The sequence below is a fragment of the Asparagus officinalis genome, chromosome 4, assembly GCF_001876935.1.
Source record: "Asparagus officinalis chromosome 4, Aspof.V1, whole genome shotgun sequence".
NCBI classification, from domain to species: domain Eukaryota; kingdom Viridiplantae; phylum Streptophyta; class Magnoliopsida; order Asparagales; family Asparagaceae; genus Asparagus; species Asparagus officinalis.
The window spans coordinates 39,551,393-39,620,513 of record NC_033797.1 but is presented as its reverse complement, the minus strand read 5'-3'; the positions used below and the strand labels follow the sequence as shown (position 1 = coordinate 39,620,513).

The 69,121-nt window shown below is 38.8% G+C and overlaps 2 protein-coding genes and 2 long non-coding RNA genes across 6 annotated transcripts; 2 read left to right on the top strand and 2 right to left on the bottom strand.

Annotated features, from left to right (window-relative positions):
• LOC109837239 (G2/mitotic-specific cyclin-2-like) lies at positions 15,740 to 19,154 on the top strand. The gene is made up of 12 exons (XM_020405391.1): positions 15,740 to 15,960; positions 16,040 to 16,105; positions 16,199 to 16,289; positions 16,374 to 16,433; positions 16,512 to 16,557; positions 16,690 to 16,857; positions 16,949 to 17,092; positions 17,884 to 17,973; positions 18,057 to 18,278; positions 18,372 to 18,470; positions 18,565 to 18,749; positions 18,827 to 19,154. The coding sequence occupies exons 2-12, from the start codon at positions 16,054 to 16,056 to the stop codon at positions 18,969 to 18,971; spliced, it is 1,302 nt and encodes a 433-aa protein (XP_020260980.1). The 5' UTR covers positions 15,740 to 15,960; positions 16,040 to 16,053; the 3' UTR covers positions 18,972 to 19,154.
• On the top strand, positions 42,675 to 59,118 carry LOC109837237. Of its 3 annotated transcripts, XR_002246221.1 has the most exons (5): positions 42,675 to 42,832; positions 43,037 to 43,105; positions 43,239 to 43,329; positions 57,728 to 58,007; positions 58,672 to 59,118. It is a non-coding gene; the product is annotated as an uncharacterized LOC109837237 (long non-coding RNA). The 3 variants fall into 3 exon arrangements; XR_002246220.1 differs by lacking the exon at positions 57,728 to 58,007; XR_002246219.1 differs by having other exon boundaries at positions 57,728 to 59,118.
• On the bottom strand, positions 55,994 to 57,188 carry LOC109837238. The gene is made up of 3 exons (XR_002246222.1): positions 56,937 to 57,188; positions 56,667 to 56,736; positions 55,994 to 56,542 (listed from the first exon to the last, which is right to left on the bottom strand). It is a non-coding gene; the product is annotated as an uncharacterized LOC109837238 (long non-coding RNA).
• LOC109837236 (cytosolic sulfotransferase 12-like) lies at positions 67,231 to 69,003 on the bottom strand. Its single transcript, XM_020405389.1, has 2 exons — positions 68,635 to 69,003; positions 67,231 to 68,007 (listed from the first exon to the last, which is right to left on the bottom strand). Exons 1-2 carry the CDS (start codon positions 68,957 to 68,959, stop codon positions 67,382 to 67,384), a joined length of 951 nt encoding a protein of 316 aa, XP_020260978.1. The 5' UTR covers positions 68,960 to 69,003; the 3' UTR covers positions 67,231 to 67,381.

Below are 69,121 nucleotides of genomic sequence, written 5' to 3'. Positions count from 1 at the left end.
AGAGAATTAAAGAGGGGGCTCTTGATTCTTATCTCCAACACTTAGTGAATTAAAGAGGGGATATTTAAGAGGAATTCTTTTTCCCACCTCTCAGTTTGAGGGGGAATTAAAGAAGATGATTAACACTGTAGCCACAGTGTTGATTTGTATTTTGAGAGATCTCAAGTTTGAGATCTACTCTTGTATTGTAATTTCTTATTGATTAATAAGAAATTAATTGTGTGGCTTTCGAGGACGTAGGTAGTTGCCGAACCTTGTCAAATCTTGGTGTATTTTATGTATACTACATTTCTGTTGTGTTTGGTGTTTTGGCATAAATTCCTAACAACTGGTATTAGAGCATGAAACAATCTAGAGGAAGTCGGATTCAAGTGGGAGCCATGGCCGTAGACGAAGGAAAAGTGAGACTTGAGAAGTTTGATAGAACATCTTTCGGATTCAGAAAAATACAGATAGAGGATTATTTGTATCAGAAAAATCTATATCAATCTCTTTTAGGGAAGAAGCCGGAGGGTGTGAAGAAAGAAGATTAGAATCTTCTAGTCAGAAAGGCCCTCGGGGTTATTCGTTTGACGTTAACCCGCAATGTTGCTTTTAACATTGCAAAAGAAAAGATCACGACGGGTCTTATGACAGCACTCTCAAATATGTATGAGAAGCCATCAGCCTCAAACAAAGTTTATTTAATGAGGCAGTTATTCAATTTGCGAATGACGGAAGGTGCATCGGTAGCACATCATCTCAATAAACTCAATATAGTCACGACCCAATTGAGTTCAATTGATATTGAGTTTGATGAAGAAGTATGAACGTTGATCCTTTTGTCTTCCCTTCCAGAAAGCTGGAATGCTACAGTCACAACTGTGAGTAGCTCGTCGGAAAGTAACAAGTTGAAGTTCGATGACGTTCGTGATCTGGTTCTTAGTGAGGAGATCCGATAGAAAGAGTCGGGTGAAGTTACAACCTCTTCAGTATTGCATACAGAGTCAAGAGGTAGAAATTCAATCACATGAAATGGATCAGAGGACAAGAGGTCCAAATCCAGGAGTCCCAGCAGCTCAAAGGCTATCGAGTGTTGGAAGTGTGGGAAAACCGGGTACTACAAGAATCAGTGCAAGAGTGCACAGAAGGAGTGAGAGGCAAAGGCAGATGCAAATGTTGCTTTCACCTCAAGAGGAGATGATGCATTGATATGCTCTTTGGAGAACAAGGAGGAGTCTTGGGTGTTGGACTCTGGAGCATTATTCCATGCTACTTCTCAAAAAGAATTCCTCGAGAAGTATATCTCCGGAAACCTTAAAAATGTATACCTTGGTGATGATCAATCGTGTGTCATTATTGGCAAATGTGTAGCGAATATTAAGTTGAATGGGTCAGTATGGGAGAAGGATGTCAGGCATTGTAGGCATCTAAAAATACCTATAGGTGTCCGTACAAAGCTCGAGACAAAGAGAAGGCGATGAACGCCATTATCCAAATCGAAGAGGATTATCCGAGTCAAAGAGGATCATCTGACGTCGACAAGCGCATGAAGCAAAACGACAAACCGAGTGGCCTGCGCGGTCAACAATCAGCTCGCGCGCGTCGGTCAACACGTGCGCGTCAATCAGTTCGTGCGCGTTGGTCAGCGCGTGCTCGTCAATCAGCTCACGCGCGTCGGTCAACACGCGCTCGTCAATCAGCTCGCGCGCATCAGTCAACACGCGCGCGTCGGTCAACACGTGCTCATCAATCAGCTCGCGTGTGTCGGTCAACACGTGCGTGTTAAACAGTTCGTGCGCGTCAATCAGTTCGTTCGCGTTGGTCACCGCGCGCTCGTCAATCAACTCGTGCGTGTCGGTCAACACGCGCTCGTCAATCAATTCGCGCGCGTCGGTCAACACGCGCTCATCAATTAATTCGCGCGTGTCGGTCAACACGTGCACGTCAATTAGTTCATGCGCGTCGGTCAACAAGTGTGCATCAATCCACACACGCACGTCAACCAACGCGCACATGTCAACAAACACGTGTTCGACGGTCAGTCCCATAACAAAGCGTGCAAGTCAACAAGTCAGCCAAATACGCGAAACGGGAGAAACTACAAGTCCCGAAAAATCGAAAAAGTCAGAAAACACAAAAATCAGCGAAAGGGGCAAAAACTACCCACGCCCACGCGGGTCGGTTCAGTCCGACCCGTGCCCACGCGGGTCAGATTCCGCCGATTCGCGCCCCCCTGCGCTGTTTCGACTCCTGTTCGGTTTTTGACGGTTTTTCTTAGGATTTGTTGGTTCCTGAGCATCCCAACTGATCTGATATCATCCCCAAACGTAGTTAATCAGTTATTAACTGAAGATAAGGAGGAATCATCCATTCTTATCCAAAACCCCCCAACCGAAGCCTATAAATACAGCCTAGGGGCTCGTTTCACTGGGGCGGATTAATTATAAAGACGACGAGGTGCTGCCGAGTTAGAGATCAAGGGAGCACGAATTTCAACAAGGGCTAGCGAGGTCCCGGCGAATCCCGGTATAAAGAAGGAGCAATTCGAAGGATCTTAAGCATGTTCCCGTCCGTTCCTCGAGATTAGGCTTGGTCTTAATCTCGAAAAGAGCTACTGATTTCGCTTAGTCGATTTCAGCGCTTTAAGCAAATATCTCCTTGGTCAGGTAGGAGCTCTGTCGAATTTTCAGCAACCGGATCTGATCGAAGGTGGTCCACGGATAAACCCCGGTACAGGCGAAGACACCCACGCAAGCAGGAAACGATAAACGAATCTTGTGTTTATTTTCAAGAGAATTGTATCTTTTATTTTTATTGTGTAAAGGTCTTATAAAAAGACCAATCTTTTTGAACTTATTGTAACGATCAAAGTTGTAATGAGTTATACAATGAAGAAAATAATTTTCGACAGAAACAAACTGGAAGATCAACGCCTCCGTTGCTGCGGTAGGTGAACCTTGCAACGCCCTTCCGGCCTCCAACGAGTCCGGATCTGCAGATCTGAACTCCTTTTCAATCAAGGAGTTGAGTACAGAAGGCGCGCCCAGTTTATCGAAGAGAGCTCGCCAAAGGTAGCGCCAACGCCTTGCGCGCCAACTCGTTAGGACTTTGGAGTCAATTGACGGGATCCGTTACGAGACGGATCTGAAAATTAGGCAACGCCAAACGCCCCAATAGCGGACAAATACCCTCTCCTCAAAATCACCAACGAGTGAATGAGTTCAAGTCAAAAGGACCTGTTCAACTCTTAAAGAGCGGATCAAAAAGCGCCGCACACTGCTTGCGCACGCGCAAATTCTTGCACAAGAGGCCAAAAGGTTACAGAGGGAAGAAGTGGAAAAGAAGCCACAAAAACTGCATAAAGTTTGGAGGCCAAAGTCCAAGACGGTGGTAAAAAAGATCGAAAAACGCAGGTCACTCAAATCCGACCCGCTGAAATGCGGGTCACTCAAATCCGACCCGTCGAAACACGGGTCACTCGAATCCGACCTGCCAATTCGTAGGTCACTCGGATCCGACCATCCAAAGCGCGGGTCACTCCAATCCGAACCTCTATTTCGCGGGTCACTCGGATCCGACCCTCCAAAGTGCGGGTCACTCCAATCCGACCCTCCACTTTGCGGGTCACTCAAATCCGACTCTCCAACCCGCGGGTCACTCAAGTCTGACCTACGTTAGGGTCAAGGCAGAAGATGTTCTGCACCTATTTCGTCGTCCCCTTCAAGTTCTGCACCTCCGGTGGAGCATCGCGACAGCTTGGATTTGTCCCGATTTAAGATCGCCGATCGTCTTGGTCCTTCGCACGCGGGTCAAGACAAAGCCCCGGTCAAAGAACGCTGGGGTCGAGTGACTGAATCCTGGACAACTACTCAAGCTGGGGGTCGCACACGAAAAACCCCTGTAATTGATCGCCTCGAACGACGAATTAAAGTCTAAGAGCCCATCGAGAGTTCACGCTTACAAATGCGTGACTCTAAACGCGTGACTCTTGAGAACGCCAACAAGATGGCAAATCCCCTGAAGGAAACATATTCATCTGACGATGACAACGTTATACCTGGGAAGTCGTACTATCAGGTTGGGGGTACTATCAGGTTGGGGGTACTATCAGGTTGCTCCGGTCATCAGACCGATGAGTTGTACTATCAGGTTGGGGGTACGAACAAGTCTCAGAAGAGAAGTACCCGAGAATCTGAGTTTCACTGCCCGTGCGCCAAGCTAATCAGGGCAATATTATCAGCGTGTAGTCACCCTAAGACCGCTCCGCAGAGGGTCTCGGTATTTGAGAGGATTTCTAATGGAGCGACTAAGTTTAAACCAAAGTGTTTCCGCAAGAAACGATCGGCTGTTCGAGATGAAGAATTCTCGGAAGTTACCATCAATATGGTCAATAAGGGAAAGTCCCCGATTGTTTCAAGTGTTTCTAGCCCCGAATTTTCTCCAGGAAGAAAAGTTAACTCGAGAATAGCCCAAGTGATGTCTCGACTCCAGTTGGAAGCGGTCGGATCTGAACAATCCGTAATCACAGTTAATATGGCTGATAAGGGAAAGTTGATTCGACATTCTAGCTCTGACCCGCTTATATCGCATCATCTAACCCAGTTGTGATCGGGAACCATTTGACAAAGAGATTATCAACGAATGCAGAGGGGATTATCCTCGGATGATAAAGCGTCAGATGCCAACTCTGCAGTCGCTTCTGACAATACGATATCTAGTCCCGGTCAGTCCTATCAGTCATTTATGATCAACGCCGAGCAAATCGCTAAAATTATCGAGGATGCTCTAATCAAGCAGAAAGAAGCATTCAAGATTGAAATGGAAATGGCTATGCAGCAGATGAAGGAAGAACATGACCAACAAATCCGAGTTTTGTCCAATCAAATTGGCGAATCCAGCCGTCGCAATAGTGCTAACCAAGCAGGTATCGATTCAGATGTAGATGAACGCCTCAATGCTGATAACCCTCCCGTTGACCAAAACTCTGGGGGTGGTTCAAATGCACCCCCTACAGATAACAACACTGGGGTGGTCCCGCCAAAGATAATAATGCCGGGGGTGACCATATTGTTCCTCTTGGAAATCATTCGAAACATGATACAGACGAGGATGAAAAAATGAAAGGCCTCGAGAGTAAAATTAACGCTCTAATGTCTGCTCAAGAGGTAAAGAGGGCCGGCATTCTGTGTTCTTACCCGAGAGAGTGGGATTCGATCCCGTATCCGGCGAAGCTCAACCTGATCAACTTCACGTCGTTCGACGGGAAGGGCTCGCTCACTCAGCATCTGATCTATTTCAAGTCCACCTGGGCATGATCTCCGGTAATGAAGCCTTGATAATTCGATCATTCGTTGGCACCCTTCGCGGTCCTGCCTTCGATTGGTACCACCGTCTTAAGTCCGGAAGTATTAATAACTAGGAAGACCTGGAGAGCCTATTCCTTGCTCATTTCTTTGATGATGACGATGAGGTGTCAATTAGGACACTCTTTGATGAGAAGCAAGAAGACGATGAGACGATCGACGACTTCGTCAAACATTTCCGGAATAAGGCAATGAACTGCCGAGATCCAATCACAGAGGACTTCATCCTTCAAACTTGTCACAACAACCTCTCCTTGGACATGTTGGAAGTTATGGAAGTAGCACCATCCAATAACTGGAAAGAGTTGAAGATGCGTGGAGAACAGGCCGAACACTTCCTCAGAAGGAAACAGGCCGAGAGAAGCCAACCGATGGCTAATCCTCCAAACTCAAGCTTCGTCTCCCGTGGCAAGGGGAAGGCACCTGCAGCAGCTGTCGATGCTAATCAAACGTCACAACAACAATCCCGGAGACAGCAACAGACTTCGGATTCGAGACTCCAAAAAGAGTACTCTTTCAAGGAAGAAGACGTTCCAGCCATTTTCGAATCTCTCCTTGAGAACAACAAGATCAAGCTTCCACATATCGTAAATCAGGAGGAAGCTGATAACATTTCGGATCCAAAGTATTGTGCATACCACAGGAGGATCCTTCATCCCACCAATGATTGCTTTGTTCTTAAAAATAGCATCCAAACCTTGTTTGAAGCTGGCGCCATAACGTTGGGATAAGCCAAATAAGAATGGTGACACTCCGAAGAGTATAAGAGTATAAACTGCTTCTCGACACTCCGACAAGTATACGAGTATAAACTGCTTCTTAATACTCCAATAGGTATATGAGTTTAAACTGTTTCCTACCGTTGACGGGAAGTTCTTGGAGAATTTTTATATGTAATATTCGTAAGGATAACCCGGTCATGTAACTGAGTACAAAGTCAGACCCAGTTCCATAAAGCAAGCTGGGGGTGGATGATTCATGTAACGGGAAGTTCCTGAAAGAATGCTACATGTAATTTTCTTAGGGATAACTCGATCATTACAAACAAAGTGATAAATACTAAACCCCCACTGTGATTTCTGAATACTCTTTTGTTGACGACTCACAGTCTTCCATCACAAAATCCCCCACCGATCAGACTAATTGACGGTTGGACCACCAAAATTCCTTTCGGTTAAATCCACTCAAACTTTCGATGTATCTGTGCACTCAATACTCCCATTGTTAGAGTTCGGACATAGTACTTAGAATCTTAATATCCTGATCGTTGACGATTGCCAAACCCCTTCGTGTTAAGTATTTGTCATTTAACACCAGAAACCTCCTCTGAGTGATTTGTATAAGTCAATACTCCCACTATGATTTGTACTCCCACTCCCACTGTCTACTTGGTCAAACCTTTCTAAAGTTAGGGCCACAACCAAAATCCTCTCTCGATTCCTCCAATGAACTAGAGGCCCACAAATCGAGCGATCAAACCTTCCTACAGTCAGGATCGTCTCAAACCTCCTACTCGGTCAAACCTTCCTACAGTTAGGGTCAAAACTAAAATCCCCTCTCGATTCCTCCAATGAACGAGAGGTCCACTTTCAAATCGAGTGATCAAACCTTCCTACAGTTAGGGTCATCTCAAACTCCCACTTAGTCAAACATTCCTACAGTTAGGGCCAAAATCACAATTCACTCTCGATAAACGAGAAATTCACCTTTAGTTCGGTAATCAAATCTTCCGACAGTTAGGATTATCCGAATCTTTTCAATTCTCGGAGTGGAGATCCCACTCCTAGCTTCACTCTTTAGATTCTTAAAGTGGAGATCCCACTTTGAGTTTTCTCTGCACTAAAGATAGAATATAAAATTCTTCCTCTTCGGTTTCGGAAGATAGAATATAAAATTCTTCCTCTCCTATTTTGGGTTCGTCTTTGCCCTAAGAGAAGACACAATATTTCAATATTATAACTTTAAAATCCGCGCCTTACACGCACATGGAATTTTATCCCGAAGCCTAAGTAGGGATAAGTCAGCGCCTAACACGCGTTGTCGGGTAGTCTATTCCCGTAAGAAAGATAAAGTCTACGTATTCAATATCGTAGCACTAAGAGAGTTAACTCTCTTAGCACAACGTCATATACGGAACAGACTTAAATAATCTGCATGCAAGCCCGATTCCAACGGTAATCGGTAAAGGCACGTCAAATCCGTTGAAGGCTGAGAATTTACCAAAAATCCTTAGTCAGCGTCTAACACGTGTTGCCGGGTAGTCTATTCCCGTAAAAAAGACGAAGTCTACGTATTCAATATCGTAGCAATAAAAGAGTAAACTCTTTTAGCATAACGTTACGTGCAGAACGGATTTAAATAAGCTACATGCTAGCCCGACTCAAACGGTAGTCGGTAAAGGCTAATCAAACCCGTTGATGGCTGAGAATTTACCAAAAATTCTATAAATGCGAGTCATTGATGCACCAGCTCCGTTAGTTGGCCTCGTGACTTGAGAATCCAACGACTTCGGGATAAGATCCATATCTGCAGACAAAACAACTTTAATAGTTGGTCATGCAGCCCAGAATTTGGGACCGTCACGCTCCAATGCCTTAAGAGCCTAAACTGTGTAGATTCCAGTAAACGTACAAGTATAAACTGTGTAAACGCCACTCAACGCGTTGTGATAAAAGTCAACGCCGATCAATACAAAACTCTAAGGTCAACGCCGGTCAACACGTTACAATAAAAGTCATCGCCGGCTAGCGCGTCAGCAATTTCGCCAAAATAGGGCAAAGGATGATTCCAGGGAGCTCAATCACGTTCAGATATGAATTTCTGACAAAGATGATCAGTTCAAAGTTAACTCAATGACACGAGCTAAATTCAGAAACTTACGCATCAACTTCAGTTCAAGATTTTGACAACGGTCAGATGATAAACGCAGCGTCAGAAGAACTTTATCTATTCGACAAAACACTGAATAGGCTGAAGGCTGAAGAAATCAAGAATTGAAGCCAGCTACAAGTCCTTTGACACTAACTGAAGGAGGGGCCTATCATATCCAAACCATTCTAGACTCCTCTATAAAAGAATGAGTCTGAAATACTTTGGAGGGGGTATCTGTAGGTGTCTAAAAATACCTATATGTGTCCGTACACAGCTCGAGACAAAGAGAAGGTGATGAACGCAATTATCCAAATCGAAGGGGATTATCCGAGTCAAAGAGGATTATCTGACGTCGACAAGCGCATGAAGTGAAACGGCGAACCGAGTGGCCTGCGTGCTCAACAATCAACTAGCGTGTGTCGGTCAACACGTGCACGTCAATCACTTCGTGCACATCAATAAGCGCGCGTTTGTCAATCAGCTCGCGCGCGTCGGTCAACACGTGCTCGTCAATCAGCTCACACGCATCGGTCAACACGTGCTCGTCAAACAGCTCGTGCGCGTCGGTCAACACGTGCGCGTCAATCAGTTCGTGCGTGTCGGTCAATACGTGTGCATCAATCAGTTCGTGCGCGTCGGTCACCGCGCGCTCGTCAATCAGCTCGCGCGTGTCGGTCAACACGCGCGCGTCAATCAATTCGCGCGCATCGGTCAACACGTGCACGTCAATCAGTTTGTGCGCGTCAGTCAACACGCGTGCATCAATTAACACGCGCACGTTAACCAACGCGCGCATGTTAACCAGCGCGCGTTCGACGGTCACTCCCGCAACGAAGCGTGCAAGTCAACAAGTCAGCCAAATACGCGAAACAGGAGAAACTACAAGTCCCAAAAAATCAGAAAAGTCAGAAAACACAAAAATCAACGAAAGGGGCAAAAACTACCCGCGCCCACGCGTGTTGCGCGCTCGTCAATCAGCTCGCGCGTGTCGGTCAACACGCGCGCGTCAATCAATTCGCGCGCATCGGTCAACACGTGCACGTCAATCAGTTTGTGCGCGTCAGTCAACACGCGTGCATCAATTAACACGCGCACGTTAACCAACGCGCGCATGTTAACCAGCGCGCGTTCGACGGTCACTCCCGCAACGAAGCGTGCAAGTCAACAAGTCAGCCAAATACGCGAAACAGGAGAAACTACAAGTCCCAAAAAATCAGAAAAGTCAGAAAACACAAAAATCAACGAAAGGGGCAAAAACTACCCGCGCCCACGCGTGTTGGTTCAGTCCGACCCGCGCCCACGCGGGTCGTATTCCGCCGATTCGCGCCCCCTGCGCTGTTTCGACTCCTGTTCAGTTTTTGATGGTTTTTCTCGGGATTTGTTGGTTCCTAAGCATCCCAACTGATCTGATATCATCCCCAAACATAGTTAATCAGTTATTAACTGAATATAAGGAGGAATCATCCATTCTTATCCAAAACCCCCCAACCGAAGCCTATAAATACAGGCTTAGGGGCTCGTTTCACAGGGGTAGATTAATTATAAAGATGAGGAGGTGCTGCCGAGTTGGAGAGCAAGGGAGCACGAATTTCAACAAGGGCTAGCGAGATCCCGGCGAATCCCGACATAAAGAAGGAGCAATTCGAAGGATCTTAAGCCTGTTCCCGTCCGTTCCTCGAGATTAGGCTTGGTCTTAATCTTGAGAAGAGCTACCGATTTTGCTTGGTCGATTTCAGTGCTTTAAGCAAATACCTTCTTGGTCAGGTAGGAGCTCTGTTGAATTTTCAGCAACCGGATCTGATCAAAGGTGGTCCACGGATAAACCCCGGCACAGGAGAAGACACCGACGCAAGCAGGAGACGATAAACGGATCTTGCGTTTATTTTCAAGAGAATTGTATCTTTTATTTTTATTGTGTAAAGGTCTTATAAAAAGACCGATCTTTTTGAACTTATTATAACGATCAAAGTTGTAATGAGTTATACAACGAAGAAAACAATTTTCGACGAAAACATGCATATTCCTGACCTGAAAAGAAACTTAATCTCAGTAAACCTTAGTAAGCCAGCTAGCTAGTGAAGGTTGCACTACGACTTTCTATGGTGATGATTGGATGATTTCAAAGGGCGCAATGACGATTGCCTGAGGTAAGAAAAATGGTACCCTGTATATGACAGCATGTGCACGTTGTTTGATCTCAGTTGCAGCAGGGTAATGAGACTTCAAAGGTGTGACACTAGAGACTCGATCATATGAGTGAAAAGGGGATGAAGATTATGCACACAAAGGGAAAACTCCCAGGTTTACAATCAGTAGAGATTGATGCGTGTGAAGAATGCATACTTGGAAAGCAGACGAGAGTCATCTTTCAGACAAGTGGCAGAACCCCTAGGAAAGAGAAGCTAGAGCTCGTTCACTCAGATGTTTGGGGACCACTTTCAGACAAGTGGCAGAACCCCTAGGAAAGAGAAGCTAGAGCTCGTTCACTCAGATGTTTGGGGACCAACCACCACCGCGTCCATTGGTGGGAGAGCTCGTTCACTCAGATGTTTGGGGACCAACCACCACCGCGTCCATTGGTGGGAAACACTACTTCGTAACTTTTATCAATGATCACTCTCGAAAAGTATGAGTCTACTTTATGAAGCATAAGTCGGAAGTATTTGAGGCTTTCAGGAGATGGAAAGCCATGGTCGAGAATGAGACCGATCTGAGAATAAAGAAACTCAGGACCGACAATGACGGTGAGTATGAAGACACCAGATTCAAGAGGTTCTGCTATGAGCACTAGATTAGAATGGAGAGGATCGTGCCTGGTACGCCTCAGCAAAATAGTATAGCTGAGCGGATAAACCGAACGTTGACAGAGAGAGCCAGAAGCATTCAGATACAGTCAGTCCTACCGAAGCAGTTCTGGGCAGAAGCAGTCAACATAGCAGTTTACTTGATCAACTGAGGTCCATCGGTTCCATTGGAGTACAGAATACCAGAAGATGTATGGTGCGGAAAGGAGGTAAAACTCTCACATTTCAAAGTTTTCGGTTGTGTAGCTTATGTGTATATTAGTGACCAAGGTAGGAATAAGCTTGATCCCAAGTCTAAGAAATATACTTTCATCGGGTATGGTGAAGATGAGTTCGGCTACCACATTTGGGATAACAAAAACAAGAAGGTGATCAGGAGCAAAGATGTGATATTTAATGAGAATGTGATGTACAAGGACATACACAAGACAGATGACTCAGAGAGAGAGTCAATATTTGTAGATGCAGATGATGTCCTAGATAACCTCTCGTAAGAACCCAATGCAGAAGGTCCTCAGCCAGAAGAGCCTGTTAGACAGAATAGTGTGTAGAAGCCCGAAGCACCAGCTCTGATATTGAGGAGAGCTACTCGTCCTCCTATGCCTAACAGTAGATACATGAATTATATATTGCTGATAGATAGAGGAGAGCTTGAAAGCTATGATGAAGCTTGTCAGAGTGAAGATGCGAGCAAGTGAGAGTTTTCTATGAAAGAAAAGATAAAATCTCTGATCTCCAACCAGACATGAGAACTAGCTGAGTTGCCTATGGGGATGAAGGTACATCACAACAAGTGGGTGTATCGAGTGAAAAAGGAACAAGATGGTTCCAGAAGGTACAAATCCTGACAAGTTGTCAAAAGATTTTAACAGAAGATCTAAGGAAGTAAGAATCCAGCGGATATGTTGACAAAGGTAGCGTCCCTATAGAAACTGGAGTTGTGCGCAACTTCAGTTGGCTTTCATACATAGGTAATGAGGGCGGAGCCATACAGGAGGAGGCACTTGTTGGGATAGTCTGCTGACGGTGGTTTGGTCTCTAAGTGGGAGATTGTTAGTGTCGGTGTAGACACAAACCTTAGCAGGTGACGGCTCGAGCGGGCGAGGTGAACTCCAGCGAGCTCGAGATCCACGCAGGTGAGCGTTGGTGATGCGATCCAAGCGAGCTCTATCAGACGGCTCAGGCAAGGTTAATGATGAGGCTCGTTGCGATCGAGCTCCAGGCAGACGTCGGCTTCAGGTGAGGTCGTGAACGCGCAGGCGAGCTCGAACAACATCAGGCGAGGTCGAGGCTCTATAGGCGAGCTCAAATCGTTCTGCAAGCGAGCTCGACAGTGCGGGTGAGCTTCGGGTGAGTAACGACATCAGGCGAGCTCCGAGATAGGCTGTCGACAGCCTGTCTCCAGCTGGAGCTAGGGTTTCCCTATAAAGGGAAACCCAGAGCTCAAACCCCGTTTGCTTCTTCTCGCGCTCAAATCCAGCGGTTCTCTCTCTCTCTCTCTCTCTCTCTCTCTCTCTCTCTCTCTCCTTCATGCGTTCTCTCTTTCCAGCGGCGGCTCTGTTTTTCCTCCAGCTCTCAACTGCGTTTTGGGGGGAGTAATTAAAGAGGAAATTGGAAAGAGAGAAATTAGGGGGGGCTCTTGATTCTTATCTCCAGCACTCGGTGAATTAAAGAGGGGAGATTTAAGAGGGATTCTTTTTCCCACATCTCAGTTTGAGGGGGAATTAAAGAAGAGGATTAACACTGTAGCTACAGTGGTGATTTGTATTTTGAGAGATCTCAAGTTTGAGATCTGCTCTTTTATTGTAATTTCTTATTGATTAATAAAAAAATTAATTATGTGGCTCCTGAGGACGTAAACAGTTACCGAACCTCCTTAAATCTTGGTGTATTTTCTCTATATCGTGTTTCTGCTATTTTAGGGGTTTTGCGTAGCCCCGGGTATTCCCAAACACATTGTGTATTACAATGTGTTCTCTTAATATTAAGGCACAAGAAAATAATCTGTTCTCTATTACAAAAATGAGAACTAAGTTAAGCCCACACTCAATGAATCACTCAACACAACCCAAATATACTTAATGTGAAATACTAAAGGCTCAATAGGTTGTGTATGCAATCAAAGAGTAAAATAAAATATAAACTCAATTAAAATCTAGCTTATAAAAATGATAATCAAAATATAAATTGCTAGAGATTAAATTTAGTAAAACATCACTGAAAACAAGAGAGATAGAAATATGAAAATTGATGCTCAAAACCGAAATGATCTCCTCCTCTTGTGAAACTCTCTTCACATAAACAACAAACTTAATTTTTCTTAAAAACTCTTAAATAAAACTTGCAAACTTGTTTTTAAACCTCTCTTAGTTATTTTTAAGTGTTGAGGGCTGAGGGGTATTTATATGTTCTCAAGACATCAGCACAAAACCAAAAAAACCAGACAAAATCCCCTAAAAATTGGAATATGGAAAAACTAGTCATTATTACAACAGATCTATCATCGGCTGACTGATGGTCATGCGTCGGTCGACCGAAGAAAGGTCATCGGTCGACTGGTTGTAGAGGATCGGTCGACTGATGAGCAAAACTCAGATTCTAGAAAAATGGTCTGATCGGTCGACAAGTGGAGGTCAATCGGTCAATTGATGCACTATTCACAAAACATGAAAACCTGAAAATCTGATCTTCTAAATTCATTTTAAAATAGTAAAACAACTCCAAAAATTATAAATTTTGGGACAATGTTTCTACATATGAAGATAAACATGTTAGAAAAAAATTTCTAAAATATTACTCCCCATTTGTGGGAAATCACTGTTTTAAAATAGATATTCTAGTCTGAAAACTATTGAATACTTGATTTTGTAAAATTAATTAAAAATAACAAAAAAACTCCAAAATTAATAAAACTTGGGAAAATGTTTGTATATATGAAGATGAACATGTTAGAGAAGAAATTTTTTAAATTGTATTTCCCAATTGTGAAAACTCATGTATTTTGCAAACTGTTCAAGATACGAAATCTTTAAACACTTGGTTTTTGATGAAATTCTTTCAAACAAACTTTGAGATTCTTTTTAATGGATTTATAGATTTTATAAAAGATATAAAACTGTATCATAAAGTCAATAAACCAAGAGTGAGTTATTTTCTCAAAGAAGCGTATAATATAACAAGGCAAAAAAACGTGTATGTGTATGATATGAGCTTTATGCATTAACACATAAAGTATAAACTAAAAACTAATATACCCAAAACATATGATCTTCAATTAGGTCGTCTTAGTTGCGGATGAAGCGATGATGAATCTTGACTAGAATTGCGACGACTTCATTCCGATTCCGCCAACCTCCTAGATGTCGTAGTTAAGCTCAATTCCATCCAACCTCCAACCGAGAATCTTTGTGTAGGATTCCTAACAAGTAAATACAAACACTCGACAAACGATGTTAGGAATTGTTTGTTAATCATCAAAACTAGATTATATAGTAGGCTCATAAACATGAAACCTAACAATAGAAACCCTACGTGGTTCCATCTAAGCCGTTGGAAATTGGAATAAATGGTTGGGATTGGGATGATTAGATGCTCTCCAATTACTACCTAATTAGAGAGAATCTGAATCCTATGAAGATCCTGATTCTACCTCATATAAACCTTCCTATATTTCAAGAGATACTTGACGTGCTCAAATTCAGGTTAAGTGGTTTAAATGGTGGTTCCTACCAACATAATTGATTTGGAGCTGTTTAGTTTGATTGCATCCGTAAGGATTTGATGCATTTAAATTATTTTGTAAACTACCTACTGGAAACCCTCTTTTTTTTGCGCTGTGCTTATGGTCATCGAGGAGGACCTTACTTTCTGCTAATTCAAACATTAACATAATGCCAGCATTGTACCAAATCTCAACATGAATTTCTTCTTAATTTGTGGAGATATACTAAAAATCTTTTTTCCCTTCAAACTATGAAAAACTACAATAGAATAATTTATCACAATATTAATACCATTTGATAGACTGCATTGGAAGGAACACAACAAAACCCAACCAAAGAGAGCCTAGATGCAAATAGGAATAGGATTTTATTTTATTTATTTATTTTTTCTATGTTGGAAAAGTAAAATGATTCTGTAATGGGTAGTGACAGTCGTTATTCATTATTAATATGTGAAAATTAATATGTATGTATACATAAAAGAATGTTTCAACTTGCAACATGACATAAACAATTTAAAAAATATATGCTCAAAATCTGCTGTTGCAGGACAAAAATGACTGTGGCAATAATCAGTCCAAGATCCATGCATACTGCCAGCAAAAACAGTGAATTTCCCTTGCAAATCTAACCACACTTTAATCACATCCTCTAACCGTATGTTTAATTAGAAACTCGGTCATTGCAGTCTGCAATTATCACCAAACCCACCGCATTCATTGTCTTGACTGGTCTATGGTCAAATCTAGGGTCACTTCGCCGGTGCACAAATCTTTTCCCAGACAAAATCACAACGGCTCTAATCCAAGAGACAGGCACAAAGTCAGGGAAATAATCAGCTTTTTTTTATGGAAGCAAGCCATTTAAAAAACTGACCTAAACCCAAACCCGTTAAGTGAATGCAAGTGACGCTCGAAAATTTGAAAGCACGTGGGTGAGGTTACCGTTCAGATCCAACGGCTAGGATTAAGTAGCCGTTGTCCTCAGACTTAAAAAGGACCCCCTCCCCAGACAGCATCTCCGATCTTCTCGTTCTCTATTTTTTTTTCTTGCAAAAATCTCCCAGTTACCTTCCCTTTTTAATTACTGATCAGTCAAAGAGAGAGATTTAGAGTTTCAGAGCTATAGAGAGATAGAGAGAGAAAGCCCCAATTAAGTTTGGGGTTTTCTTGCCGACGATCGCTCTCTCTCCACCGTCGAATCCGGCAAATTTCGAAGGTTACAATCGATACTTTTGATCTGATTCGGATCTGATCTTGGTACTGTTTACTGAATTGGTGATTTTGTTTGGATTTAGGATCCTAGAGGACGATGGAAGGAGCGAATGAGAACCGAGGAGTGGTTAAGCCTGTAAATTCGAGAGGTATTGTTGTTTGTGAAGCGTGATCGGTTTCAAGAATTGAACTTTGAATTTTAAAGGGGAACTAAATTAAAAGAATCGGGTTTCTTGTTTCAGAGATGGGGAATAGGAGAGCGCTGAAGGATATAAGGAATTTGGTTGGGGCTCCTCCTTACCCTTGTGCGGTTACTAAGAGGGCTTTGACAGAGTAATTTTTTTTTTTGGAATTTTTAGAGAACTGTTTATAGAAGAATTTGGCTGTTGCACTAAAACAGCACTATTTTTTTTACAGCAAGAATGTCATTGGTGACAATTTGAATCAGACCTTTGCGGCGCGGCGACCCATGACAAGGTAAGAGAGAGATCTTCATCACAATGCATTGATTTTTATTTCGACCGTAAGTTTATTGATCTTATTGTTTGTTTCCAGGAAATTTGTTGCTTCATTAGCAAACAAATCACAACCTTGTCATCAGGTATTTTCTTTACTCGAAGGATTTTGATAATTTCACGGCTTAGTTTTTAACTGACCAATTTGTCAGATACTAATCAGTTTTATGTCACCTATTTTTTTAATTTCGTCAAAGCACTGACTTGTGATTTTTCAGGTCGCTAGTAATAAACTTGGGGCTATTGGATGTGAGAGGCAAAAGAAATCTACCACCAGCGCTTTACAATCATCTTTGCCCACTGGTTCTGAAAAATTTAATGCAATTGATTTGGAGTTTGGTCACTCAGTCAATGACTTGCCCATGATTGAAGGGTCTGAAGAAATGGTTCGGTTTTTTCCCTTTTGTTCAATAGAGTTTTGCATTTAGTTCTATTCAATATTAGATTGAGTGCTAACTTTTTTCGCTTTGTTTTCAGGAGGACTGTGATCTCATGAAAGAAGTTGTGATGGAGGATCTAGTTGTGGAAAGTGCTGTAGATATTGATAGCTGTGACAAGAAAAATCCGTTGGCAGTTGCTGAATACGTCGATGATATATACAAGTACTACAAGAGAGTCGAGGTAAACTTTCCCCATCTTTTAATGCCATTCTTGCTTCTTTGTTGTGCTTCATGCTATAGGTGATTTTGAATTGTTCCCTCTAATGACATTTGTGTAATTTTTTGATGTTTGGAGAAAATGATAGTACTACAAGTGGTATTGATCCATCTAGAACTTGTAGGTCACTGAGACATCTAAATATTGGGGTTGACGCTTTCTCTTGACGAACTTAATGTACTCAAGCTAATCCATGGCTGCTCAAATGCTAGCAAATGAAGTAGAATTTTTCTCTTGAATTGGGGTATTATCTCATAGGATATAAGTTAAAGAAAATTTTCAAATAATAATAAGTAAAACGTGTCATAAAGTTAACTCCAGTAACTGGAGAGTGGACATGTTTGCAAGACCAGAAAATTGTGTTAATCATATTTATGATGCTTCTTCTATTCACCAAGTCAATAATTGTCTCGAACGAATTATTCAAAAAGGCTGTTCTAATGGAAAATATGATATAGAGAATTTTTCTCGAATTGTGGTATAATTGTAGAAATAAGTTAAAGAAAATTTTCAAAATGAGTAAGAATGTATCAATAGTCTTAAAGTTATCAACCCATTCAAATTTAGTCCAGTAATTAGAAAGTGGGCATGTTGTGCGCGAGGCATCAAATTGGGTTAATATTGATGATTCTTCTACTTACCAAGCCGTAATTGTCTTAAACAACACTTTTGTTGCAAACAAAATCAATTGTTTTCGTTCTTCAAATTCTATATTTTATAGTAGCTGAATTTAGTTTATTGCTTAACTCATGCAGACAGCTGGCTGTGTCAGTCCCGATTACATGTCCAGACAGTTTGACATCAATGAAAAAATGCGAGCTATTCTCATTGACTGGCTGATAGAGGTAAAAAAAAAGATTCTTCTAACACCTAATCCTTTCCTAAATGACTGGAAATTTTGTAATTTCATCATAAATTTTTTATTCAGGTTCACTACAAATTTGAGCTTATGGAAGAGACACTATATCTCACTGTCAACATCATTGATCGATTTCTAGCAAGGCAGAGTGTTATTAGAAAGAAGCTTCAATTAGTAGGAGTGACAGCGATGCTTCTGGCTTGCAAGTACGAGGAAGTATCAGTTCCGGTTGTTGAGGATCTAATCCTAATTTCTGACCGAGCTTACACAAGAGAAGAAGTGCTTGAAATGGTGAGAATACTTTTGTTTTCACTTTAACTATGTTGAAGTTTTATGAATAATCAAAATTTCCAGCTAAATTTGTGCATTGCGTTGTTGCGACAGGAGAGATTGATTCTGAACACTTTGCAATTTAACATGTCCGTGCCAACTCCCTATGTTTTTATGAGGAGGTTCTTGAAGACAGCTGATTCTGACAAGAAGGTTCGAAAATCATTTTGCTGACTGATTTATTAATGCAAATTACTTTCATTGATCACAATTTCCATATTTTTTCTTGTTTACTTTTATTTTTCAGATGGAGCTCCTTTCCTACTTCATCATTGAGCTGGCACTTGTTGAGTACCAAATGCTTAAGTTCCAGCCTTCATTATTGGCTGCTGCTGCTGCTGCCGTATACACTGCTCAGTGCAGTCTGAAAGGGTTCAAGTGTTGGACAAAGACTAGCGAACTATACACTACCTATACTGAAGATCAGCTTCTGTGAGTTTTAATTCTGTGGTTTATATAGCAAGCTTTTAATAAAAATTCCTTGTTGTTTTAATGAATTTATATTGTAGGGAATGTTCGAGAATGATGGTGGATTTTCACCAGAAGGCTGGAATTGGAAAGCTCACTGGCGTGCATAGAAAATACAGCACTTTCAAATTTGGATGCGCAGCAAAATCTGAACCTGCAGTTTTCTTGCTGGATACAAGACTTTAGGGAAGAGGCTTTTTTGATAATCTGATACGATGGCTAACTTAAAAGGCGTACATATGTTCATGCACTGCATCAAATGGTGAAAATGGTGCAACATAAGTTGCAAAATTTGGGCAACTGAAGTTGCGTATGCTGTATTGGTGTTTACTTGTTTCTTGCTAATGAGGGGTTTCTTGTTTCTAAAAAGGTACACTTGTGCAAATTAAAGTGTCACGGCGTTTATTGTGCCATTGCATGCTATTCAGTAAAATAAAAATATTCTTTTAAGGAAAATTGCTTCTATCCTTGATATATTCTATTGCTTCTATCCTTGATATATTCTATTGATCAGTCTCGATGGCTATTATATTGTAGGTTTCTTTGGTATTTCTATTTTCCAAAAATTATCCCATTTCAGTACTTGCTCCAGTTTGAGTTAAAAAGTTCCAATGGACTAATTTCAGGTTATGAGCTGTTTAAATGAAAGTTGATGAGGACAGAAGTGACTTTGATCGGGATTATTGTTTATTTATTTTTATTTTATTATATTTATTTATTTTTTGGTTGCCAGGAAGGTAAAGATATCAATTCAAAACTGTTAATTTGTACAGATTCTTTCCACATTCTCATCTGTAACTCTTATTAATAGAATTCAAAAATATTGAACTCCAAAAGCTCAACAAAAGGCCTACATGATCCCAAAAATCGTCACAAAATTCTAGCCAGGAGACAAAACTGGATATACACAAGTAGCTTCACCATCTTCTACTACTAGTGCTTCGAGTATCTGTCATTCGATCTCACTCAACCTGATCTTCAAGAAAAAGTTGACTTGATTGATCGATAGCTTGTTGAGTCGAGTGTGGAGCAATCCTTGCAAGCGAGATTTTTCAAGCGAGGTTGTCGGCGACCAGATGCAGGCGAAGCTCTCGAGCAGGCGAGGTCGAGTTGGCGAGCTCCAGGCCGGCTTGTGACAAGTTGCAGGCGAGATTGGAGATCTTCTTGCAGGCGAGTTCGACAAGTGACAGGCGAGCTCGAGCTCCTCGCAGGTGAGATCGTTGACAGGCGACGACAGCCTGTCGCCAGCTATCCTAGGGTTTCCTTATAAAAGGGAAACCCTGTGCCCTAGCCTGTGTGTCTTTTTCCCCCTCTCTCTCTTTCGTTTTTGCGGCGTCAATTTCGCTCCCCCTCTCTCTGCTCCTTTTTGTTCTTAGAGATTTGAGAAAAGGGGGTTTGATTTGAAAAGGGGATTTATTAAAGGAGAAAAAATTTATTGTGGGGAATATTCTCTATTAAATAGGGGTATTTTGAGAGAGAGATTAATACTGTAGCTACAATATTAATTAGTATTTATTGAGAGATTTTAAGTTTAAGATCTGCTCTTGCTTTGTAATTTCTTGTAAGATTAATAAGAAATTTACTGTGTGGCTCTCGAGGACGTAGGCAGTTGCCGAACCTTATTAAATCTTGATGTACTTTTTTTATTCTGCGTTTTTGTTGTCAAAGGGGTTTCGGCATCAAATTCCCAACAACTGGTATCAGAACGTGAAACGATCTAGAGGAAGTTAGATTCGAGTGGGAGTCATGGTCGTAGATGAAGGAAAAATGGGACTTGAGAAGTTTGATGGAACAGATTTTGGATTCTAGAAAATACAGATAGAGGATTATCTGTATCAGAAAAATATATATCAACCACTATCTGGGAAGAAGCCAGATTCTATGAAGGCAGATGAGTAGAACCTTCTAGATAGACAAGCCCTTGGAGTTATCAGATTGACGTTGACTCGTAATGTTACGTTCAACATAGCAAAGGAGAAGACCATGACGGGTCCTATGGCAGCACTTTCAAATATGTATGAGAAGCCATCAGTCGCAAATAAAGTTCATTTGATGTGGCGGTTATTCAATCTGAAAATGGCAGAAGGCGCGTCAGTAGCACAACACCTCAATGAACTCAACACGGTCACAATCCAATTGAGTTCAGTTGAAATTGAGTTTGATGAGAAAGTTTGGGCGTTGATACTGTTGTCTTCCCCCCCAGAGAGTTGGAACGCTACAGTCACGGCAGTGAGTAGCTCGTCGAGAAACAACAAGTTGAAGTTCGACGACGTTCATGATCTGGTTCTCAGTGAGGGGATTCGATGGGGAGAGTCAGGTGAAGCTATAACCTCTTCAGTACAGCATACAAAGTCAAGAGGTAGAAATTCAACCAGAGAGAACGGACGAGGCAAATTAAACTACAGAGGTAGATAAGGTCAGGAGGTCCAAATCAAGAAATCCAAGCAACAGTTCGAAGGCTATCGAGTGTTGGAATTATGGAAAGATCGGGCATTACAAGAATCAGTGCAAGAGTGCTCAGAAGGAGAAGGAGGCGAAGGCAGAGGTGAATGTTACTTCCACCTCAGGAGGAGACGACGCATTGATATGCTCTTTGGAGAGTAAGGAGGAATCTTGGGTGTTAGATTCAGGAGCGTCGTTCCATACCACTTCTCAGAAAGAATTCTTCGAGAAATATGTTCTCAGAAATCTTGGATACGTATATCTTGATGATGATCAACCGTGTACTATTGTGGGAAAATGTGTGGTGAAAATTAAGTTGAACGGGTCAGTATGGGAGCTGAAGGATGTCAGACATATTCCCGACCTGAGAAAGAACTTAATATCCGTAGGTCAGTTGGCTGGCGAAGGATATACTACGACCTTTCATGAAGATGATTGGAAGATCTCAAAAGGCGCAATAATGATTGCTCGAGGCAATAAGACTGGTACCATGTATATGACAACAGGTGCACGTTGTTTGATCTCAGTTGCAGCACGCAATGAGACTTCAAAGCTGTGATACCAGAGACTCGGTCATATTATAGGCATCGAAAATTACCTATAGGTCTCCGTGAGCAGCTCAGAGCTAGGAGGAGATGAGGAACATCACTATCCAAATTACAGAATCTTCATTAACATCGATAAACGCTTGAAGTGAATTGACGAACTACGTAAAGTAACGGAATTTTAGAATAGCGAGGATACGAACTGATCAGGAACCCCGCGTCGTTTACAAAAGGGGAAACGCCTCTCGTATCCCAGTTTATTCCACAATGACCTAATCATCAGAGCTTATAAATCTCCTCGCCAGCTTTTTAACGCACTTTGAATCACTCAAATCCGAGTTTGGACGAAGAAGTTATGGTAGAAACGGACAAATGTACAAAACAGAACGTCTCAGCCTGAGTTGAGACACCCCGAGGTGTCTCGGCACAAGCGAGACACCCCAAGGTGTCTCGGCCTCGCTGAGACACCCAGGGGTGTCTCCAGGCCTAAAATGGGGCCGTTGTGCAGTTTTAACCCCCCCCCCCCCGGGAGCCTATAAATAGAAGCCTCAGGCCTTCATTTTTCTGGATCTAGAATTCTCGAGCGTTGGCGAAACCCTGCCGGATTGAAGATCAAAAGTGCAAGAATTTCAGAGAGGAGGAGGAGTAGAGATCTAATCGAGTTCGTCGGCATAAAGAAGAGGAGCTCGTCAGATCTGCAGTTCCACGGGTCCGTTCCTTAAGATTATCCCGTTGCGATAATCTTAAGAAGAGCAATTATCTCGACGTTGCCGAGATAAGCGATACGGTTTCTTGATTCCTTCGTGAATCAATGAAGCTCTGCCCAATTTTTCAGCAATCAGATTTGATCGGCGGTGGTCCACGGATATCAACGTCCCCGTCACAGGCCAAGATCCCACGCAAGCAGAAGACCGATAAACGATCTTTGCATTTGTTTGATAAAGTTATAAATTTTTTTATTTTTATTATGTAAGGAGATCTTATAAAAAGATCAACTTTTTATTTTATTCGAGTTTATTTTAACGACTAAAGTTGTGATAGATTCGATAGCAATGAAAATAGCAACTTTCAACGCAAACAAACTGGCGACCACAGTGGGAGCCAACAGCCTCGCTGCCGAGGCTGTCGTGCCGCAACCGACGATCAAGATCCCCGTGGCTGAAGAGGTCGAGTACGAATTCGACCAGCAGAAATTTGAAGAGTACATCTCCTCCTCCTCCTCCATATCTGCTCCTCCTCATAAGCGCAGGAAGATCTCCTCCTCCCAGAAGATCCGCCGGTCTCCAGATCTGAAGACCTAAGAAGTCGATCTCCACGTCGTCGCTGCTACAGTTGCACCTTGTAATGATCCCAGATCTGTAGATCTGAACTCCTTCGTGATCAAGGAGCCGACTGCTGAAGGCGCGCCAACTCTATCAAGGAGAGCACGTCAAAGAAAACGCCAACGCCTCGCACACCAATTCGCCAAAGCTTTAGATCAGGTGGACGGACTCCGTTACCAAGCGGATTGGGAGTTTAGAAAGCGCCAAGTGACTAAGCTATCGCCACAACAAGCATCGGGACCCTCCTCCCAACCTCTAATTAACAAATGGGTTCAGGTCAAACGAACCCGTTCTACCCTCGAGGAGCGCGTCCAGAAGCGCCGTGCACTTATTGCGCACGCCCAGATCCTTGTGCGAGAGGCACGAGAATTACAGCGGGAAGAGGTGATCAAGAAATCACCAAGATCTGAGCAGGTTTGGGTGCCGAAGGCCAAATCAGCGTCCCTACTCGATAAAAGACATCAGTCGTGTCTCTCGGTCGATTCCAGATCCAAAGCTGGTTCCCAGCTTTCGTCAAGTTCAGATCTCGCTCCTTTTAATCCCGCACCTTCGGTGAAGCTCCGCGACAATATGGACATATCCAAAGGCAGGAAAGTGATAGCAGAACGCCTGGGTCTTTTGCACGAGGATCAAGGCAAAGCTCTAGTCAAAGAACGCTTGGGCATTATGAATGAACCCCGAGCAACTCATCGAGTTGGGGGTCGCACTCACCCTTCCAACAAATCAGAGCCTTCCTATAATGGGCAAGCTCCTATAACTGACCGCCTCGGACTGCGAGTCATTGTCCAAGAGCCCGTTGAGGTCTCACGCTCACGAAAGCGTGACTCAAAACGTACGACTCTTGAGAGCACCGACAAGACGACGAATCCTCAGAAGGTAACATGTTCATCAGACGACGATGTTATACCTGAGGAGTCATGCCAACACACGGTAGGTTGCTCTGGTAATCATGCCAATGAGTTGTACTATCGGGCTGGGGGTACGAACAAGTCTCAGAAGAGAAGTACCCGAGAATCGGAGTCTCACTACCCGTGCGCTAAGATTATCAGGGCAGTATTATCAGCGTGTAGCTGCCCCAAGACCGCTTCGCAGAGGGTCTCGGTATTTGAGAGGATCTCCAACGGAAAGGCTAAGTTCAATCCAAAGCGTCTCCGTAAGAAACGATCGGTCGTTCAAGATGACAAACTCCCAACAGTTACTACCAACGTGGTCGAAAAGGGAAAGTCTCCGATTAGTTCAAATAGCTCCAACCCCAATTTTTATCCAGGAAGAGAAGTCGGTTCAGGAATAACCCAACGAATATCTCAGCTTCAGCTAGAAGCCGTTGGACATGATGATTACCAGGGAGTCCATGAAGGAATCCATTCCGATGACGAACTCTCGGATTCTTATTCCGCAATCGCCTCTGACAATACAACGTCTAGCATAGGACAAGCTCGGGAAGTGTTCATGATCAACACCGAGAAAATAGCCAAAATCATTGAGGATGCTCTAGCCAAGCAGAAAAAAGCATTCAAAATCAAAATGGAAATGGCTATGCAGGAGATGAGACAAATACACGACCAACAAATTTGAGCTTTGTCGAATCAGCTAGGTGAGTCCAGCCATCGCAGCACTGCTAACCAAGTAGGTAACGATTCAGATGTGGATAAACACAATGCTGGGGGTGGCCCCACTAAAAATAACGACGCTGGGGGTGGAACCACCAATGATGATAACACTGGGGGTGGCCGCATTATTCCTCTCGAAAATTGTCCAAAACAGGATATAGATGAGGATGAAAAGATGAAGGACCTCGAGAGAAAAATTAACGCTCTAATGTCTGCTCAAGAGATAAAGAAGACCGGCATTCCGTATCCTTACCCGAAAGAGTAGGATTCGATCCAGTATCCGGCGAAGTTCAACCTCATTAACTTCACGCCGTTTGACGGGAAGGGCTCTCCCACTCAGCATCTAATCTACTTCAAGTCCCACTTGGGCACGATCTCCGGCAATGAAGCCTTGATGGTTCGGTCATTCGTCGGCACCCTTCGCGGGCCTGCCTTCGATTGGTACCGCCGTCTCAAGCCCGGAAGCATCAACAGCTGGGAGGACTTGGAGAGCATGTTCCTGCTCATTTCTTCGATGATGACGCTGAAGTGTCGATCAGGACACTCTTCGATGAGAAACAAAAAGACGGAGAGTCGGTGGATACCTTCATCAAACGCTTCCGCAATCAGGCAATGAACTGTAAGGATCCCGTCACGGAGGAATTCGTCTTGCAGACCTGTCATAACAACTTGTCCATTAACATCTTGGACGTTATGGGAGTAGAGCCGCTCAATACCTGGAAAGAGTTGAAGGTGCGCGGAGAGCAGGCCGAACGTTTTCTCAGAAGGAAGAAGGTCGAAAGAAGCCAACAGATGGCTAACCCTCTGAATTCGAGTCTCGTGTCCCATGATGAAGGGATGGCACCTACAACAGCTGTTGACGTTAATCAGACGTCGCAACAGCAGCCCCAAAGACAGCAGAAGACTTCGGATTCGAGGCTCTAAAAAGAGTACTCGTTCAAGGACGAAGACGTTCCAGCCATCTTCGAGACCCTTCTCGAAAACAACAAGATCAAGCTGCCACCCATCACGAATCAGGAGGAAGCTGACAACACTACGGATCCAAAGTACTGTGCGTACCACAGGAGGATCCTTCATCCCACCAAGGCCTGCTTTACTTTAAAGAATAGCATCTAGACCTTGGTTGAAGCTGGCGTCATAATGTTAGGATAAGCCAAATGAGAACGGCAACACTCCGACAAGTATACGAGTATAAACTGCTTCTTAACACTCCGAAGAGTATACGAGTATAAACTGCTTCTCATGACTCCGATAAGTATAAGAGTATAAACTGCTTCTTCCAACACTCCGAAGAGTATACGAGTATAAACTGTTTCTCAATCCTCCAACCGGTATATGAGGTTAAACTGTACACTCCGAAGAGTATACGAGTATAAACTGTTTCTCAATCCTCCAACCGGTATATGAGGTTAAACTGCTTCCTGATACTCCAATAGGTATATGAGTCTAAACTGTTTCCCACACTTGACGGGAAGTTCCTGGAGAATTTTTACATGTAATATTCTTAAGGATAACCTGATCATGTAACTCACTATGATGTTGGACCCAGTTTCGCGAAGGAAGCTGGGGGTGGATGATTCATGTAACGGGAAGTTCCCGGAAGAATTTTTACATGTAATTTTCTTAGGGATAACCCGATCATTACAAATGAAGTGATAAACACCAAACCCACCGTGATTTCCGAACACTCTTTTGCTGAGACAAGATTCGATCACTTCGTTGGATCAATCATCCCTCATAAAACTCTTATTGGTGTTTGACGACTCACAGTCTTCCACTATAAAATCCCCCACCGATCAGACTAATTGACGGTGGGACCACCAAAATCCCTTTCGGTTGAATCCACTCAAACTTCTATGTGTTTGTGCACTCAACATTCCCATTATTAAATTCCGGACATAATGCTTAAAATTTTGATCTGTCAATCTTTGACGAATTGTCAAACCCCTTCGTGTTAAGTCCTTATCACTTGACACTAAGAACCCCTACTGAGTGATTTGTACAAGTCCACACTCCTACTATGATTTGTACTCCTTACCTGGTCAAACCTTCTTATAGTTAGGACCAAAACCAAAATTCTCTCTCGATTTCTCCAGTGAACGAGAGGTCCATTTTCAAATCGAGTGATCAAACCTTCCTACAGTTAGGGTCATCTCAAACTCCCGCTTGCTCAAACCTTCCTACAGTTAGGACCAAAACCACAATTCACTCTCGATAAACGAAAAATTCATCTTTAGTGCGGTAATCAAACCTTCCGACAGTTAGGGTTATCCGAATCTTTTCGATTCTTAGAGTGGAGATCCCACTCTTAGTTTTACCTTTCCGGATTCTGGGGGTGGAGATCCCACCTCGATTCTCCGTTCTAACTAGAGATAGAATATAAAATTCTTCCTCTTCAGTGTTGGGAGATAGAATATAAAATTCTTCCTCTCCCATTTCGGGTTTGTCTTTGCCCCAAGAGAAGACACCATTTTTTTCAACTCCTAAAATCCGTGCCTCACAGGTACAGGAAATTTTATCCCGAATCCTGAGCAGGGATAAGTCAATCCTGAGCAGGGATAAGTCAACACCTGACATGTGTTGCCGGTTTAGTCTTTCACCGATTGAAGAAGACACCAGAAATCCAGTCTGGGGACTTTTATCCCGAATCCTAAGTAGGGATAAGTCAGCGCCTAACACGCGTTGCCGGTTAGTCCTTAACCATGAAAAGGACAAAAGCCCACATATTCAATATTGTGGCAGGTTGTTATTAATAATGCCAAAATCCGTGCTTCACACGCACGGGGAATTTTATCCCGAAGCCTAAGCAGGGATAAGTCAACGCCTAATACGCGATTGCCGGTTTAGTCTTTTACCGATTGAAGAAGACATCAGAATCTGATTCTGGGGACTTTTATCCTGAATCCTAAGTAAGGATAAGTCAGCACCTAACACGCGTTGCCGGGTAGACTATTCCCGTGACAAAGACAAAGTCTACGTATTCAATATGGTAGCATCAAGTCTAAGGAAGTTCATTCCTTTAGCACAACGTCACATGTGGAACGGACTTAAAACAATCCGCATGTAAGCCCGATTCAAACGGTAATCGGTAAGAGAACGTCAAATCCATTGAGGGCTGAGGATTTGCCAAAAATCCTAAGTCAACGTCTAATACACGTCGCTGTTTAGTCTTTTCACAGGAGAAAGACGAAGTCTATGTATTCAATACTGTAGCACTAAAAGGGTTAACTCTTTTAGCTTAACATCACATGTGGAACGGACTTAAATAATCCGCATGCTAGCCCGACTCAAACGGTAGTCGGTAAAGGCTCATCAAACCCGTTGATGGCTGAGAATTTGCTAAAAATTCTATAAGTGCGAGTCATTGACGCACCAGCTCCGTTAGTTGGTCTCGTGACTCGAATATTCAACAACATCAAAATAAGATTCACACATGCAGACGAATCAGCTTTAACAGTTTGTCCTGCAGCCCCAACTGTTGGGACCGCCATGCTCCAATACCTTAAGAGTTTAAACTATATATACTCCAGCAGACGTACGAGTATAAACTGTGTCAACGGCGATCGATGCAAAACCCTAAGGTCAACGCCGGTCAATGCGAAACCCTAGGGTCAATGTCGGTCAACGTCGGTCAACGCCGGTCAACGCGTAACTCTAGGTCAACGCCAATCAACGTGTTGTGACAAAAAGTCAACGGACGACGTTCCAAACCCTAAGGTCAACGCCGGTCAACGCGTAACCTTAGGTCAACGCCAATCAACGCGTTGTGACAAAAAGTCAACAGATGACGTTCAAAACCCTAAGGTCAACGTCGGTCAATGTGTAACCCTAGGTCAACGCCAATCAAGACGTTGTAATGAAAAAGCCGATGTGATGAAAATAGTCAGTTCTAAGATAATTCAGTGACAAGAGCCAAACCCAACTAACCGGTTGTAGACTCGAAACTCCGACGACGGTCAGGCGATAAACACAGCGCCGGAAGGACTTCAGCTATTCGTCAAAGCATCGAATAGACTGAAAATCGAAGGAGCCAAGAGTTGAAGCTAATTAAAAGGTCCTTTACACCGATCGAAGGTTGGACCAATCACATCCAAAGTATTCCAGCCTCTTCTATAAAAGAAATGAGTCTGGAACGCTTTGGAGGGGATATCTGTAGGCATCGAAAATTGCTTATAGGTCTCCGTGAGCAGCTCAGAGCTAGGAGGAGATGAGGAACATCACTATCCAAATCACATAATCTTCATTGATGTCGATGAACGCTTGAAGTGAATCGACGAACTACGTAAAGTAACGGAATTTCAGAATAGCGAGGATACGAACTGATCAGGAACCCCGCGTCGCTTACAAAAGGGGAAACGACGCGGGGTTCCTGATTAGTTCGTATCCTCGCTATTCTGAAATTCCGTTACTTTACGTAGTTCGTCGATTCACTTCAAGCGTTCATCAACGTCAATGAAGATTCTGTGATTTGGATAGTGATGTTCCTCATCTCCTCCTAGCTCTGAGCTGCTCATGGAGACCTATAAGCAATTTTCGATGCCTACAGATACCCCCTCCAAAGCGTTCCAGACTCGTTTCTTTTATAGAAGAGGCTGGAATACTTTGGATGTGATTGGTCCAACATTCGATCGGTGTAAAGGACCTTTTAATTAGCTTCAACTCTTGGCTCCTTCGATTTTCAGTCTATTTGATGCTTTGACGAATAGCTGAAGTCCTTCCAGCGCTGCGTTTATCGCCTGGCTGTCGTCGGAGTTTCGAGTCTACAACCGGTGAGTTGGGTTTGGCTCGTGTCACTAAATTATCTTAGAACTGACTATTTTCATCACATCGGCTTTTTTCATTGCAACGTCTTGATTGGCGTTGACCTAGGGTTACGCATTGACCGACGTTGACCTTAGGGTTTTGAACGTCATCTGTTGACTTTTTGTCGCAACGCGTTGAATGGCGTTGACCTAAGGTTACGCGTTGACCGGCGCTGACCTTAGGGTTTGGAACGTCATCCGTTGACTTTTTTTTGCAACACGTTGATTGGCGTTGACCTAGAGTTATGCGTTGATCGGCGTTGACCCTAGGGTTTCGCGTTGACCGGCGTTGACCGGCGTTGACCTTAGGGTTTTGCATCGATCGCCGTTGACACAATTTATACTCGTACGTCTGCTGGAGTATACATAGTTTAAACTCTTAAGGTATTGGAGTATGGCGGTCCCAACAGTTGGGGCTGCAGGACCAACTGTTAAAGCTGATTCGTCTGTATGTGTGAATCTTATTTTGATTTTGTTGAATATTCGAGTCATGAGACCAACTAACAGAGCTGGTACGTCAATGACTCGCACTTATAGAATTTTTGGCAAATTGTCAGCCATCAACGGGTTTGATGAGCTTTTACCGACTACCGTTCGAGTCGGGCTAGCATGCGAATTGTTTAAGTCCGTTCCACATGTGACGTTAAGATAAAAGAGTTAACCCTTTTAGTGCTACGATATTGAATACGTAGACTTCGTCTTTCTCCTGTGAAAAGACTAAACAACGACGTGTATTAGACGTTGACTTAGGATTTTTAGCAAATCCTCAGCCCTTAACGGATTTGATGTGCTCTTACCAATTACCGTTTGAATCGGGCTTACATGCGGATTATTTTAAGTCCGTTCCATATGTGACGTTGTGCTAAAGAAATGAACTTCCTTAGACTTGATGCTACGATATTGAATACGTAAACTTTGTCTTTGTCACGGAAATAGACTACCCGGCAACGCGTGTTAGGTACTGACTTATTCTTACTTAGGATTCAGGACAAAAGTCCCCAGAATCAGATTCTGATGTCTTCTTCAATCGGTAAAAGACTAAACCGCCAATCGCGTATTAGGCGTTGACTTATCCCTGCTTAGGTTTCGGGATAAAATTCCCTGTGCGTGTGAAGCACGGATTTTGGCATTATTAATAATAACCTGCCACAATATTGAATATGTGGGCTTTTGTCCTTTTCACGGTTAAGGACTAACCGGCAACGCGTGTTAGGATCTGACTTATCCCTACTTAGGATTCGGGATAAAAGTCCCCAGACTGGATTTCTGGTGTCTTCTTCAATCTGTGAAAGACTAAACTGACAACACGTGTCAGGTGTTGACTTATCCCTGCTCAGGATTCGGGATAAAATTCCCCATACCTGTGAGGCATGGATTTTGGGAGATAGAATATAAAATTCTTCCTCTCCCATTTCGGGTTCGTCTTTGCCCCAAGAGAAGACACCATTTTTTTTAACTCCTAAAATCCGTGCCTCACAGGTACGTGGAATTTTATCCCGAATCCTGAGTAGGGATAAGTCAACACCTGACACGTGTTGCCGGTTTAGTCTTTCACCGATTGAAGAAGACACCAGAAATCCAGTCTAGGGACTTTTATCCCGAATCCTAAGTAGGGATAAGTCAGCGCCTAACACGCGTTACCGGTTAGTCCTTAACCGTGAAAAGGACAAAAGCGCACATATTCAATATTGTGGAAGGTTGTTATTAATAATGCCAAAATCCGTGCTTCACACGCACGGGGAATTTTATCCCGAAGCCTAAGCAGGGATAAGTCAACGCCTAATACGCGATTGGCGGTTTAGTCTTTTACCGATTGAAGAAGACATCAGAATCTGATTCTGGGGACTTTTATCCTGAATCCTAAGTAATGATAAGTCAGCACCTAACACGTGTTGCCGGGTAGTCTATTCCCGTGACAAAGACAAAGTCTACGTATTTAATATCGTAGCATCAAGTCTAAGGAAGTTCATTCCTTTAGCACAACGTCACATGTGGAACGGACTTAAAACAATCCGCATGTAAGCCCGATTCAAACGGTAATTGGTAAGAGCACGTCAAATCCGTTGAGGGCTGAGGATTTGCCAAAAATCCTAAGTCAACATCTAATACACGTCCCTGTTTAGTCTTTTCATAGGAGAAAGACGAAGTCTACGTATTCAATATCGTAGCACTAAAAGGGTTAACTCTTTTAGCTTAACGTCACATGTGGAACGGACTTAAACAATCCGCATGCTAGCCCGACTCAAACGGTAGTCGGTAAAGGCTCATCAAACCCGTTGATGGCTGAGAATTTGCCAAAAATTCTATAAGTGCGAGTCATTGACGCACCAGCTCCGTTAGTTAGTCTCGTGACTCGAATATTCAACAACATCAAAATAAGATTCACACATGCAGACGAATCAGCTTTAACAGTTGGTCCTGCAGCCCTAACTGTTGGGACCGCCATGCTCCAATACCTTAAGAGTTTAAACTGTGTATACTCCAGTAGACGTACGAGTATAAACTGTGTCAACGGCGATCGATGCAAAACCCTAAGGTCAACACCGGTCAACGTGAAACCCTAGGGTCAACGACGGTCATCGCGTAACTCTAGGTCAACGCCAATCAACGCGTTGTGACAAAAAGTCAACGGACGACGTTCCAAACCATAAGGTCAACGCCGGTCAACGCGTAACCTTAGGTCAACGCCATTCAACGCGTTGTGACAAAAAGTCAACAGATAACGTTCAAAACCCTAAGGTCAACGTTGTTAGCCCTTATGTTTTGATGATGTTCTTACAACCACCATTATCGGTACTAATGGCTTATTGAGTGTAAATGTAGTAAGTTCATTTATCAAGCTCGTTAGTGCCATTAATGGAGGATGGATGGAATATACGCTACAACGAAGATATCCAAAGGAGGAGGAGGCCAAGAGATAAAGCAACGTTATTTCAAGAACGACAAATTCGACTAAAAGCTTCATCCGATTCAAGCTATATCAAAGCTCAAGTATTGCTCTCTATATAAGGATATTAGCTTTCTTTTGTTTCCCTCTCTAGTGCTAGAATGTAGGCAAAGAGTTACTGATTTTACTTGAAGCTATTGGGAATCACACACACGATTTCATACTTAGGTTTTTAAGCGTTTTTCACAAAATACTATTTTTCATAAGTATGAGGACCTATGTGCAAAATTTCTTTTCTAAACAGTTTGTTTTTAGTATTAAAAATATTTTACAAAGTTTCAGATTTTTCAGAGGTCAAATAAATATTTTGCAAATATTTAAAGTTGGTCAAAAACTGTTTTTCTGCAAAATGTCAGAAAGCGGTCGACCGGTCCGGTCGACCGCTCCCATCGCCTTTCCTTACTATTTTCCAGAGAGGTCGTCGGTCGACCGGTACGGTCGACCGAAATCTCGACTTTCAAATCGGTCGACCGCGCCGTTCGACCGACGGTGTCTCTGCTTGTTTTCTAAGGTTTTAAGGTTGTTGGCGGTCGACCGAAATTTTCGGTCGGTCGACCGAAGCATTTTTTCGGTCGACCGAAATTCCCTTCGGTCAACCGATTTGTGTCTTTGGTCAGCCTCGACTTTTTTAAAACGGTCGTTTGCCTCGACTGTTGTGCTTTCACTTAATAGTGTTTGACACAGTCTGAGGTAACAACCTGAAAAGTGGATTATCTTCCTAAATAGGAAGATTGGGTTTTTGTTTTTAATTGGTTTAAACTCTTTTATAAAAACCCCCCAGACTGCTTCTTCTTAGAGCTTTCTGTTTCCTGAGAAAAATTTTCAAATCCTGTTTTCTCTCTGTTTTAAGTGTGATTCACTTCCCAGCTTCAGTAAACCTACTCTTTGCCATAGGGGCTGTGTAAAGAGAGGTTCTTGCATCTTTTCTTCTGCTGTGAGGGTGAGATCTTGTGTAAGATCTACTGTGAGGGTGTGATCTGTTGAGATCAAACTGTGTAGTGAGAGAGATCTGTGGAGATCGCTGTGTAGACGAAGTTCCGGCTTCCAAACCGGGTGTGTAGTGGATTTCTCCTCGAGAGTGGGGAGCGGGGACGTAGGCCAGAGGGCCGAACCTCGTTAACACATCGCGCGTCAAGGATAACGAACTCCTAACTCTATCTCTCTTTCTTTTATCGCATTACTGTTTTGTGGTTTGCTTGTACTGTTTTTAAATTGCATTTTAGAGCCTCTTGACCCTAATCACCCCCCCTCTAGGGTCCAACAATTGGTATCAGAGCTTGGTCTCTATATCAGTTTTTGGTTTAACAACCTTAGAGAAAAGATCTAATGGAGGCCTCTTTGAATATGCATATGTTAGAAGGACAATCCACAACTAGACCACTTCTCTTCACCGGGACTAATTTTGCTTATTGGAAGGCTAGGATGAAAATTTACCTTCGTTGCATTGATCTTGACATCCTACGACTCATAGAAAAGAAATATGTAGAGAAGTCCAAAGTCGGGAACATGACCGATGACGAAAGGCACCTAGCCAATCTCAATGCTAAGGCCATGAACGCCTTAATCTGTGGTCTTTCCCCCAATGAATACAATAGGGTTTCCACGTGTGCAACCGCATACGAAATTTGGCAAAAATTATGTGTCACACATGAAGGAACACCCCAAGTTAAGGAATCTAAGATTAGTGGACTCATGCATGATTATGAGCTATTTAAAATGCTTCCTAATGAATCCATTGATGCTATGTTTTCCCGTTTTACTAATATCATCAATGAATTACATGGTCTAGATAAGCAATTATCCATTCAAGAGATGAACTACAAGATACTTCGCTCATTGACTCCGGCATGGGAGCCCAAGGCTACGGCCATTGAGGAAGCTCATGACCTCACTACCTTAGCTCTTGATAGCCTCATCGGAAAGCTCAAAGTGCATGAGAAGAAGCTCAAGGGGAAGGAGAAGGAGGAAGTGCCATCACGAGAAGTTGAGGAGCCGTCACCAAAGTTGAAGACCATAGCTCTCAAAGGAGCTAGTGACAACTCATCTTCATCGTCGGAAAGTGAAGTCGATTTTTCTAGAGAAGTGGCTCATCTCTCTAGAAGAATCTCTAGACTTATAAAAATGAACAAAAAATTTAACCCTCGATCTAACAACAAGTTTTCCTCTCGTGTAGGTAAATGTTTTGAGTGCAATGAACCGGGTCACATCGCTAAGGATTGCCCCAAGCTCAAAGAAAAGTACATGAAGTACAAGAAGAAGAAGGCTATGTATGCCGGATGGGAAGAATCCGAACCAAGTGACTCGGATAGTGATGAAGAAGGAGCCAAACTTGCTCTTCATGACCCAAATGTTTGTTTCATGGCAAATGAACATGAGGTAATATCCGAGGCCGAAAGTGAATCTTTTTATATGCAATGTGACATAGCTATGGCTTTAGAAGAGTTGAACTTTGAATTTAAAAGAATGTCTAAAGAATACTCTTCTTTCAAAAAATTGCATGCCTCTTGTGATATTAAGCTAGAACAACTAACAACCTCTCTTGCTCTAAAAGATGAATTGCTAGGAGATCTCGATTTCGAGAATAAGCAATTAAGATCAAAGATTGAAAGATTAGAAATTGAGGGTTGTAGGACTAGACCCACTCATGCTTATGCCAACTACAATCACCATGGTAGAAATAGGTTTCATGGTTCTAACATTCGTACATACAAAAGAAATTTTGTATGCACCTATTGTATGAGACATGGACACATTTCTACTCATTGTAGAATTAAAGACAATGAAGATTTTTATGGTTTGATATGGGTACCCAAAGGTACCAAAACTACTAACCACCAAGGACCCAAGACATGGGTACCTAAAGCTACTACACCTTCATCTTCTTCTTTTGTAGGGAACGTCACGGCAACGACGTAAGGAGATGTGGTACCTTGATAGTGGTTGCTCACATCATATGACGGGCAACAAAGAGTTATTTGCAACCCTATCAAGGATTGAAGGAGGCAATGTCTCCTTCGGTGGTGGTGAGAAAGGTAAAATCATTGGTATCGGTTCTATTGGTAAGAAACCCTCACCCATTATAGAAGATGTTTATTTAGTAAATGGTTTGAATCATAATCTTCTTAGCATTAGCCAATTAAGTGATAAAGGTTTTGATATTTCTTTTAAACCGGATAAATGCATCATTAGTATGGATGGAAAAATTGTTTTTATTGCAAACCGCAAGTCTAATGTTTACATTTTTGAGATGAATGAGTTAGTGAATCAAGATGTGAAGTGTCTTGCGGCAATTGATGAAAATCCTTGGATTTGGCACAAGAGACTTGGACATGCAAATATGGAGTTAATATCAAAATTGTCTAAGAAGAATCTTGTGAAAGGGCTACCTAGCTTGCACTTCATAAAAGATACAATTTGTGAGGATTGTGCCAAAGGTAAACAAACAAAGTCTTCTTTCAAATCCATCCATGAGGTATCGACTTCTAAACCATTGCAATTACTTCATCTTGATTTATTTGGTCCCATGCGTGTTACCTCTCTTGGAGGCAAACACTATGTTTTTGTGATTATTGATGATTTTTCTCGTTTTACATGGACAATATTTCTTGCAAAGAAAAATGATTGTTTTGAAGAATTTGCTAATCATGTTAAAAGAATTGAAAATGAAAAGGATTTGAAAGTTGTTAAAATAAGAAGTGATCATGGTGGTAAATTTCAAAATAAATTTTTCTATGATTTTTGTGCTCATCATGGTATAACTCATATGTTTTCCGCTCCTAGAACACCATAACAAAATGGTGTTGTTGAACGGAAAAATCGTACCATACAAGAGATGGCACGCACTATGTTAAACTCATTTGATTTACCAAAATATTTTTGGGCGGAAGCCGTCAATACGGCTTGCCATGTTTTAAATCGTGTTTTGATTAGACCAAAGCTTAAGAAAACCCCTTATGAACTTTATTATGGAAAAACTCCTTTCATTAGTTATTTTCGTGTCTTTGGTTGCAAATGCTTTATTTTAAATACGAAAGATCACCATGATAAATTTGATCTGGAATTCTCGAGCGTTGGCGAAGCCCTGCCGGATTGAAGATCAAAAGTTAACGAATTTCAGAGAGGAGGAGGAGTAGAGATCTAATCGAGTTCGTCGGCATAAAGAAGAGGAGCTCGTCAGATCTGCAGTTCCCCGGGTCCGTTCCTTAAGATTATCCCGTTGCGATAATCTTAAGAAGAGCAATTATCTCACCGTTGCCGAGATAAGCGCTACGGCTTCTTGATTCCTTCGCGAATTTTTAGCAATCAGATCTGATCGGCGGTGGTCCACGGATATCAACGTCCCCGTCACAGGCCAAGATCTCATGCAAGCAGAAGACCGATAAACGATCTCTGCGTTTGTTTGATACAGTTGTAATTTTTTTTATTTTCATTGTGTAAGAAGATCTTATAAAAAGATTAATTTTTTATTTTATTCGAGTTTATTGTAAGGACTAAAGTTGTGATAGATTCGATAGCAATGAAAACATCAACTTTCGACGCAAACACATATGAGTGAGAAGGGGATGAAAATCATGCACACAAAGGGAAAACTCCCAGGACTGCAGTCAGTGGAGATGGATATGTGTGAAGAATGTATACTTAGAAAGCAGAAGAGAGTCAGCTTTCAGACAAGTGGCAGAACCCCCAGGAAAGAGAAGCTAGAGCTCGTTCACTCAGATGTTTGGGGGCCAACCACCACCGCGTCCATTGGTGGGAAACACTGCTTTGTGACTTTCATTGATGATCACTCTCGGAAAGTGTGGGTCTACTTTCTGAAGCATAAGTCAAAAGTATTTAAAGCTTTCAGTAGATGGAAAGCTATGGTCGAGAATAAGACCGGTCTGAGAATAAAGAAGCTCAGAATGGAGAGAACCGTTCCCGACACGCCTCAGTAAAATGGTGTAGCTGAGCGGATAAACCGAACATTGATAGAAAGAGCCAGAAGTATTCGGGTACAGTCAGGCCTACCGAAGCAGTTCTGGGCAGAAGCGGTCAATACAGCAGCTTACTTGATCAACCGAGGTCCATCGGTTCCATTGGAGCATAAAATACTAGAGAAGGTATGGTGTGGAAAGGAGGTAAAACTCTCACATCTAAAAGTTTTCGGTTGTGTAGCTTACGTGCATATTAGTGATCAAGGCAGGAATAAGCTTGATCCCAAGTCAAAGAAATACACTTTCATCGACTATGGTGAAGATGAGTTCGGCTACCACATTTGGGACAACGAAAACAAGAAGATGATCAGGAGAAGAGATGTGATATTCAACGAGAAGGTAATGTACAAAGATATACATATGACAGATGACTCAGAGAGCGAGTCAACATTTATAGATGCAGATGATGTCCCGAGTAACCTCTCGGAAGAACCCAATGTAGAAGGTCCTCAACCAGAAGAACCTGTTGGACAAGATGGTGCGCAAGAGCCCGACGCACCAGCTCCGATTTTGAGGAGATCTTCACGGCCTCCTGTGCCCAACAGGAGATACATGAACTATTTGTTGACAGATGGAGGGGAGCCTGAAAGCTATGATGAAGCTTGTCAGGAAAGAGATGTGAGCAAGTGGGAGCTTGCCATGAAAGATAAGATGAAGTCTCTCATCTCAAACCAGACGTGGGAACTAGCTGAGTTGCTCACGGGTAAGAAGGTACTCCACAACAAATGGGTGTACCGGATGAAAGAGGAGCAGGATGACTCCAAAAGATATAAGGTCCGATTAGTTGTCAAAGGATTCAAGCAAAAGGAAGAAATTGACTACACCGATATTTTCGCTCCCGTGGTGAAGCTAAATACTATCATGACAGTGATGAGTATTGTAGCTATTGAAGATCTTCATCTCGAGCAGTTAGATGTGAAGTCGGCGTTTCTTCATAGAGATCTAGAAGATGATATATACATGTACCAGCCAGAAGGTTTCTCGGAAGAAAAGAAGAAGAACCTGGTGTGCAGACTCAAGAAGAGCTTGTATGGCCTGAAACAAGCCCCAAGACAGTGGTATAAGAAGTTTGACGGCTTCATGCACAAGGAAGGTTTCCAGAAGTGCAACGCCGACCACTATTGCTACTTCAAAAGATATCAGTCCAGTTTTCCAGAAGTGCAACGCCGACCACTATTGCTACTTCAAAAGATATCAGTCCAGTTATATCATCCTACTGTTGTATGTTGATGATATGTTGGTTACAGGAGCAGATATGAAGGATATCAGGAGTTTGAAGTAGCAGCTGTCAAAGGAGTTTGACATGAAGGACTTGAGTTCAGCGAAGAAGATCCTTGGAATGCAAATCACGAGAGACAAGAAGAAAGGGTTCTTGCAGTTGTCTCAGACGGAGTACATCAACCTTGTTTTGTAGAGATTTAACATGGGCGACGCCAAGCCAGTGAGCACACCATTGGCCAGTCATTTTCACCTATCGAATGATCAATCTTCTAAGTCACATGAAGAGAAAGAGAGTATGACTAAGGTCCCTTACGCCTCAGCTATCGGAAGTTTGATGTACGCAATGGTCTGTACGAGACCAGACGTTGACCATGCAGTGGGAGTGGTCAGCCGATTTATGTCGAATCCAGGAAAAGCTCATTAGGAAGCGGTCAAGTGGATTCTGAGGTATCTACGAGGCACCACACAGAAGTGTTTGCACTTTGGTAAAGGAGAGGTGGAAGTGCAAGGGTACGTAGATGCAGACTTTGGAGGTAAAGTCGGTCACCGAAGAAGCACCATCAGCTATGTATTCACTGTCGGAACTATAGCTGTTAGTTGGATGTCACAGATACAGAAGATTGTCACTCTGTCCACTACAGGAGCTGAGTATGTTGCAGTGACTGAAGTCAGTAAAGAGATGATATGGCTTTAGGGTTTGTTAACAGAGCTGAGATTCAAACAAGAGAAGAATGTTTTGCATAGCGATAGTCAGAGTGCGATTCACTTGGCTAAGAATTCCGCATTTCAGAAGAATGTTTTGCATAGCGATAGTCAGAGTGCGATTCACTTGGCTAAGAATTCCGCATTTCATTCTAAAACGAAGCATATTACACTTCGGTACCACTTCATCAGATCCCTGTTGGAAGATGACGTGTTGAAACTGGAGAAGATTCCAGGAAGTAAGAATCCAACAGATATGTTAACAAAGATGGTGATTGTTCAGAAACTAAAGTTGTGCGCAACTTCAGTTGGCCTTCATGTATAGGTTATGAGGGAGGAGCCATACAGGAGGATGAGCTTAATGAGATAGCCTACTGACGACGGTTTTATCTCCAAGTGGGAGATTGTTGAGTCGAGTGTGGAGATCAAATCTTACAGGCGAGATTTTTCAGGCGAGGTTGTCGACGACCAGATGCAGGCGAAGCTCTCGAGCAGGCGAGGTCGAGTTGGTGAGCTCCAGGCCGGCTCGCGACAAGTTGTAAGAGAGATTAGAGATCTTCTTGCAGGTGAGTTCGACAAGTGACATGCGAGCTCGAGCTCCTCACAGGCGAGATCGTTGATAGGCAACGACAGTCTGTCGCCAGCTATCCTAGGGTTTCCCTATAAAAGGGGGGAACCCTGTGCCCTAACCCCAGTGCTTTTTCTTCTCTCTCTCTCTCTCTCTCTCTCTCTCTCCTGCTCTCGTGCTGCTCCTCTCGTCTCTCTCATCTCTCCATCATCTCTGCTCTCGTTATCGGTTGCACGTCGCGGCTGGCGAAACTTCACCCCCTTTCTCTCTTTCGTTTTTGCGGCGTCAATTTCTCTCCCCCTCTCTCTGCTCCTTTTTGTTCTCAGAGATTTGAGAAAAGGGGGTTTGATTTGAAAAGGAGATTTATTAAAGGAGAGAGAATTTATTGTGAGGAATATTCTCTATTAAATAGGGGTATTTTGAGAGAGAGATTAATACTGTAGCTACAGTATTAATTAGTATTTATTGAGAGATCTTAAGTTTGAAATCTGCTCTTACTTTGTAATTTCTTGTTAGATTAATAAGAAATTTACTGTGTGGCTCCTGAGGACGTAGGCAGTTGCCGACCCTCGTTAAATCTTGGTGTACTTTTTCTATTCTGTGTTTCTGCTGTCAAAGGGGTTTCGACATTAAATTCTCAACATAGCCCAGCTTCAGGATTTTCTTTCTAAATATGAGCTCATTTCCAGCTTTCCAGATAACCGGGATTATGTTCAAGGAAGACATTCTTGATCTAGAGTGTGGAGTGGGGAGAAGACGAGCAATATGAATGAGCTTAGTATAATGAGATGTTTTAATGGACTAAAACTTTCTAAGTCACCAATTAAAAAAGAAGTAAAATAGAGATAAATTACTGGTAAAATTTGGCAGTGCGTAGAACCTGAGTTGTTTTCAAGTTCAAAAGAACATGGAGTTAAATAAGATTTAGGACTAATTTATATTTAAAACTGAAGGTTTCTAAAACTGGATTTCTCCCATTTGGTACATACATAAGCCAAAGGGTCTTCCATGACTAATTGATTAGCACAAACTAGCATGTACGTAACTAAGCTGTGACAAAATGATTAAAGCTTGTAAAAAGTCTAGCAACAGCTAACTTGAATAAAGTCCTTAATATTTGGTAACTGTCATTGTGTCCTTAATATCTGGAATGTAGTGCATATTACATTATGTACTGTCAGGTAACATAAAATATAATGTACTTGGAGTGGGCATGGATACAAGCTTGCTCGTGGTTCTGGACGCACAAAAGTTTCATCGTTTGCTCCGATGTTTTAGTGTTGTGTTTATCGGCTGCTTGGGATACACTGGACCTATCTACATTTTGCACGGCTCTCATTTACCTTGCTAGCTCAACTAGTTTGTTAACTAATTTATATGATTTTGCTACATCTATGTATATCCCGTGACACTTTTTTATCTTCTTTCTCGTGTCAAAATTGCAACATCTCATGCGTTGCGCGTGTATGATCTATTGCCTTTGCGTAGTTGCGCCTATACAATGTTTTCCATAATCGATTTCTTTATGCTCATGAATTTTCCTCATTGGGGGTGTTTGGTTCAATTTCTACAAATTATAGGAAATGTTTTCCACCAAAAATATGATTTCCTCGTATTTCTTAAAAAAATTATAGGAAAAGTTTTGAGAAGTCAAAAGTACTAATTTTCTTATTTTTTTTACTTTGCTTGTTTGGTTCAAAAACAAGAAAATGACCCATAACTTTATAGAAAATAACAAGATTTTCTATAATTTGTAGAAATTAAACCAAACGCTCCCTAAATTTATAGAAAATTTTTAACTTTATAGAAAAGTGTCAATGCGGTGTCAGATTTATGAGTGATTTCCGTCCATTTTGAGAGAAAATTGATTTCTGTAATTTTTTTTTTGTATTTTACAAAAAATATTTCTGTAAATTTTTTTTGAACCAAACACAATTTACGGAAATCTGCAGAAAATTTTTAATTACAGAGTTGCCATTTGTCAAACATTTTGAGAAAACTTTTCTATAAAATTGTGCAACCAAACACCACTTATTATATTCCCAAATATCTCCATAAAATAACTGAAGAGCTTCTGAATTAAAATTTACTAGTTGAGAATGATCACCCAAAACAAGGTCAAATGACGTGGCGTCTCCTTACTAGTTGAAGTTTTTATTATTCTCAAATATCTCCATGTAGAATAAGGGGAGTGTTTCTAACCTGGAAGTTAAAAAAATAACAATCCAGTGAGACATAGCTGCCCAACTTTAATGTGTATGAGGAGTATTAATAGTAGTTAATGGAAGTTTAGCATGATTTAATTGTGTTTTTTTAACCAAATTAAGATTTTCTCCTCATCTGATCACATCGGGCAACAATAAAAATGAACTATAATCAGAGAAGTCTAGTACCCCAAAACTACCTTAAAAAAAACAAAAAAAACCATAAACTAACAAAAAGAAACTGCCATCCAAAAAACTAAAATAAAAAAAAGAACAAAAAGAAACTGCTATGATTACGAAGGGGCGCGCTATTACTTAAAAAGTGCAGGAGATTAGCATGTACAGTGAACTAATGATTTGGACTAGAAGGGGAAACAGAATCTTAACTTAGGCATCGCCTCAATTTAACGCTCAATTAAGAAAGAGTCCGTTGAAATTTAGGACATAAATACCCCTTAAACCCTTATTTCCCAGATCAGATCGCTCTCTCTAAACCTCGCCGCCGCAGTAATCCTATTTCCATTGGGATTTCAGTATAATGAATAAGGTATCCCTTATTAAACCCTTATTCCCTATGATAAAACCGCCTTCATAAATCTCCCCTCAGTTTTAGCCTCTATCTTCCGCTCTTCTCCCCAAATGTCTCTCTCGAAACCCTAACTCAAAAGTTTATGGCCGATCGATCGAGCTCGGAGTCGGCAAAGTTTGGAGGTAAGCTAGACATCAATTCTCTCTAGTTTTCGTTCTTTTACGAGTTTTTTTAGTTATCGATTTCTCTCAAAAATTCATGAGACATCTTCTCTCTCTCTCTCTTTTTGTTTTGAATTTGAAAGATTTTATTTTTTTTCTTTCCCCTTTCTGCACAAAATCTTTTCCGAAGCCCTAAAGCTGATGGATTTCCATCTTTGTCAGCAGATCGGTCAAGAAATTGAGGAGATTGGAAGGGAAAAGCTTGGAAGCTGCAATTTAACGGCCAGGTGTGAGGTATATTACATCGAATTGCACTAACAATTTCCTCTTAACGGTTCTCTCTAATTCCTTCTTTCTTTCCCCCTCTTTCCCCAATGTCTGTTCTGAAACCCTAGTCCTGAAGCTAAAGGATTTATCTTTATGGCAGATCGATCAAGAAACGGAGGAGCTTGGGGTGTTAACAACAAGTTGTTGATAAAAAAAGAGAGGAGCTTGGAAGTGGCAACCTTAATGGCAAGGTACCTTAACATCGTGCTACCCATTTTTTTCCCTTCAAAATCTGTTACCTTGTTATTGTATGCACTTATTATTGTATAGTTTGTTTCTGTATGTAAATATCTTCATTAGAACTTAATATAGATGGATGGCTACCATTCTACTTTTTCACGCATCCAGTCTTATCATATATTCATATATATGTTTTTGGTTTAATGATTGTGTCGTCTGTATTTCGTCATTGTTTTGCTCTTCATTAGTTGTTGTAAGTGACACATCAACTTATAATTATCACTTGTCTTTGGAGTTTGATATTGAGGTTGTGTCAACTGATTAATCCTGGACAGGCTTTTTAAGATTGTATAGTGTCAAATGTCAACCTACGTTAGCCCGTTTATAGTGATATTTTGGGTGTCACAAGTCTATCCCCTTGGAGGCATTTTTAATTTACTCATATTCTTGACCTGAGATGTATTCCAGTTTGTTTGGACTTTCTCATAATGCACACCAATTTTTACACACTAATTCATGATTTCTTCACTTCTAAGGATTACCGCCTTAGGTTTCCTAGCATTGTTTTATGGCTGGATAATTATCAGACCTATTAACCCTTTATCCCTAATGCACTACTAATTGTGGTTTGACTTTGTTTATTTAATGATCGTATAAAGGTTATGTATATTATGTTTTGTAAGCATATGCTTTTTAAGTTAGGAAAGTTTTCAATTGTTTAAACTCAACATAACTTCCAAAAAAAATTTTCAAATGCCATTTGGCATTTTCACATGCTGACATCTTTTTTCAAACTTTCCAATTTGTCAAACTTTCAAGTTTCCATAACTTTCCAGTTTCTAAATCTTTTTTGAGATTTCATTTTAACTTCCAAACTCTTCAATTTCTCAAAACGCTTTATGGTTTTTATGACTTTACAAAATTTTTTGAATATCTTTTTTTCTACTTTGAATTAAAGTTGTTGACTTGTTTTGCATTTTGCTCAATTCTCCATACTTTGTAATTTGTTATTTTTTAAAGTTTTCAATCTTTCCAATTTCTCAAACTTTTTGACAACTTTCCAATTTCTTAAACTTTTGGATGTTTAACTTTAATTTTCAAACTTTCCCATTTCTCAATCTTTTTTGACGTTTCACTTTAATTTCGAATTTTTCAAAATGATCGTTCCAATTTCTCAATCCTTTTTCAAGTTTTCATGGGTTTCCATTTTCTCAAACCTTTTTGACATTTTCACTTTACTTTTCAAAATTTATAATTTCTCAATCTTTTTTGACTTTTCACTTTAATTTTGAATTTTCAAAATAATCATTCCAATTTCTCAATTCTATTACAAGTTTTCATGGCTTTCCATTATCTCAAACCTTTTTGACATTTTACTTTTAACTTTAAAATTTTTAAAATAAACTTTCCATTTTTTCTCAAATATCTTTGTTTTTAAACTTCTACATAATTTGACTTGTTTTGCATTTTTCTTAGTTCTGCACACGTTCCTATTTATTAAACTTTTTCCAAGGTTAAATTTTCTAGTTTCTCAAACTTTTTGACAACTTCCAGTTTCTCATGCTTTTGAAAATTCACTTTGTTTTTAAAACTTTCTAATTTCTCACATGTATACATTTTTTCCAGGCTTTCCATTTTTTTCAAGTTGGTAAAAATTTCCAATGGCTCAACCTCTTTTGACATTTCGCTTTTAATTTTCAAATCTTCTGATTTGTGAAAAGATTTTCAAGTTTTCATATTTTATGAATAAATCGTAATCTTGGAAAGTTTTCAACGATTTATATAATTAATACAAAATTTGACAAACTTTTCAAATACAATTTTCACATCTTTACATTGTTTTAAAATTTTTAATTTCTCAAACTTTCAAGATTTTGTAAATTTCTATTTTCCTAATTTTTTTTCAGATTTAATTTGAAATTTCAAACTTTCTAGTTCTCAAAGTTTTTTCAAGCTTCAAGCTTCTCTCCATACTTTAATTTCTCACATGTATACATTTTTTCCAAGCTTTCCATTTTTTTCAAGTTGGTAAAAATTTCCAATGGCTCACAACTTCTTTTGACATTTCGCTTTAATTTTGAAATCTTCCGATTTGTGAAAAGATTTCAAGTTTTCATATTTTATGAATAAATCGTAATCTTGGAAAGTTTTCAACGATATATATAGTTAATACAAAATTTGACAAACTTTTCAAATACAATTTTCACATCTTTACATTGTTTTAAAATTTTTAATTTCTCAAACTTTCAAGATTTTGTAAATTTCTATTTTCCTAAATTTTTTTCAGATTTAATTTGAAATTTCAAACTTTCTAGTTCTCAAAGTTTTTTCAAGCTTCAAGCTTCTCTCCATACTTCCCAATTCATTGAACTTTTTCAGGTTTTCAAAATTTCTCGTACTTTTTGACAATTTTCCAACGTCTCAAACTTTTGGATGTTTCTTTAATTGTCAAAATTTTTAATTTCTTAAGCATTTTTGACATTTCACTTTAATTTTAAAGTTTTCATAATAACATTTCCAAATTGTCCACCTTTTTTGAAGTTTTCAATTTTCTTAATTCTTTTTGATATTTTACTTTAATTTTAAAATAAACTTTCCATTTTTTCAATTGTTTTTCAATTTTTCATGACTTTAAAGTTATTTCAAATTTATTCTTTTTAACATTGATATCTGTGTGTTTTGCTTCGTTTTCCTAACATCTCAATTTATTAGACTTTCTTCAAGTTTCCAAGCCCTCCAATTCCTCAGACATTTTGACAACTTTTCAATTTCTCAAAAATTTGTTATTTTCCAACATGTGTACATTTTTTCAAACTTTCCTTTTTTACCATACTTTTTTTTAAAGTTTTCAAACTTTCTAGTTTGTCAACCTCTTTTGACATTTCATTTTAATTCTCAAAATTTCCATTTTCTTGAATTTTCACAGTTTCATATTTGTAGATGTAGCAAAGTCTTAATCTTGAAAAGGTTCCAATAGCTAAAATAATTAATATAGATTTTCACAAAAAATTCTGGATCTTTTTGACTCTTCGCTTTAATTTTAAAATTTTCTAAATAACCTTTCCAATTTCTCATTTTTTTCAAGTTTTCATGGCTTTCCGATCTCAAACCACATCTTAATATAATTTTAAAATTTTCAAATAAACTTTCTACTTTTGCAAACTTTTTTCAACTCGTGACGTTACTAATTTTTTAAAATATGTTTTCTTAACTTAGACATAACTTGACTTGTTTTGTATTTGGCTTAGTTCTTCAACTTTTACAAAAGTTTTTGATTTTTCACTTTAATTTTCAAACTTTTCAATTTGACAAGTTTTACAAACTTTCTTCAAGTTTTCAAACTTTTCAATTTCACAATGTTTTTGAACATTTCAATTTATTATTGAAATCTTTAAATTTCTCAAACATTTTGACATTTCATTTTATGTTTTAAAACTTTCCATCTCTCAAAACTTTTTTCAAGCTTGAAAAATTTTCAATTATTTAAACTATAGAATAACTTTCACAAACTTTTCAAATGCCATTTTCATGTGTTTATATATTTTTTTTCAAACTTTCTAAATTCGCAAACTTTCAAGTTTTTACATCTTTCCAATTATCTCTTTTTTGAGATTAGTTCTAACTTTCAAAACTTTTCAATTGCTCCACCTTTTTTTTCAAGTTCCCTAAATTTACAAGTTCAAATATCTTTTTTATTTTTCACTTTGACATAAATTGTTGTTAAGTGTTACATTTCACTTAGTTGTCCATAACTCAAGTTTCAGACTTTCCCATTTCTCATATTTTTCGACAAATTTCCAATTTCTCAAACTTTGTTCAAGTTCCAATTTTTGAACTTTTTGGCAACTTTTTGAATTCTCAAGCTTTTGTCATTTGGATTTTCTAACTTTCTAATTGCTCGCATGTGTATATTTTTACAATTTTTTTTAAATTTATTAAACTTTTTTTCTTGTTCACAAACTTTGCAATCTCTCAAAATTTTTGACATTTCATGTTAAGCCTTAAACTTTTCCATCTCTTAAAAAATTTTCAAGCTTGAAAAGTTTTCAATTGTTTAAATTATAGAATAACTTACACAAAATTTTCAAATGCCATTTTCACATGTTGACTTTTTTTTCAAACTTTTCAAATTCTCAAACTTTTCAATTTTTTAAATCTTTCCAATTTCTCTATCTTTTTTTAGATTAATTTTAATATTCAAGACTTTTCAATTTCTCAAACTTTTTTCAAGTTTCCTTAATTTACATGTTCAAATATCTTTTTTTTTTCCACTTAGACATAAGTTGTTGGCATGTGTTGCGTTTCACTTAGTTGTCCATACTTATTTTAGACTCTCCATGTTCTCATATATTTTGAAAAATTTCCAACATCTCAAACTTTGGACTTTCACTTTATTTTTCAAACTTGCAAATTATGCACATATATTTTGACAAATTTCCAACATCTCAAACTTTGGACTTTCACTTTATTTTTCAAACTTGCAAATTATGCAATTTTTTTACATTTCACTTTAATTTAAAATTTTAAGATGATCTTTCTATTATTTTTTTCAAGTTTTCATGGTTTTCCGTTTTTGCGAACATTTTTGGTATCCTTTTAATTTAAAATTTTTGGAATAAACTTTGCTTATTTGCAAAAAAAAATCATATTTTCATTACTTTACAAGTTTTCAAATATCTTTTTTTTATTCTGACTTGACTTGTTTTGCATGTTGCTTAGTCCTTTAGGCATCCCAATTTATTAAAAATTTTGTTCAAGTTTGTTCCAATTTTTGAACTTTTGGACAACTTTCCGACTTCTCAAGCTTTTGAAAATTCATTTGGATTTTCAATCTTTCTAATTGCTCGCACGTGTACATTTTTTTCAAATTTTTTAATTTATTAAACTTTTTTCTTGTTAAAACTTTCCAGTCTCTCAAAATTTTATAGACAACTTTCCAATTTCACTTTAATTTTCAAGTTTTCCAATTTCTCAAACTTCATTGTCATTTCACTTTAATTTTGAAAATTTTAAAATGAATTTTTTCAAATATTGTTTTTCGACTTTTGCCATAAGTTGGTTTGTTTTGCAGTTTTGCGAAGTTCACCATTTTTTTGGGCATCTTTGTAGACACAAGTTGACTCATGCATTTTGCTTAGTTCTTTATACTTTTAAATCTATCAATTTTTTGATAACTTTTCAATCTCTCATCTTTTTGATAACTTTTCAATTTCTCAAACTTTTGGACATTTCACTTTAATTTCCAAACTAATCAATTTTAAAAAATTTTTCATCATTTCACTTTAATTTTAAATTTCGACATAAACTTTCAAGGTTTCAAAAAATTCAAGCTTTCATAAATTTCACAAGTTTTTTTAAATATCTTTTCTTTTTCACTTTGACATAAGTTGACTTGTTTTGCATTTCACTTAGTTCTTCAAACTTTTTAATTTTTTCTGGACAGTTCACACTTTATTTTCCAAACTTTTCAATTTCTCAAACATTCTTCAAATTTTTTTGTACAGTTAAACTTTATTTTACAAACCTTCAAATTTCTCAAATTATTTTGATATTTCACTTTAATATTAAAAATTTTGAATTACTCAAATTTTCTCAAATTATTTTGATATTTCACATTAATATTAAAATTTTTGAATTTCTCAAATTTTCTTTAAGTTTCTTAAAATTTTTCAATTTCTTTTAAAGTTTTTCAAGTCTGTAAATTTTTTAACTGTTTAAATAATAAAATATATTTTAGAAAATTTTCAAATACCATTTTTGCATGTTTGCGTTTTTTTGGTCAAATTTTCCAATTTTGCTTAGTTCGTCGTACTTACGATTTGTTAAACTTTCAAGTTTTCAACCTTTTCAATTTCACAATGTTTTTGAACATTTCAATTTGTTATTGACATCTTTAAATTTCTCAAAAATTTTGACATTTCATTTTATGTTTTAAAATTTTCCATCTCTCAAATTTTTTTCAAGCTTGAAAAATTTTCAATTGTTTAAGCTATATAATAACTTTCACAAAATTTTCAAATGCCATTTTCACATGTTTATATATTTTTTTCAAACTTTCTAAATTCGCGAACTTTCAAGTTTTTACATCTTTCTGTGACGTCCCAGGTTTCACGCGAGGCTGCAGACTAAGACGAAACCCGGATTGTCAAACCTGCCAAGCACGAAACACCATGCTACGACATGTTTCACCATCACAGTCACTATCTCTCTAGTGTAAATAATAAATAGATGAAAGCACCGACAGACAAATAAAAAAAATAGAATAAGCCAAGCATACACAGAAGCAATAAGAGAATACTCATCAATGAGCCTAACTGAAATAAAATAGAAATATCTCTGAGTCTGAAATAAACCTCAAATACAATGAGTCAAATAAAGTATCACTACGGCTCTCAGCCTCTACAAAATGTAATACAAATCTAGAGTCTGAACATAATCAACTAACTGTGGAGTTCTGAATAACTACTAAAATAGTAAATAGCTAGATAGAATCTATGAAGAAGTCATATCAGCCTGCGTCTTTCCGTGCGCTGGACTCGCTGCCTGAAAGGGGGGAAAACAACGAGCGTCAAAGCGCTATAGCGAGAACATCTCCACCTCTCCCCAGGGGAAGGTGTGGGAGTGTATAGAAAACATAAAGAGTACATAAATATAGAATCATTCATATACATCTAACTGGAGATTAGTATTTAGGAATCCACAACACGAGAGTTAGTACGTCGAGCGAAATAATCCAAACAAGGAAACCCTCATGTATATACCATGTCTCAAATTGTGACTCCCTAAATACTAATTCCAAACTCTATGAATGATAAACAACAAACAAAAAGATAATACTCCAAACCTCAAACCTGTAGAACAAATATCTTATCCTGATCTATACTCGGATAGACGGATTTGACATAAAAGGAACTCATTCAAACAAAGCCAACCACATACCATGTCGTGTAAGCCACGGTCTCAGAGAAAGCACCCTACTTACGGTTATTCAATATGGAAGCAAAATTATACTTTATATTACTTACAAATGTGCATCTCTTTTATATATTTGCCATACTCTTGTAATACTCTTACTCAATCGCTTTGCGGTAATAGGTTTCATCTCTCTATCCCGGAAATATAATATGACGATGCTTTTGTAATACTCTTACTCAATCCCTGCGGAAATAGGTTTCATCTCCCTATCCCGAAAACATAATATGACGATACTTTTGTAATGCTTTTACTCAATCGCCCTGCGAAAATAGGTTTCATCTCCCTATCCCGGAAGTATAATATTTGTATACTTTTCATATTTAGTATGTTAACACAACATATTTTAACCATATGTGTACATATCTCGGAGTACGTGTCCATATCTGGTGTTTACTGATATCTCAGATGTCAAACAACTTATAAACATCGTATCATAACAGGACAAGATTAAGAGACTTGCTCGAAAACTCAACAGTCGATTTTAAACATGCACAGGCAAAAAAATACACTTGGCGGTCGACCGCGACGGGTTCCGGGGCCTACGCAGGCCTCTGTCCTGCACGCGGTCGACCGCCGCTAGGGCGCGGTCGACCGTGAGCCGAAATTCCACATTCTCAATCTGGTTGTGTGTGTTGTGTTCACGTCGTGTTTAGGTGATTCAAACATGATTAAAACGATATGAATCTTGTATGGAAACATGAAAAAGCAGATAAAAACTTCTGGAAGCAACACAATGTATATAACATGATATATTATATGAAATTCATATCCGAAACCCTAAATCATGCACATGAACTTGAAACAAAGCACAAATCATCTATCATCAGATTAAACAACATTTAAATCATGTTCAGATCTTAAATATCTTCTGTAAATTCGTTCTCAAACCTTTCACATGGAAAGACCTAGTCTTTATACATATAATACAAAAGAATTAACTTTTATTCATAAACTAGTCAATTTGTCTCTAATAAACATGTTAAAAACCCTTTAAAAACGTTTTAAAACTTGGAGGGGGATTAGCAGAGATGAACTCGCCTGAAACTTGTAGAAAAACGTTTAGGATGCCAAGCCAAAGCAGATCTCCATTCCAAAAGCCAAAAAATCACCTGAAAATCCACTTGAAAGCCTCAAATATTCTCCAAGAATCAAAATAGGGTTTGTGGGGGTTTGGTGGCTGTTAGGGTTCTTAGAAAAACTGAGAAATTCGTGAAAATTTGATATATAAACTAAAGAAAACGAATATGAGCTTTAGAAATCCGAAACCAACTCAAAACAAGAGAAAAACTTTCTGCTGTTCTCCTGGTCGACCGTGGCGGTCGACCGGCTGCGGTCGACCGTGGCGGTAAACCGGACTGGGAATTTCCAGTTTTCATGATTTTGGCCGTTGTGTATGTTTCGACTCTTTCCTTCCTCACGAAAGAACTTGTTTATACTCAAAACACTTGGTATACTACTCACATACCATTTAACTGTATTTATCAAAGTAAATATCCATTTAACTATCCAATTTTCTCTTTTTTGAGATTAATTTTAACTTTGAAAACTTTTCAATTGCTCCAACTTTTTTTTCAAGTTTCCTAAATTTACAAGTTCAAATATCTTTTTTATTTTTTCACTTTGACATAAATTGTTGATAAGTGTTGCATTTCACTTAGTTGTCCATAATTCAAGTTTCAGATTTTCCCATTTCTCATATTTTTCGACAAATTTCCAATGCCTCAAACTTTGTTCAAGTTTGTTCCAATTTTTGAACATTTTGACAACTCTCTGACTTCTCAAGCTTTTGAAAATTCATTTGGACTTTCTAACTTTCTAATTGCTCACAAGTGTACATTTTTACAATTTATTTTTCAATTTATTAAACTTTTTTTTCTTGTTTACAAACTTTGCTATCTCTCAAAATTTTTGACATTTCATGTTAAGCCTTAAACTTTTCCATCTCTCCAAAAATTTTCAAGAATGAAAAGTTTTCAATTGTTTAAATTATAGAATAACTTCCACAAAATTTTCAAATGTCATATTCACATGTTGACTTCTTTTTTCAAACTTACCAAATTCTCAAAATTTTCAATTTTTTACATCTTTCCAATTTCTCATCTTTTTTTAGATTAATTTTAATTTTCAAGACTTTCCAATTTCTTAATTTTTTAAGTTCGAATTTCTTTTTTTTTCCACTTTGACCTAAGTTGTTGGCATGTGTGGCATTTCACTTAGTTGTCCGTACTTCAAGTTTTAGACTCTCCAAGTTCTCATATATTTTGACAAATTTCCAACATCTCAAACTTTGGATTTTCACTTTATTTTTCAAACTTGCAAATTATGCATTTTTTTTACATTTTACTTTAATTTTAAATTTCAAGATGATCTTTCTATTTTTTTTTCAAGTTTTCATGGTTTTCCGTTTTTGCGAACATTTTGGTATCCTTTTAATTTAAAATTTTTGGAATAAACTTTACTTATTTGCAAAAAAAATTCAAATTTTCATTACTTTACAAGTTTTCAAATATCTTTTTTTATTTTGACTTGACTTGTTTTGCATGTTACTTAGTCCTTCAGTCATCCCAATTTATTTAAAATTTTGTTCAAGTTTGTTGCAATTTATGAACCTTTGGACAACTTTCCGGCTTCTCAAGCTTTTGAAAATTCATTTTGATTTTCAAACTTTCTAATTGCTCGCACATGTACATTTTTTCAAAAATTTTTAAATTTATTAAACTTTTTTCTTGTTCAAACTTTTCAGTCTCTCAAAATTTTAGACAACTTTCCAATTTCACTTTAATTTTCAAGTTTTCCATTTTCGCAAACTTCTTTGTCACTTTAATTTTGAAAATTTTAAATAATTTTTTAAATATCGTTTTTCGACTTATCATAAGTTGTTGGTTTGTTTTGCAATTTTACGAACTTAACCATTTTTTTGAGTATCTTTGTAGACATAAGTTGACTCATGCATTTCGCTTAGTTCCTTATACTTCTAAATTTATCAATTTTTTGATGACTTTCTAATCTCTCATCTTTTTGATAACTTTCTAATTTCTCAAACTTTTGGACATTTCACTTTAATTTTCAAACTACTCAATTTTTAAACTTTTTTTTAATCATTTCACTTTTAATTAAATTTCAACTTAAACTTTAAAGTTTTCAAAAATTTCAAGTTTTCATAAATTTCACAAGTTTTTTAAATATCTTTTCTTTTTCACTTTGACATAAGTTGACTTGTTTTTCATTTCACTTAGTTCAAAAATTTTCAATTTTTTCTGGACAGTTCACACTTTATTTTCCAAACTTTTCAATTTCTCAATCATTCATCAATTTTTTTTGTACAGTTAACTTTGTTTTACAAACCTTCAAATTTCTCAAATTATTTTGATATTTCACTTTAATATTAAAATTTTTGAATTTCTCAAATTTTCTATAAGTTTTTTAAACTTTTCAAATTCTTTGACATGTCATTTTAGTTTTAAAACTCTTCAATTTCTTTAACGTTTTTCAAGTCTGTAAATTTTTTAACTGTTTAAATTATAAAATACTTTTTTGAAAATTTTCAAATACCATTTTTGCATGTATGCATTTTTTTGGTCAAACTTTCTAGTTTTGCTTAGTTCTTCATACTTTCAATTTATTAAACTTTCTTCAAGTTTTCAACTTTTCAATTTCACAATGTTTTTTGAACATTTCAATTTATTATTGACATCTTTAAATTTCTCAAAAATTTTGACATTTCATTTTATGTTTTAAAATTTCCCATCTTTTAAACATTTTTCAAGATTGAAAAAAATTTAATTGTTTAAGCAATAGAATAACTTTCACAAAATTTTCAAATGTCATTTTCACATGTTTATATATTTTTTTCAAGCTTTCTAAATTCGCAAACTTTTAAGTTTTTACATCTTTCCAATTTTCTCTTTTTTGAGATTAATTTTAACTTTAAAAACTTTTCAATTTCTCTAACTTTTTTTTCACGTTCCCTAAATTTACAAGTTCAAATATTTTTTTTATTTTTCACTTTGACATAAATTGTTTATAATTGTTGCATTTCACTTAGTTGTCCATAATTCAAGTTTCAGACTCTCCCATTTCTCATATTTTTTGACAAATTTCCAACGTCTCAAACTTTGTTCAAGTTTGTTCCAATTTTTGAACTTTTTGACAACTTTCTGACTTCTCAAGCTTTTGAAAATTCATTTGGATTTTCTAACTTTAAGATAAGTTGTTGGCATGTGTTGCATTTCTCTTAGTTGTCCATACTTCGGTTTTAGACTCTCCAAGTTCTCATATATTTTGGCAAATTTCCAACATCTCAAACTTTGGACTTTCACTTTATTTTTCAAACTTGCAATTTTTGCATTTTTTTTACATTTCACTTTAATTTAAAATTTCAAGATGATCTTTCTAAATTTTTCTTTCAAGTTTTCATGGTTTTCTGTTTTTGCGAACATTTTTGGTATCCTTTTAATTTATTTTTTTTGGAATAAACTTTGCTTATTTGCAAAAAAAATGCAAATTTTCATTACTTTACAAGTTTTAAAATATCTTTTTTTATTCTGACTTGACTTGTTTTGCATGTTGCTTATTCCTTCAGTCATCCCAATTTATTAAAAATTTTGTTCAAGTTTGTTCCAATTTTTGAACTTTTGTACAACTTTCCGACTTCTCAAGCTTTTGAAAATTCATTTGGATTTTCAAACTTTCTAATTGCTCGCACGTGTACATTCTTTCAAATTTTTTTCAATTTATTAAACTTTTTTCTTGTTCAAACTTTCCAGTCTCTCAAAATTTTAGACAACTTTCCAATTTCACTTCAATTTTCAAGTTTTCCAGTTTCTCAAACTTCTTTCTCATTTCACTTTACTTTTGAAAAATTAAAATAAAAATTTTCAAATATCGTTTTTCGACTTTGCCATAAGTTGTTGGTTTGTTTTGCAATTTTGCGAACTTTACAATTTTTTGTGTACCTCTGTCGACATAAGTTGACTTATGCATTTCGCTTATATCAATTTTTTGATAACTTTCCAATCTCTCATCTTTTTGACAACTTTCCAATTTCTCAAACTTTTGGACATTTCACTTCAATTTTCAAACTGATCAATATTTAAACTTTTTTTGTCATCATTTCACTTTAATTTTAAATTTCGACATTAACTTTCAAGTTTTCAAAAATTTCAAGTTTTTATAAATTTCACAAGTTTTTTTAAATATATATATTTTTTTCACTTTGACATAAGTTGACTTGTTTTGCATTTCACAAGTTGTTTTAAATATATATATGCTTACAAAACATAATATACATAACCTTTATACGATCATTAAATAAACAAAGTCGAACCACAATTAGTAGTGCATTAGGGATAAAGAGTTAATAGGTCTGATAATTATCCAGCTATAAAACAATGCTAGGAAACCTAAGGAGGTAATCCCTAAAAGTGAAGAAATCATGAATTAGTGTGTAAAAATTGGTTTGCATTATGAGCAAGTCCAAACAAACTAGAATACATCTCCGGTCAAGAATATGAGTAAATTAAAAATGCCTACAAGGGGATAGACTTGTGACACCCACCATATCGCTATAAATGGGCTAATGTAGGTCTGATAATTATCCAGCCATAAAACAATGCTAGGAAACCTAAGGAGGTAATCCCTAAAAGTGAAGAAATCATGAATTAGTGTGTAAAAATTGGTTTGCATTATGAGCAAGTCCAAACAAACTGGAATACATCTCCGGTCAAGAATATGAGTAAATTAAAAATGCCTACAAGGGGATAGACTTGTGACACCCACCATATCGCTATAAATGGGCTAATGTAGGTTGACATTTGACACTATACAATCTTAAAAAGCATGTCTAGGATTAATCAGTTGACACAACCTCAATATCCAACTCCAAAGACAAGTGATAATTATAAGTCGATGTGTCACTTACAACAACTAAAGAAGAGCAAAACAATGATGAAATACAGACGACACAATCATTAAACCAAAAACATATATATGAATATATGATAAGACTGGATGCGTGAAAAAGTAGAATGGTAGTCATCCATCTATATTAAGTTCTAATGAAGATATTTACATACAGAAACAAACTATACAATAATAAGTGCATACAATAACAAGGTAACAAATTTTGAAGGAAAAAAATGGGTAGCACGATGTTAAGGTACCTTGCCATTAAGGTTGCCACTTCCAAGCTCCTCTCTTTTTTTATCAACAACTTGTTAACACCCCAAGCTCCTCCGTTTCTTGATCGATCTGCCATAAAGAAAAATCCTTTAGCTTCAGGACTAGGGTTTCAGAACAGACATTGGGGAAAGAAAGAACGAATTAGAGAGAACCGTTAAAGAGGAATTTTTTAGTGCAATTCGATGTAATATACCTCACACCTGGCCGTTAAATTGCAGCTTCCAAGTTTTTCCCCTTCCAATCTCCTCAATTTCTTGACCGATCTGCCGACAAAGATGGAAATCCATCAGCTTTAGGGCTTCGGAAAAGATTTTGTGCAGAAAGGGGAAAGAAAATAAAATAAAATCTTTCAAATTCAAAACAAAAAGAGAGAGAGAAATGATGTCTCATGAATTTTTGAGAAATCGATAACTAAAAAACTCGTAAAAGATCGAAAACTAGGGAGAATTGATGTCTAGCTTACCTCCAAACTTTGCCGACTCCGAGCTCGATCGATTGGCCATAAACTTTTGAGTTAGGGTTTCGAGAGAGACTTTTGTGGAGAAGAGCGGAAGATAGAGGCTAAACTGAGGGGAGCTTTATGAAGGCGGTTTTATCATAGGGAATAAGGGTTTAAGGGATACCTTATTTATTATACTGAAATCCCAATGGAAATAGGATTACTAAGGCGGCAAGTTTTAGAGAGAGCGATCTGATCTGGGAAATAAGGGTTTAAGGGGTATTTATGTCGTAAATTTCAACGGACTCTTACTTAATTGAGCGTTAAATTGAGGCGATGCCTAAATTAAGATTCTGTTTCCCCGTCTAGTCCAAATCATTAGTTCACTGTACATGCTAATCTCCTGCACTTTTTAAGTAATAGCGCGCCCGTTCATAATTATAGCAATTTCTTTTTGTTCTTTTTTTATTTTACTTTTTTGGATGACAGTTCCTTTTTGTTAGTTTATGGTTTTGTTGTTTTTTTAAGGTAGTTTTGGGGTACTAGACTTCTCTGATTATAGTTCATTTTTATTGTTGCCCGATGTGATCAGATGAGGAGAAAATGTTGATTTGGTTAAAAAAAACACAATTAAATCATGCTAAACATCCATTAACTACTATTAATACTCCTCATACACAATAAAGTTGGGCAGCTATGTTACTGGAAAGCTAATGTTTTGGTTTTTCAAAAGGTCCATTATTTGAGGCTTGCCAACGGCAAGCCGAGAAGTGTTTTATTCGAATTAATCCCTCATAAGTTCCCGTGGGTCGTAGGTCCTGGATTAGGGCTAATCGGTCTGAGGCGCTTTGTTTGGCGTACTTTGCACTTTGCACGGATGCATCGGGGCGAGATGGCACTGTTTGGCGCCACGAAGGTTGCCTCGCAGACTGCTTCGTAGCATGCAGACGAGCTACGTATTCGCACGAGGGTGTGACCATAGCGTTCTCAAAGTCAGACGAGGTTCGTCAATTGGTTGAAGAGGTTCGTCTGTTTGACGAGGTTCGCTCGTTCGTTGAGGTTCGTCTGTCAAACGAGTTTCGCCTATTTGACGAGGTTCGTTTGTTTGACGAGGTTCGTTTGTCAAACGAGGTTTGTCTGACTTGTTGAGTCGTGATCCTCGCGTTACGTAGCAACGCGTCCATTGATTGTCTCGTATTCGGCTGTTATACATCCTTATGATATAAAAGTTGCTATTATTTTTTTTTTAAAAAGTTGCTATTATTTTAAATTTCCTTGGGCTCAAGGTCATTCAACTGGCCCTAATTTTGTTCTATTTTCCTTCACCTGTTCTTTTCCTTCCGATTGGACTTTTCTTCTATGATCTCGATTCTTTTTTGGTTGCCAGTGTTTTCCTTTCCTTTCTTATTTTCTTCTATTATTTTGTATTGGGTATTGGAGGAGGTAGCTCAACTTTTTTTCACCAGGTATGGATATGGGTGTGTCCCTGTGCATTGTTGTTAGGTGCTTTTGTGCCTCTTGCTAGTCAGCTGGGAGAACTTTTGTATATCAAGTGAATTCATATAAAAGATAGACTCCTAAAGTAGCAATTTGTGTCTTTTTAATTTGTTTTTCGGATAATATTGGTGTGAGGTTTGTCCCATCTTTATGTGCATTATAGATTAATGATGTATGGCATCTTGGAGATTGTGCTGGTAGGTTTCAAATGCATGCTGCTACTGTTTTCAGCCGTAAAACTTAGAGCTATTTAAATGTGCAGGCACAAGCTGCAGGTCGTGCAGGTGGTCCCCCTGGTAGAGGTGTAGTGCCACCAGTAAGACGATAGTCATCTTCAAGCGTGCCCGAATTTCCTTAACTTCTGCAGTGCACCATTTCTTGAGGGTCCTTCGGTTGTAGACCGAGACTTCTAGCAACAGTGTTGCCGTTTAGATGTAAACAAAGTTTCTTCACCTTCTACAACTGATTTCTTCTGTTGACCTCAATCAGTTCAGAATTTGTACTGCTTTCTGGTTCTTATGTCCCGTGTCAGTGCCTGGAGGTACTAATGTATTCTAGTTTTATCTGTGGGATTTGCAATATCATTTCTGCGATCTGATTGAGTTCACTTGTTCTGCCACCATCATCAGATCTCACTTGCTCTACCACCTTTTTGTAACTGATATCCCAAATTATATACGTTAAAGCGAAACTCAGAACTCAATATTGTGATTGTGTGTACTTATGTACTCACTGGCTAGAGATTCTAAGGTGGTTCAATTGCGATCCTCTTGGAGTTATTAGCTGTTTTCTTTTTTATGGGTTGAGGTCTCACGCTGCCATTTTTGTCATTTGTGTAGCCTTTTTATAGTTTTTCTGCACTAGTATTAGGGAAAAATGTAGTGCCCTCAGCTTTACATTTGCCGCTAATGCAGTGTCGGAATACACATCTTCTGAATGGTTACCTTTTATTTGGAAAAATGTTCGAATAACCAAATCTTTAATTAAAGTCCAAGCTAAACGTCTCGCGGACGTCTTGAGCCTGGCAACTCTGGGTTCGTATTAGTGAGTGAAATCCCATCCAATGCTGTACAATGCATTACTCATTTTTTATGTACTAATCTCATACTATTGTTAGTGTAATAAGATGATTAACTTATCTCATCACTGATTTCAAGTAAACACGGATATCTCTTATTCTTTCTAATTCGCTTGAATACAAAAACAATATAAGAAGAAAAAAATCAGTGCAATAAGGTTGACAGGATGAACTTACACTCTGTATGATGAATGACGAGACGAACCTTTTCTCATAACTTGATTCATGACAAATTTGAGGGGTCTCACATATTTTACCGTTAATAACATGAACATGAAAAAGTAGAGTACAATAAAGTCTACAGGTGTGTATGCTTACACTCTCTCGGTAACCGTAACTATACTATTATAATGACAGCCTGGTTGCGTGTGGCTTGCCGAGGACTAGACATGTGTTTACTTGTGTGCGTGTCGCTCTGCCACATCATTCCATTCGAGTAGAGGAATTTTTCAAAACAGCCTTAAAGAGTTTTTTATTTATCAAAATCAACTCGTTTTTTTATTTATCAAAACCAATCTATTTTTTATCATGTGGGCTTAATGACGTTTCTAAACAGTTGGGGTTGCCAACCCTGACTGTTTAGGACATAAAAATTTCAGGTTTAAGAGTTCTAATTGGGGATTAACACCTTCCTAAATAGTCGGGGTTGTCAAACCTAACTGTTTAGAACTCCGACGGTTTAGGAACTTCATTAAGCCCACATGGAAAAAAGTGGGTTGATTTTGATAAATAAAAAAATCGGGTCAATTTTAAAAAATAAAAATCTTTTTGAGACTGTTTTGAAAATTTGTTCATTCGAGTATAGAACTAGCCCAATCGTGTGGTTCTTGTGTGCGAGCGTGTGGATTCCCACCATCAGCAACTATAAAATTAAGCATGTACTTGCAAAACCATAAAATTGTCTCTTCTTCTTCACAGGAAACTGACTAACTTGTATTGTGTGCCATTATTGAATGTCACTTTGCTATCGTCAGCTAGGTTGAACAGGGAAGATCCAAGTTTTACTGTTCATACTACAATACAGCGAATACCACAGTAAATCACTATAGTGTGAATAATAAATTTTTTTAAGAATGTGAACTTACTGTTTATCCTACAGTAATTACTGTATTGTGAACAATATCCATTTAAGTAAATATAGCAGGATATATGATTTCTAATTTTGAGCATACAATAATCAAATCAAATGTATTAAATCTTAGAGGGAGGCAGGTTCAAAATGCAATGCTTAAAAAAACAGGAGACCATTGTTTTGTACGAGGTACTCATTAGTACACTCTTATGACACAGATGCGCCACTAGGAGCATATCTTGACTCCCAGGATCAAGTAGCGATAAGGAGACTACTTCTCTTTAATTAACCAAAATCGATGGCTCACAAGAGAATCCTGCCCACACTTTTCTCTAATATAGTTTGAGAGTAGTTAGGGGCTGTAGTCGTGATAGCTGTGTGTTTGGCAAGCTAAACAAAACTGGGCCAGGACTAGTCTTGGCGCAGTTGGCCCAGTTTTGCACTAAGGGGGGGTTATTTGTTGGTGTAATTTGGTGTAATTTGGGGTAAATTGTTCCAATGGGATAATTTTACCCAATGGGATAATTAAGTGGGATAAATTAGGGTAAAATGGGGTAATGGGTAATGGGACAATTTAAGTGGGACAATTTAGTATAACATCTTTTTATAATATTATATTTATAGCTCAATTAAATTCAAGTTTAACTTGACATAACATCAAATGATTAAATAAATAATAGTTATAATATACAATAATATTATTTTTAAGATTATTTTAATATAAAATAATAAAAATAATATAATAATATTAATATTAATCAATCTTTGAATATTTTGATGTTTATTTTAATATTTATGCTATATTAAAAAAATTTTAATTGCAATAATTGTTCAAACATACAACCCCAAATCTTTAATAACACACAAAATTTTTCAACTGTCATACAAATCACCAGAGCATAGTTTCAACATCAAATTATCACAAGTACATAGTTTCAACGTCAAATTATCACAACAATACAAGAAAATTCACAAGTACATAGTTTCAACATCAAATTATCACAACAATACAAGATAAATGGTTTCAACATTGAATTGTGGCCGCCGTCGTTGCGCCACCACCCTCCTCCGCTCACCTTCCCTCACCGCGCCAAACACCCCCAACACCACCTCCCCCTCCGACCACATGCCGCCAAGCACCCCTTGAACCACCTCCTTCAACCCCAAATCGCCCGAACCCGAGCTCCACCACAACTTCTCTTGATCAAGCTGCCTCTGCTGCTAACAATCACCATGAACAGTATCTTAACATGTTTCCATTTCCCTACTTTTCAAGCATCAACACTTCAGAAACTCAGGAAAGGATTGCATTGCAAAGGATGAAATCATGATTCTTATGTCCTCATTGTGTGCAAACGAACTGAAAATCATTCACAACTCTTTATATAATACTATGTGATTGATACCATTTCGTCCTTCCCCGTCACTTTAATCAGCATAGTCGTGACTAGACCTCCTATTTGTGCAGCCATGTTGATAATGCGAATGAGGAGATTATCAGCAGTATCCTCATCAAATAGCAAAATAGAGACATTCTGATTATCTTCCATCCTGTATTAGGAAACGAGATCAAATAATAGTAAGATTTTTAATACAATATATTCACCAAAAAATAGTAAGAATTCCATCACTACAAGTAATTCCATCACTATCCAAAGCATGCATAAGAATTCCATCACACAACCAGTAATCAAGCCACGTGACCCCCTCTAACACTTCATTACTAATGCAAACAACTATCCAAAGCAAATTAGATAGAACAACCTCACCTGTATAATAACAAAAACATACCAAGATAATAGTCATTAATAAAAGAATCTGACACGAGTTATACACAAACTTGGCATGGGAATACATATCTATCTTACAATTACTGGGGATTGATGCATGATTTAATGAGTTTTAAGTTGGTATAGTACTTTGATTTCTTTGGCAGTCTTGATAGTTTGATGCCAGACAATATGACATGTATCATGTAAAATCAACAGAAGGGAACTTCACCACCAATCAACATAACTAGTAGCATCCTCAAAAATTCATATGCTCCAGGCCCTCAACAGGCACAGTCAACCGCAAAAAGTAATCATATAAATGGCAATAGTTCAGTAATTAACAAATCAACAAACAGAGCCCCATGTTGATGCAGGAAGATCCGGTGTTATTATATCCTGAGTCTGAGGATGAGAAGCCATATGTTGCAATAATAAAGGTGAACTAGTATTTCAATAATTGAAATTTGCACGCCTATGTTTGTTGTTATTAAGCTTCTAGAGTTCAAATATTTTGGAGATGAAGAAGTTATCGTGTTCAAGCTTTTCTTTCACTTGTTTTTAATTGGTGTTTCCTTGTAAACAATGTTAGTCTCTTCTGGATTGGATACACAATAAAGAACATCTCATATAGGAATGAATTCCGTTTATCATGATATACATATCTAAAAACATCTATAATAAACATCTATAATTAAAAATATTGACATTTCAGGACTCCTAACCATGTTTCACATGGTAACTTTAGTTGTATTGTCATATCTAAAAATCAGCACTTGTGACGACATGCAAATTATTCATGGATGTATAAACTGTGTTAACACCGATCAACGTGTTGCAGCAAAGGTTGATACCGATCAACGCATCAGCAATTTTGCCAAAATAAGGCAAATGATGATTCCAGGGAGTTTAATCGCATTCAGATATAAATTTCTGACGAAGATGATCAGTTCAAAGTCAACTCAATGACACGAGCTAAATTCAGAAACTCAACTTCAGTTCAAGATTTCGACAACGGTCAGACGATAAACGCAGCGCTGGGAAAACTTTATCTATTCAACAAAACACTGAATAGAGTGAATGCTGAAGAAGTCAAGAATCGAAGCAGTTCACAGGTCCCTCTACGAGATTGAGGAAAAGTCCTATCTTATCCAAAGCCTTCCGACTCTTCTATAAAAGAATGAGTCTGAAATACTTTAGAGGGGGTATCTGTAGGTATCTAAAAATACCTATGGGTGTCCGCACATAGCTCGAGAAGATGACGAACATCGTTGTTCGGGTCTAAGAGGATTATCTGACGCCGACAAGCGCATGAAGCGAAACGGCGAACAAAGTGCCCGACGTGCTCGTCAGGCAGATCCAAAGTGCCATAAAGAACCTAACGAGCGTGTGAAACAAGTTAACAAAGTATGCAAGTCAACGGAATGAAGAAATACGCAATACAAGTCACGAAATAGTCAGAAAACACCAAACAGTTCAGCAAAAGAGCCGAACTACCCGCACCCGCGCAAGTCGAACCGCACAGTCCGACCCGCGCCCACGCGGGTCAGACCTCGCCGACCCGTGCCCCCCGCTGGTCAGCAGCGCCCGTCGCGCAGGTTTGACCCGAAAATGCGTTTTTTGGCGGTTTCGACAGGTTTTCACGAGATCTTTTCAGTTCTAGAGGTTCCTAACTATCTAAATCCTATCTCTAAACATGGTTAATCAGTTATTAACTAAAGATTAGGAGGAATCCATCATTCTTATCCACATACCCACATCCGGAGCCTTATAAATACAAGTCTAGGGCCTCCTTTCAGCGGGGGGCGATTTATTATCAAGACGAGGAGGTGCTGTCGAACTCCAGAGCCAAGAGTCATGAATTTCAGTGAGGGTTAGCGAGATCCCAGCGAACTCCAGCATAAAGAAGGAGCTATTCGAAGGATCTGAAGCCCGATCCCACCGTTCCTTGAGATTGGGTTTGGTCTTAATCTCGAGAAGAGTACTGATTTTGCTTGGTCGATCTCAGTACTTCAAATAAAATACTCCATCGGTGAAGGTGAAGCTCTGCCTAATTTTCCATCAACCGGATCAAGATCTAAGGCGGTCCACGGATATCAAAATCCCCGACACAGGCAAAGATCACGCACAAGCAGAAGACCGATAAATGATCTCCCTATGTTTGTTTTGACGAGAGTTATAATTTTTGTTTTCATTGTGTAAGAGTCTTATAAAAAGACTATCTTTTTTGTTTTCATTGTAATGACTGAATTTGTAATGAATACCGCAATGAATACATCAACTTTCGACGCAAACAACTATGATCAAAGAACTTAAAATAAGCTTAGATGTATCATATACAGATTCACTATAACAATAAGCTATGAGATTCAAAAAAAAAGGAAGCCAGCTAGCAAGCAAGAAGCAATACTATTAATATATAATATTAAAAGAGATTTAGTAACAGCTAAGAACAATAGGATCACAGATAGATATTATAATAGAATTAAAATATGTGACAACACGACATATAATGTCATGTCATACTGCAAGAAGTACCCTAAATAGCTAAAAAAATTATAAAAAATAAAAAGATGCAATCAGAACCTAAATACAATTAAATATGAAACCTTCTCTTAAAAATAAACCTTCTCTTAAAGAGGAATATGTAGCCGAACAAACAAATAACATTTAAAATACTATAAAATGAAATCCAACAGTATCTGTCACATAAATAAAATAACAAAACTGATTTGACAACACACTGCTCTATGCTATCCCAGGTTCACAAAAAAATCATTCTAAATAGGCAAAAGTGCTATTGCAAGAACTTATGTAGAGATTAGACAACCTTATCTATATTACCTCTTATACCTGCTCAACTTGCACCAAACCAAGAGAGGGAACAATCGAGAGATTTGAGGACAGAGGAAAAATGATGACGACAAGTTTTTAAAGCATGCCGCCCGTTGAGGTCGTCAAAACTCTAATACCTATGAAGAAATTTGAATAGGGAGAACAAGATGGGAGAGATATTTTTTAGGGTTCCCGTTTTGCAGTGAAAATTTTCATGGTTAGCCATCAATTTAAAGGACTAACTCTGCAACCGTTCACCCTTCAGATCCACCCTCAATATCCATGAAATCTACAATTGAGTTATTTTCTCTACAATCCCAAATATTTTCTAACTATTACATCCCTCTCTTGATTTCGTGAGATAGTGTGTTAGTTTTGTTGCGGCCAAAACCAACAGACTTCAACAGTTTTTAAGGGGAACTTAAATTGTCATTACATTTAATACTACACTTATTTTAAATATTGAAACGACATCATTAAACTAGATACAACCAAACACTTAACTCTTGTCCTTTGTCCAACGAGTATTGACGTCAAGAAGAAACACAGTAGGAAACAAGAGAATACAAAATTTATCGGAACACTTTCACTCGCATACCGGCGAACTATTTTAAACCGAAAGCCCCGTACCCGCAAACTTGCTCGCCGTAATCTCGTCCAGCCGTCGACCCATCTCTGGCGAAAGAAGACTCCCCCAACCCCCAACACCTCCCCGCCTGAAGAAAAACTTATTTTCGAAATCCCCCAGCGTAGTAGTCTCGATCACCCCCTCCCTGTTCACCTCCAAATTACTCAAGCTCTCGAACCCACAAAGCTCCCATCTCCGGCGAAAGAAGACTCCTCCAACCATATCACTATGATCAAAGACCTTAAAACAAGGTTAGAAAAAAAGCTTAGATGTATCATGTACTAGAAAACTACTATAAGATGTCTAATAGGTCTTAAAAGAAAAGGATCACAACCATATCACTATGATAAAAGACCTTAAAACAAGCTTAGATGTATCATGTACTATAACAATAAGCTATGGGATTCAAAAAAGAAAAAAGGAAGACAGCTAGCAAGCAAGAAGCAGTACTATTAATATATAATATTAAAAGAGATTTAGTAACAGCTAAGAACAATAGGATCACAGATAGATATTGCAATAGAATTAAAACATGTGACAACACGACATATAATATCATGTCATACTACAAGAAGTACCCTAAATAGCTATAAAAATTAAAAAGATGCAATTAGAACCTAAAAACAATTAAATATGAAACCTTCTCTTAAAAATAAACCTTCTCTTAAAGATGAATATGTAGCCGAACAAACAAATAACATTTAAAATACTATAAAATGAAATCCAACAGTATCTGTTATATAAATAAAATAACAAAACTGATTTGACAACACACTGCTCTAGGCTATCTTAGGTTCACAAAAAAAATCATTCTAAATAGGGAAAAGTGTTATTGCAAGAACTTATGTAGAGATTAGACAACCTTATCTAAATTACCTTTTATACCTGCTCAACTTGCACCAAATAGAGAGAGGGAACAGTCGAGAGATTTGAGGACAGAGGAAAAACGACGATGATAAGTTTTTAAAGCATGCCGCCCGTTGAGGCCGTCAAAGCTCTGATACCTATGAAGAAATTTGAATAGGGAGAACAAGATGGGTGAGATGTTTTTTAGGGTTCCCATTTTGCAGTGAAAATTTTTATGGTGAGCCATCAATTTAAAGGACTCACTTTGCAACCGTTCACCTTTCAAATCCGTCCTCAATATCCATAAAATCTACAGTTGAGTTATTTTCTTTACAATCCCAAATATTTTCTATCTATTACATCCCTCTCTTGATTTCGTGAGATAGTGGGTTAGTTTTGTTGCGGCCAAAACCAACAGACTTCAATAGTTTTTAAGGGAAACTTAAATTGTCATTAGATTTAATACTACACTTATTTTAAATATTTTTTTCCTACACACTTCAATAAAACAAACACCCACCCTTGCAGGTCAATTAGTTTTCACTTTTACTTTTCACTTTCGCACCCCCTCAAAATAATAAAAGTTGCACGCAAAATTGAAACGACATCATTAAACTAGATACAACCAAACACTTAACTCTTGTCCTTTGTCCAACGAGTATTGACGTCAAGAAGAAACACAGTAGGAAACAAGAGAATACAAAATTTATCGGAACACTTTCACTCGCATACCGGCGAACTATTTTAAACCGAAAGCCCCGTACCCGCAAACTTGCTCGCCGTAATCTCGTCCAGCCGTCGACCCATCTCTGGCGAAAGAAGACTCCCCCAACCCCCAACACCTCCCCGCCTGAAGAAAAACTTATTTTCGAAATCCCCCAGCGTAGTAGTCTCGATCACCCCCTCCCTGTTCACCTCCAAATTACTCAAGCTCTCGAACCCACACAACCTCACAATCCCCTCCGCCACCCCGCCCCTCTCCTCCTCCTCCTCCGTAAACGGACACCCCATAAAACCCGCAACCCGTTTCAACTCACCTATCGGATCCGCAATCATATCCTCATACTTCACGAATAACACCTTGGCGTCATTTGCTCTGCTAGCGTTCCAGTATCCGACCACATGGTTCCAATACGGCCCCATAACACTAACCCCATCGCAGAACTGATCGAAGCTCGCCTCAAGTGGGATCGGCTCCTCCCCTGCCTTCTCTCTGATTCTGTTCCAGAAATGCCATGAGGAAACGAAGTTGTCTTTCGGGTTTCGGCATACGTAGATGATTTTTGAACCCGAGTCCGCAATGGAGGTCGGCAGTAAATCGAAGGGAACGTGCGTAGACAGGAGCCTTGGGGACGGCATCGAGGAAAAATCTGTTCATTCGAAGAAATATTTGGAGTCTCATGTTGTTTCAACTATATCCATATTTCATTCAAATATAAAAAAATTTTAGACGCCAGCTGTTAAACTGTCGCAACAGTGCAACACCAAAATAGGCTAAAAAGAAGATATGGGTAGCTCTGTTCAAAATAATTCTAAATCATGAATCCACGTTATGTTGGCTTTTTTGCACTTTAATTTAATTTCCCAAAGTTTTACCATTTTTCTAACTTTGATATACCCTGAAGTTCTGCATTTGACAATTATTAATGCGCCCAAAAATTTTCAGCTTGACGTTGCTTTGAGAATTTGACGTTCGAAACCTAAGTTAATTTGTTCGGTAATTTCTTCAGACTTCAAAAAATTAAAATATGATAGGAATTAATGTTTTTCTCATTGAGGTTTAAATATGTTGATATTCTGAACAACATTAAGTCTGCTTTATAACTTTGCGATATAAATTGTCATGTGACAAACTTCAAGGTACTATTGAAGTTAAAAAAAAAAAAGGAGTGTAACCTAGCTCAGGATATTAAAGTGCAAACAATCCAAACTATATATAATACTGTAAATGCATTTGTTGTTCCAACTACTACTGGTGACTGACCAACCGAGCGCACCTAATTTTGATCCGGTCTCGATGAAGGGGACGATATGGTGGGGGTTGGAGACCCGAAGGGGGTGGCGAAGGTCGGAGACGTCGGGGAGGGAGGTCCGGTAGAGAGAGGAGAATGCCAGGGCTTTCAGCCACGTCGTGCCGGATTTGGGGAGGGAGGCGAGGAGGATGTCGGTGGGCCGGGCCTGGAAGTGGTGACGGGCCGAGAGGACACGGAGGAGGGAGTCCTTGAAGAGGTAGTGGCCTTTGTAGAGGACAACTGGGAAGGCTGAGCAGTTCGTTATTGTTGGGAGGTTTGAGAGTTGATCGTCCTCCGGAGCTTGCTCCATATTGAATACTTGATTGGTTGTGTAAAGAGCTGGGGAAGAGCGACGTGAACAAATGGAACCGACGTGGTTGAACACCTAATTATACCCCAGGATCTTTCGGCCTTTTGCACTAGACCCCCAATCACTCTCAAAAATTCCTTTGTATGTGTCGTTTCTCGGCTC

What these genes read in the sequence shown, in the direction of transcription:
- LOC109837239 (XM_020405391.1), top strand. Translation starts at nt 16,054, where the DNA reads ATGGAAGGAGCGAATGAGAACCGAGGAGTGGTTAAGCCTGTAAATTCG. An exon ending in GCGCGGCGACCCATGACAAG is followed by an intron (nt 16,434 to 16,511) that starts GTAAGAGAGAGA and finishes GTTTGTTTCCAG; the next exon opens with GAAATTTGTTGCTTCATTAG. An exon ending in TCATTGACTGGCTGATAGAG is followed by an intron (nt 17,974 to 18,056) that starts GTAAAAAAAAAG and finishes TTTTTTATTCAG; the next exon opens with GTTCACTACAAATTTGAGCT.
- LOC109837236 (XM_020405389.1), bottom strand. Translation starts at nt 68,959, where the DNA reads ATGGAGCAAGCTCCGGAGGACGATCAACTCTCAAACCTCCCAACAATA. An exon ending in CGAGACCGGATCAAAATTAG is followed by an intron (nt 68,008 to 68,634) that starts GTGCGCTCGGTT and finishes TCGAATGAACAG; the next exon opens with ATTTTTCCTCGATGCCGTCC.